This window comes from Gymnoscopelus microlampas, assembly GCF_963454915.1.
Source record: "Gymnoscopelus microlampas genome assembly, chromosome: 22".
NCBI classification, from domain to species: domain Eukaryota; kingdom Metazoa; phylum Chordata; class Actinopteri; order Myctophiformes; family Myctophidae; genus Gymnoscopelus; species Gymnoscopelus microlampas.
The window spans coordinates 8,014,929-8,087,017 of NC_139959.1; the positions used below are offsets into that span (position 1 = coordinate 8,014,929).

Consider the following 72,089-nt stretch of genomic DNA (forward strand, 5'->3'; position numbering starts at 1 on the left):
TGTACTGGCCACTGTACTTAACCACTTGAACCCTAGAATCCCTATTCTGAGGGGAACATTAGCCGAAAATAGCCAATCTACAATATAATATGGTTAAAGGTCTGAAAATACACACTAACATGAATCCAACATATTAATAGAAAAGATAAGTCGACAAACAAAACAAACCATGAATTTACACAACACGGATGACAGTGCTGTCAAACAAGTCTACGAAGCTACAGTATCTATGAAAAGTTTCAATCTGCAACACAATTTTATACAATATGTAGTGGGGTCCCTGCTTCATCTCTCTCTTAGCTAAGGGGCCCTTGGCCTGAAAAACGTTGAAGACTGGTCTAAAGCAATAAAAACACACAATGACTTAACAGCAAATGAAATAAAGTAGTCTCTGTAAGTTTATTTTCTTACTGTACTGAATTGAATTGAATCTAATGGCTTCCTCGAAAATCAAATAAACTACAATATGCTTTAGGAACTGTATGTACACAGACTAAAAACATGAATCAGAATGAAACACATACATAAGCTATATAACAGAGACAACATAATCAGAACAATAAACCAGTCAAAAGTGTTGTTTTGGTTTTAACCATAATGTGAGTCCTTTGTTACAACAGTGCCATCAGTCTCTAATTTTAGATCAGTGGGCAAAGTGTTCAGGGTTTTGCCCCTTTACTGGAAAGACAGACTGACCAAATGAGGTCCTGTGCATTGGCCCTGGCCATTTGTGCCAGACTAGATATTCCGCCATTATGTTTTCTTCAAATCACACTTTTTGCTACTGTACTTCAACAAATCTTGTCAAAAACTCCCACAAATCGGAGGCCGGCCTCTTCAAAGTGGGACCAGAGACAAGGGCGTGGCTGCACGACACTGAGTTGGACATTTGCACATATTGGTACACACTATCTCTGGAGTCATGTATCAGTCATATTCCATCCCAATTCGACCTCTAAAGTTTGCCGACCCTGGGTAGGCAGCCCGGCCTGGCAAGAGACCTGCGCTCAGAGGAGCGCATTTTTCTAGGCCTACCTGGAGCCATGCATTTGAGGTCAATCAGTGGGATGGCCCCCTGAGTTATGCCCGGACATACAGACACATATTTTGCTCCGTATTCATTCTGCTTTTTATCCTCTCCTCAGAGACGGACCTGAAGAAGAGGATTCGAGTGCACCTGCTGAACGCTCATGGTCTGGATGAGGCAGGGATAGACGGTGGTGGGATCTTTCGGGAGTTCCTCAACGAGCTGCTCAAGTCGGGCTTCAACCCCAACCAGGGCTTCTTCAAGACCACCAATGATAGCCTGCTCTACCCCAACCCCGCTGCAGAGACGTTAATTGGCGACTCCTATACAAGGCACTACTACTTCCTGGGCAGGATCCTAGGAAAGGTAAGACCTACAGGTCTTTCTTTTTTCGTCCACCAGCTGTAATAATGGATATGTCTACCAGATGCTTTCACAATTTTAGTGGCTGACAATTGATTAGATCAACCATATGAGCCCTAGCATCCCTATGCTGGGTATGTCATAATATGGGGCGGCAGTGGCTGAACTGAAAACCGCAAGGTTCCCTGTTCGATCCCGGGCTGGGGCGCTCCCCCAGAGTTAGGGTCGAGGAGTCCTTGAGCAAGACGCTGAACCCCTAATTGCTCCCGATGAGCAGGTTGGTGCCTTGCATGGTTTCCTCCGCCATCGGTGTATGAATGTGTGTGTGAATGGGTGAATGGCACAATCAATGTAAAGCGCTTTGGATAAAAGCGCTATATAAATGCACCATTTACCATTTATAATAGGCGAAGATTTTGTGAAAATAGGGGAACATTCAGCAAAAATAGCACATTTAGAAGCTCACAAAGCGTAGGTGGGTTTATTTTTGGCAAAGGAATTTGGTGTAGTAGAGCAAAGGGTCTGCAAACTTTTTGAAATGAAGTGCCATGTTTTTATTTTCTAGATAGTCAGTGTGCCATGTCAACATTAAGTTTAATTATGACACCACAGATTTTGATTGTCCATAAATATAGTTGTCCAGTCAGTTTGAATCAATGTAGAATTATGTGCAGGATGTATTTTGCAGACAGATGTGAGGGGACTTAATTTAATTGACTACATTTAAAAAAATATATATATATATTTTAAACCAAAAATCCTCTCTCACAACACGCCAAGGTACCAGTGATTACCCTCCCCTGTACCTACGGTTGCCTACCCCTGGTGTAGAGGGAAAGAAGGAGGCGACAAACCTAGTACAGAACCCTGGGGGACCTCGGTCAATGAAGTATTTTGGGTTTTAAGTGGTTAAGAAAGTCACTGTGGCCTTCCAACTCAGGCTTTCTCTGTGTCACGAGGTAGCAAAGAGAGTGTATAAAAAGAAACGAACGGCTTGGCCAGAGGCTGCATTGATTTATTGGTCAATAGATGAATTTGGATCAGTCTTTCCCTGCAGTGAATTTGCATGGCTACCAGTGCATTACAGTCAATGTTAAGGCTGCCCTCTGGCAGTGGCTATGGAAATTAAGCAGTTGGCTGTCCTTTAGAAAAAGCAAGAAGCCTTTTGGTGATTGTTCAAGAAACTGACAATGTTTAGGGAGATTGCAGTCCATTTGTGTTTTCCCAAAACAGGTAAGTACCGGAAAGGCGAACAAGCTTGAACCTCGTACAAGGCCAGCACTTGTTAATTAGCCCGTTGCGTAATCTGTTGATGGCATTGTTTTTCTGTCCCCTCCTTCCTTGATGGCACTATTTATTAGAGCCTAATGTTTTTAAATCTTCCTTAATGCATGTGCTGGTGATTGTTTATCGGGATGCCTTTCCCCAGTGGGGTGGTCATCTCAGCCGGAGAAGAATTACCTCATGACAAGTGGTCGCCTCTCAATTAGGCCTTCCATTAGCCGATGATTCTTGCCTCTTGTTTGTGTAGTGATTGCATTTGGCCGGCGTTAAATCAGCTAGCCCACGCAGACAGGACATAAATAAGCGGTCAAAGCATGTGGTAATAGCGTTTTGATCTGTTTTACAGTCCGGAGCATCTAAGTCTCTCTCACTCGGCCCTGAGATGGTCCGGTCTACTTATCAGAGCACCATAACTCCTCCTCCCTCTTCTGTATGTTCCACCAACGGTGAGAAATGACCAGTCAGCGGCTAACAAGAGACCCCCCCCCACCCCACCCTCCCACTCCCTCAACTATGCTCTCTGCGGCTAATGGTTCAGGCAATTAGGTGGGGGGAAATTAATTTGAATTTGACTTTCAATTAACCCTACCTTAAGTTCCTTTTTCTCCATAAATATGGCCGTTTGAGTGGCCATTTGAGAGGTGTATTGATATTTGTTTAGTGCCGTTATGGCCCGGATAAAAGGCAACCGTTTATATAGATTGGGATTGCATCACCCGCGAAGCGGCGCGCGGCGAGCGAGCGCCGGCGACTCGAGGGACGCCGGGGGAGATTAATATTGTTAATTAATGTCCGAGGCGTGCCATTGTTACGGGGGTGATGTATTACAGGCAGGGAGTGGCTTGTCTGGGGTACTCACTGAAATGGGATTGAAATCAGAATAGAGGCTGGACATCATCCCTCTTCCTCGCTTGTCCACCCAGCTGACATACGGCAAGATTTAGTCCACAAAACAGGGGGACCATCCCACGTGAAAACATAATATCTTCTATTTGTGATGCTCTTGCTGTAATGAGTTAAATGTGGAAATTTTCTTAACAGCGTATTTTAGCCAACAGCTCCAGAATGTCCTCAAACCTTCATGTAATATGACATGTAGCGGACAGTTTTCGTTCTATCTATGCCTCATGCCTGTGTCATTTGTACAAAACCTCCAACCCCAACAGCCTCAACCTTTCCATTCCTTAGGCTCGACGGGTGGATGTGGTTTAGGGTCCCACCCCTCCAAACCATTGTCTCTGTTACTCATTGATCTTGAGTGACCGAGAGTTCCCTTTAGAGGTGTTTGGGGTTAGAGCCCCTGATTGATAGTGATGCGTTTGAAATGCATTATACTTTTATTGATTCTTAATGTTGTAAATTAAGGAATTTATTTGGCAGCTAACAGAATGCACCTGCAATGTTGTTGGCGTTGATTCCACCTGATGGCGCCGCGATCTGTTTTAATTGCGTTGCCACTGCACTCACTTATATTAAAAGGGCCTGGGCCACGATGATTAATTATTTCCAGCCCAAGTCATTTTGGCACAATTTCTGGCAGTAAACACTCATAAATAAAGTTAGTGGCATTGAAAAAAATAAGGCTACAGGTTTTTTCCATATACTTATTGCTGCCTCTTCCCGGCACTAGTGTTATTGATAGGTTTCAAGGGGGCCATGCTGCACATATGGTCTGTGAAAAGGACTGGCCACAGGAGAAATGCTAAGTGGATTATTTTGCATAAAAAATAGACAGTGTTTGAAGTTGCCGCAATTAACCTGTGTTTAGAAAATAGCCGTGATTTACGCTTTCGTGTGTGTTTAAGATGCATGCATTATGGAAATCCGCTAGATTTATAATCCATTTAGCTGATGCGGTCAGGGTTTTTAGCGCTATCATTTATAAGGACCTGTATATTTTAATGCCTTCTACAGGCTCTTTTTCGGTCTATTCTAGTACATTAGCTTTAGGTTTTATGAGTCACCTGCCGGCCATGGTTCTTAATGGCATTTAAGGTCAAGGTGAGAATTGGCATTTATAAAGTTGGAGGCGGGTGAATTTGAGGCCTGTGTGTTTTAGATAGATTGGCCCTTGTGTCTCATGTTTTCCTCTTACTTACGTTGATGTGACCAGATTTACTATCTTATCCCTTTGATTCTTTGATATAAGATATGCACTGTGTTTAATCTGGTGTAATGTGTGTTGTAATCAAGTCTTTGAACATGTGCTCGGCAATATTATGACTGTTGTCTTGAAGCAGCATTTAGTAATCTACGTAATCTAATCACAATGACTGCATTTCATTTGACACTGTTGAAGCCTTGGAATAAAGAAATCCCCTACGCACAGTATTCTTTTCAGTTCTGCCTCCCCCGAGTTACATCAAATTTGAGGAAATGATCAATATATATATATTTTTTGTCGGATTTCAAACAAGCCACTTTTTCGTTTTAGCATATTTTTTAATAAAAATAACTAATACATTCAAATTGTACACAATGTAAACGGTGAGGTTCTCTTATAGAGTACAGAAGTCCTGACGTCACTCGTTCATCCCCAGGTTCGTAAAGTAATTTCGCTATGGAGAATAACATTGGGTCATCACAGAATCGTCTCATATAAGAATTGTGGTCCAAAAATAAACAAACTGTCTCGGTGATATTGTCAGGGAGGAGGTTCTGTATCGTTTATGATAGTCAGTCACTTATTATTTAGTAGAGTCTGTTTCTGGCGAAAATTTTACTAATTCGGCGGAAGTAACATTATCGTTTTCTCACCGTCAGTTGATGCTTCATATCCATAAGAGTAAAACCGCCGGGGTCATTTGTTTATTTTTGGAACACAGTTCTTATTTGACGTGATATTAAATACGTCTATGGGGATTCAGAATGGGGGTGGAAAACCGCGAACCAGGTAGACAAACCTAGGATGTGTAAATTACGTCAGACTTCGGTGCTCTATAAGCCCCCCTAGTGGTTCTTACCTCACCTGCACAACAATATTCTGTTATCTTTCCTATGTATACTATGCATATGTATATGATTCCTGTTGTGAAAATTAATAAATCATAAATCATCATTAGGGATGGGACGAAATGAAAATAACATGTCAAGATTATTGTTGCAAAGATAATTGCGATTAACAATATTATCTCGATAATCAAAATATGCTTAAAACTTAAAATGCTGCTTTTGTTAACCACTTGAACCCCCAGCATCCCTATTCTGGGGTGGAACGTTCGTCAAAAATACGGTAGCCGATCGACAAGCTCGCAACGCGTTGTGAGCTTGTAGATCTGCTATTTTTGGCCAATCGGTTTGTGTAGAGTGAAATGCGCTCTTTACAGGTCCGTTTTTATCAAGTATAGAGGGTTTAAGTGGTACTGAATTTGCAGCTCAACAAAAGCTAATTCAGTATGACGGAGGACAATTTCACAATAAATTAAAATCTCTGCGATACAACTATTGTGAGCGTTTTTTTAATCACGATAAACGATAATAATAATTATCGTCCCGTCCCTAATCATCATACAATCCCCCCCACTTGTCCCCTCAGGCGCTGTATGAGAACATGCTGGTGGAGCTGCCATTCGCTAGTTTCTTCCTGTCCAAACTGCTGGGCACCAGTGCCGACGTGGACATCCACCACCTGGCGTCGTTGGACCCAGAGATGTACCGCAACCTGCTCTTCCTCAAGAGCTACGAGGATGACGTGGAGGAGCTGGGCCTTAACTTCACCGTGGTCAACAACGAACTTGGAGAGGCCCAGGTGGGCCTGTCACAAATGATTACATAATCGTCTGATTGATTGAATACTTTATTAGGAGTTGTCAAAAAAAGCACAGGAAAGTACAGTTCAATACAAAGTCTGCTGGGGGGATTTTAAACCCAAGAAAGCACTATGGCTTGTTTCCATTGGGGTCCTTTGTACTCAATTCATCGAAACATTTAATGACAGACAAATATACAATACTATGCAAAACATCATATAAATAGTTAGAAAAAAATATATATATATGTACAGTAAACAGTTCGGGGGGAGTCTAATCGCAATTATTTGAGATAATCGCAATTATTTTGCTAAATTGTCATAATCGTTTCGTTTACTACTTTTTTCAAACATTTTCAAAAAGTAGTGGAAATAGCAGATCAAGCTCACAACGCATCACGATACGTTGTGAGCTTGTAGATAGGCTATTTCCACTATTCGTGTTTTCATAAAGTATAAAGTTCTTTGTATAATTAGGTTATTTGTCATATATGCCTTAAGTTGTGCACCTTCAAAGCCTAAAAGCCAAGCAGAAATGCTATTGTTATTCATAAGTTCCAGTGTTCAACGACAAAAACACAATTAAATCGTTAATCGCGATTATTTGTGTGACAATTAATCGTCACTTAAAATTTCATAATCGTGACAGCCCTAGGCCCATGTACCTGGGAGGAGAGGGGGGGGGTGAACGGTAGCAGGGAATCCGGTTCAATCATTCACCCGTGTGCTGCCCTCTTCCATCTCTGGCTTATAGTTTATATCCTGGCCAGTCTTCTGATTCAGTCTTCAGCCCCCCCCCCCCCCTTTTGTTCTTATGTGTTTGGCGTTAATAATTCATTTCCCTCACGATGTACCCGTTTTTCAGCACTAAGAGAGATAAAGCACGTTGCTGCTGCTGCCCTCAGGTCTGCTAGCGCTTGCAAGGGAACACAGCGGCACTGTTGACCATTCCATCTGCCTGGCCTTGCACTGCAGCGGTGATCTCAGAACACGCCTGAGAGAAGCGGCTAGCTGCTCTTAACCCATTAAGACCGGGAAAGCATCTGTCATTTCAGATTTTGACCACTGTAACCATTATCTTATACTTTGGCTATTCAAAAATAGCAGATATACGAGCTTGTAGATCTGTATTTGTTTTGAAAACTCGTGAAAATGTGTGCAAATCTTTTGAATGTATGTTTTTTTAAACTAAAATGTAAGTTTAACTCAAATCTTTGCTTCTGGAGATTCTACAAATGTCTTCTAAACCCTAACAGTGTTTTGAAAAAACTTATGTTGCTATAATCAGTGGTTCTCAAACTTTTTCATGTCAAGGACCCCCAAAATGACATGTATTTGGCCACGGACCCCCCATCTCAAAATATGTTGTTCTAGGGACCCCCAGAAGCAAAGATTTTGAAAAAATGTTCGCTTTAAAAATACATATATTCAAAGAAAAAAATAGCAGACATACAAGCTCATAGCGCGGCACTCGGTGCCGCGCTATGAGCTTGTATGTCTGCTATTTTTGAATAGCCAAAGTATAAAATAATGGTTAAAGTGGTTACACAGATCGCGTTCCCGGTCTTAACGGGTTAAGCACGTCCGCGCCAAAGCTCAAGGCTGTGTAGACAGGATGCCACCCCCACACTGAGTCACCGGCGGCCTGGACCGGCACTCTACCCGCGGCCCCTGTTTGCTCAGGGCCTTGCTCCTCTTATTAGCTCCTCTTCAAACAAGGCCTGGAATGGCCCGGTCACAATGTGTAGCCCCCCTGGTTGCCAATAGGGCATCGCAAACACGATAGGGAAAACAATTTGCGAAAGATTAGGCACACACCCGGGAGCAGACTGCCCTGCATTTGCCCTCGAGGGAGATAGCCAAAGCAAGCAAGATAACAGGAGTAATTCTCTTACATTAGCACATAATAATCAAAAATCCAGAGGGAAAGAAATTGCAAATGATTGCCTGTCCGTCGAGCTCCAAACAGCAAGTGGTTATTATTATACAGTGAAAAGAATCCAATCCTTGTAATCTCCCAGGAAGTTAAATCTTTTGACTATTTGTTTTATTGTTATTGGTAGGTGGTATGATTCATGCATTATGGAGTTCAGTTCAATAGAGAAGAAGTATAGGCAGCCTTTTGGCACATTTGACCATTAGTGCTAAAATGCTCTTAAGGTTAATGAAATATGGTGGTCAGTGGACTTGGTGTCGTGGGCCAAATTAAAATGGACCAGATGTTCATAGTCTCTGTGCTGTATTCAGACAGCCACTCAAACGTTGTACTGTTTGAGCATATTTTAAATACTTGATCTTTTGTCTTGGCCCGCTGGTATTCCGGGCAGACCTAAGCAAACATAACAAAGCATATTAATCACAAATTTCTGACAGTGAATGGTGGGCTGCGTTTTTGAAATGTTATTGGACAATCCTCTATAGGCCACCATTCTCAATTTAGAGATATGACTCTCAGTGGTTGATACTGGAAGTTATTGATACAGTATACTGTAATTGTGATCTACACTGTGGTTTACACTGTATTTTGCAATATTTCTGTTCGTGGGGAAAAAAAGGTCCTTTTGCACACCTACTGGGACAGGTGCGTAGGAGCAGGCAGCCAATGCATGAGTCAGGAAAAAAGGGAGATCCCGCACACTGTCTTCATATACAGCAAAAAAATGTATTTGGGATACCTGGTGAAGGTCAGTTGGACCGAAACTAGGGATGGAACGATATGAAAATTACATGTCACGATTATTGTGGAAAAAATAATTGCGATTAACAATAGCAGTCACGATACTCAAAATATGCTTAAAACTTAAAACGCCGCTTTTGTTTAACCACTTGAAACCCCAGCATCCCTATTCTGGGGGGGAACGTTTGGCAAAAATAGCCGATCTACAGGCTCACAATGGGTTACAACGCAACGCATTGTGAGCTTGTAGATCTGCTATTTTTGGCCAGGATTTAAGTGGTACTGAATTTGCAGCTCAACAAAGTTATTCATCCTAGTGTATGATGGAGGACAATTTCTCCTTTTTTCAATTTATTTTTTATTTCGGGAGGTGTAGTTCCAGACTCTATGTAGCATTCGGAGATTGTGGAATAGTTGTCTGGCTATGCCAGACTAGTGGCACCATGATAGTAATATACTAACTACACCTGAATTAGGTTGATATTAGCCTGGGCAGCATTCCTTTTCGGGTATATGATCCGGTCGGGAGCGGACCGGATCGCGACAAACCGGAAAGACGTCTCACCCCAAAATAGGTCCGTCCTATAAAATCCTTGATGCGGCGTAGTTTAGCTTATTTTTTAAATATAAATGTGAGTGTACTTTCCGGAGACTATTTAGCGTCTGTATTATCCGTATTATCCCACGGGGAAATTCTATTCCATTTAAATAGGGATTGGGGAACCAAAACAAAGCGGCACCGCAAAACCGGATCGCGACAATCCGGAAAGAGGATTCTTTTTTCTTTTTTTTTTCAGTAGGCGTGGCCTAGACCGGATCATATGGGTCTTTAGTAACGCATACCAGGCTTTCCTCCGAGGTGGAAAGACTGGTGACGCGAGGTTAGGTTGATATATCTCACCTGTTTTTCACCAGGTGGTTGAGCTAAAACCAGGAGGGAAAGACATCCCGGTGTCCACGGCTAACCGGATAGCCTATATCCACCTGGTGGCTGACTACAGACTGAACAAGCAGATCAGGCCTCATTGTCTGGCCTTTAGACAGGGTCTGGCCAATGTGGTCAACCTGGAGTGGCTACGCATGTTTGACCAGCAGGAGATCCAGGTAATAATATTGTCAATTCTTCCGCTAGTTGTGTCTGTATGTCAATTTGGACTATATTCCTAACATATAGTATGAAAGCTGAAAACTGAGGTTTTGTTCATTTAACTCTGAGAGTGTACACAAATTATGATTTTTGTTGTGTACTTATTCATCACAGGTGCTAATATCTGGAGCTCTCGTGCCTATTTCCCTTGAGGACCTGAAGAAATTCACAAACTACTCAGGTAGGTGTCGATATTGAGAACATTGGCGTTGTTGCAGCAGCTATTTCCTGTGATGTGTGGAAATTGTCTGAAGATTTTTCTCTGTGAAGTTGACTTCACACACAGAGACGTGATTTTCATTTATTTATTATTGTTATTTTGTATTATTACCCTGCCCACGTGCATGCATGGAAGGGTATTGTTACTTGTCGTGAACAAAATAACTCTGGAATGTAATATAACTTAAATAAAGGTCACTGTGAAGTCAATATTACATTACAAATATTTGTATATATATTTATTTTTCACTCTACTCTTATTTCTATCTCTCTTCCTTTTCCTTTCCTGAAAACTGACACCTGTAAGCCTGTAATGTGACAATAAATCTGTTTCTGATAATTGGACATATCTCAGAAACTGAGAGACAAACAATACTGTAGCTGTTGGTGCTGGCAGGCTTTTTTGTTGTTGTTTATAAACATTGATGTTAGCATCTGTTGGTAGTATAAAGTAGCAAAGAGTAGTTATTATTTAGCAATAGGTACTTGTTTAGCAATAGGTACTGTATGTTCATTGACAATAATTGAGCCATGGCTTTTGTATGCGCACAGATTGACACAATCTTTGCAGTCATTCAATCCTGAACCCATGACCCATTCCCATGTCTTCCAGGGGGCTACTCAGCCACTCACCCCGTCATCCAGATCTTCTGGGAGGTGGTGGATTCCTTCACAGACGACGAGAAGCGCAAGCTGCTCAAGTTTGTCACCAGCTGCTCCAGACCTCCGCTGCTAGGCTTCAAGGTGAGGGTTGACCAGAAGTTCAAGTGTCCCCACCCCTCCCACTCCGTCTAGTTTTTGCAGACTGCTTTTTAGCGCTAGCCAACACTATCGGTAAGTTTACCGAGCAACTAGACAAAGCTGGGAGAGGGGCGTGTTCTCCCTTAATGGGCATGTAATGAAAATACCTGGTCTGATAACAGCTGTCAAATGATCATTTTCAAATTAGCTGCTGATAAGACATGAGGCAGTCTGGCGAACGCTTATCACTGCCTCCTCCCCTTCGCTGTTGTGTAGTTCATAACCTTCTCCTGTGGAAGAAAGTGCATTCTGTAGCTGTGTATGTACAGTATGTGTGGGCTTGGTCCTAATCCCCGGCTGGACAAATATTGCCATTTCAGAACTCAGACGCTTGTTGAACTTTTGAACTTTTGCCTCCTGTTTGACATGGCGGAAGGGAGTCATTTTGCTGTTGGATTCGTACAGAAGGAAAGTATTCAAAACATCACTTCAGCACCGACGAATCATCATCATCATCATTACTCACCTGTTATTTCTAAAATTATAATCCTAATAGGAAGCAATTTCACCAACTTGATTTGTGGGACACTTAAGTAATTTGAGGTTGGAGGAAAAGCGGAGAAAGTGTTGCCGAGGACCATTAGGGGTTTTATGTGCCTTACTTAGTATAACCAGAAGCTGTAATTGTCATATGATTGGTATTACTACTACTTTATTACTGTCATTAGTTAGGAAAACTTAATTGCTGATCTGCAATAGAGGAAAGGGGCCAAAACTCACCTTAAAATCCTCCGTAGTGGCTACTCTGGAGGTTTGAGAGTTGATTCCCCCCTCCATTAATGAATTTGACTTTGGGAGGTGGTGTGGATGCTGTCCACCCCCTCAGCACCACCACCACACCCCACACACACACTCACACACACACACACACACACACACACACACACACACACACACACACACACACACACACACACACACACACACACACACACACACTCTCTGCTGGTGGAAAAGGGCAGTAATTTGTGTGGAGAGCGCCCCCCTGACCTGGCCATACGCTTGCGCCAGCTAAGCCTTAATTAGCTGTCGTGAAAACGGTCCAGGATTCATTAGAGCAGAAATAGTTCTGTCAGGAGAAGCCATTTAAAAAAGATGATGGAAACCTTCCCTTTTTTCCAAAATGATCGCTCTGGTAATGACACTTTCTCAATAAGCAATGATAGTTTAATACGGTAATTGTCAAAAAAATGGGGTCATTATGTCAAAGCATCACAAGAGCCATTTAATCGGGCTGGTATGCCCACTGACCCCCCATGCACTCACTCACTCACGCACGCACACACACACACACACACACACACACACACACACACACACACACACACACACACACACAAACTTTAAATAGCAGGATGAAATCAGGGAAGAGGGGTAGATTCCTTTGGCCTGGGTTGTGATGGAAACGGTCCATGTCGCATTGGACACACGAGGCCTCATCACAGAGAGGCTCCATTTAAGAATAAAACTCCAGATAGATGACATGAAATGACCATTCCCTCAGTATCTCATCCAGAGGTCAAACTGTGGGCGCCATTCCCCTCTGTACCTTTCAAAGTGCTGAACTGATTTCCTAAATGTATACTTCACACCGTATTAGTGCAACACTTAATGTCTCTCTTTTAACATTTATCCCCTTATGCAATTCGACATTTATTGCTTAATCGGAATTGTCTTTTTTTTTAATGCCCTCAGGCCCTGTCCAAATAAATCCATTATGTTAAGTCTCTTTCTCTAGCTGTGTCTTGTGGAGTGACCGGCTTTAACATTCATGGCTCTGTGTGTGTGTGTGTGCAGGAGCTAATACCGGCCTTCTGCATCCACAACGGAGGGAGCGACCTGGAGCGCTTGCCCACCGCCAGCACCTGCATGAACCTGCTCAAGCTCCCCGAGTTCTGCGACGAGCACCTGATGAGGAACAAGCTGCTGTACGCCATCGAGTCCTCTGCCGGGTTTGAGCTCAGCTGAGTAGGACACGGAGGGCTCTCTGCCCCCGCACCCGTGGACTCAATGCCACAGAGTGGCTCGGATTTGAGACTGAGAGTTGAAGGAGTAAGAGGGGCAAGGAAAGGAACGATGCACTGACCTGCCTGATTTCACTGTGCGCACGTGCGAAAACGAGCGGTGCTGAAGGGAATCACCCCACCGTCTGAAGAACCAACCGCCAGAAGTATAAAAAGACTTCTTTTTTTTATTTTATTGTTATGGCTCTTAAAGAATTAATTATGTATTTCAACTGACAAACCCCACAAAAAAACAGATGGTTGTTACTGTTTTAAAGACAAAATAAATTATCAACACAAATGTACACCCAAATGTACTCCCTTGTGTGTTATCCAATAAGAATAGCAACAACAGTCTTCTCACCAAAGATTGAAGGGTGTCGTATAAGAAACGGGCAATATTTAAATATAGTTATGAACAGAAATGGAAGCTGAGACTGCAAGACTCTAAAGCCACCTTGTGGTTCTTCGGGGGCTGCGGAGGCAGAGATGCTTTTATGTAGATAGCCAACATGTACTTTCAGGTAGAGGTCATCAAAACTCATGGGTTTTTGTGATTTCTCAAAGTATTATTACCAGTAATAATTGTTGCGTCTGATATCACATACCGTAAGTGTGTAAATTCTATTGGGTGGCTACATGCGTGAAGAATACTCAAAAGGCAAACGGCAATTATTGTTGGACTACAGCGGGGAAGGTGCTGTTGACTATTACGATTATAGGTTTGTGAATATGTATATGTTTACAGGTACCCTTGTATGATTCATTTATTCAATATTTGTACTTCTATCCTTTGTGTGATGAAGGCCTCATATTTTTCACACATGCTCGCTAAAGTGAACAATCTATCCCTCTAGTCAGTACTCTGCAGTTTGCTCTAATAAGCAAGAACAGCGTGAAGCTTGTTGAAATATCTGTACCAACAGGGTGAAAAGACTGTATGGATATGAATAAACTCCCTTTCTTTTGCATTTTCCCTCTTGAAGTCTATTTTTTTTTGGTTGCTTGTAATTTACAATAATGACCTAGACATAAAACAGTGCTTTGTGGGAAAATCTCCCCCTGAGTTTTATGGCCTCTGACATATAATTAAAGAAACATCCAGTTATGAAACACTGAGCAGAACTATTCTGGCCTTGAGATGCATTATCGGGCTGGGCGCAAATTAAGATTGTGTGCGTTTGTCATAAATCTGCCTGCCCTCTGATGCAGTACGGTGCTGGAGATATTCATCCGTCTTTGGACCGCTTCCATCCCTCCATCCATTCCTCCCCTCTGAAATGGCCAGCCAGTGCCCCCTCTCTCATTTCAGAGCTCCAGCCCCTCGCCCGTCCAACGGGCCAAGAGAACTCAAAGTGGTAATTGGGTCTTAAAAACCGGACTTGTCGTTGAAATGAGGGATTCATCTCAATTACTAAGAGATTTATTTAAGCCTATTACCTTGTGATGGATTATAACTGACAAAGTTAATGCAGGCCGTTATGAATCATTTCCTTTGCACGGTATACTTTGTGCTTGCTCATAGGCCTTTTAAGGGCTAATTGAAGCTTTTAGTTTTATTTATCTTGCTGGAGAGCAAAAAGAAAGGGGGAAAAAATCTGATTCAGTTGAAGGGGTGGGGGGTATTCTTAAAAATAAAATAAAAATTACAGAAGTGCCTTTGACATTCCATCCATGACATGCTGTAAACTAAACAGAACTTGACTGGGCTTGATATTCAAACTTAACCTTTAAGTTAGTCACTCATGCTCTTAGTTATCTCCTCTACTCAGTGACAAAATAAACAAATCAACAATCAAAGTAAATGGGTCTCTGCCATCATGTGCCATTCAAGGTTAGAATGACTAGGGAGACAATTCACTCGCTAGTGAATTGTAATCTATTAGTCACCATTGCCCTCTGGTGGTCGATTGATGGTACCTCGTGGGGAAATGTTTGGAATGTTCAGACACGGTAAGGTAAGGACAGGTAACTGTATTTATCTTTACCATCAGGTAATGGTTAGTTCATAACATGGTATTGTGTAGTCAGACAGACAGACAGACAGACAGACAGACATACGTGTGTGTTTTTCGTTTATCTGTAGCCTATTCATGTGTGTGTTGCTTGATGGTCCTTTAGAATTCTATATTAAAGTTCATGCTGTGATCGCCTTTTCCACAGGCCTTGCTCAATGACTGTAATTGGATATTGACCGCCATGATGTCCTATATAATTAATGGACATCTATCATTTTCATTGGGACCTTATCCCTGGCACGTGCTCTAGGCGGCAGTAACTGCAAGAACGTCCTTCCAATTCAATTCGAAATCGATGCAAGGCACAGCTGTAGACTGTAATTCCAGGGTCATTTCTGTTCAATGCTTTTGCTGCAGACAGTTTGCAGTTACTCTTTTGGTTATTTTGAGTTCAAGGCACTGATGGTCAGTGGTGGAAAGTAACTATAAGTAAGTACATTTACTCAAGTAGGCTACTGTACTGTAAGTACAAATTTGTCAGTAGGACTTTTACTTATACTCCACTACATCTCAGAGGCAAATATTGTAGTACTTTTACATTTAGTTACTAGTTACTTTGTAGATTTTGATTATTATTACAAAACATACATTAACGATCAGCCCTATATAGACCAATTATTTGTTTACTAACATTGAGACTGGACGCACAGGTGATTGTTTCACGCAATCAATTCCCAACCTGTTGTTTGGGGGTGCGCTGGTTTCAGCACACCCCCAACCCCCTCTTGTGTGTTGGCTAGTGAGGCGCGTCCTAGAGACCTGATAGAATGGGTTTCATTGCGCGCATACTTTGTACGCATACTGGTTCTTATCAGTGTGACGTCGTCTGTTAAGGGGTCTACGGCCATTTGAAAATAGCAGATCTACAAGCTCACAATGCCTCAGCTTGTAGTTGTAGATCGGCTATTTTCTAAAAAGAAATTATACATTTTGAACTTGTGAAATGGGACATTCTGCATAATGAGTAGGCCTACTTTCTAGTTTTGGTAGGCTACTTTAAGTACAGTTTTATGCCGATACTTTTTTACTTTTACTCAAGTACATTTTAAATTCCAGACTTTTACTTGAAACAGAGTAGTCTATTTCTACATTGCAGTATTGAGACTTTTACTTTTTAAGTAAGAAATGTGGGTACTTTTTCCACCACAGTAATTTTCAGATTCACTATGTGACCTCTATGAGATTTGGGTGCTTGAGCACCTGCCCCCTTGCCTCTGATGTCCAAAGTGCCCTTTAAAACAAAAAAGAAAGAACATTTGACTGACAAATAATAATAATTTCACTATCATTATTAGCACTCAGAAAGAAAGGTAACAGTATTATCCACAAGTTTCCTAGGGGGTGGTGGGCATCACTTTCTGTCGATTTGATCCCTGATGTGATACCTGATCAAATCGACAGGAAGTGATGCCCACCATGCCCTAGGAAACTCGTAGATAGGATAGGTGGGCACTAGGGACATCTGGGCACCTCGATGTAAAATTGGCTATTTTGTCCAAAATGATAAAACATTGTTTTAAGTAAAGTATACATGATTAGAACATGCTTAAACATTCGACTGATAATGATGTACCGTGCATGTTCACATCATGTATACTTTACATTACACTTTTCAAATATTTGCTTCTTTTTTTTTACATTTTGGACAAAATAGCCAATTTTACATCGAGGTGCCCAGATGTCCCTAGTGCCCACCTATCCTATCTACAAGTTTCCTAGGGCATGGTGGGCATCACTTCCTGTCGATTTGATCAGGTATCACATCAGGGATGTCCCCTGATGCCCAGATGTCCATAGTGCCCACTGTATCCCTCATGAAGCATGGTAAATTCAACCCCAGACCCCCGCCCATATCAATAAATTGTTACTTTTGCGCTTCACATTTTGTGCAGCAGATTAGCTACAACTGACATGTGTTCATTTCATGTGCTTTTGTTAGCTTGCAGAGTCAGGCTATACCTACCTCTATGGGCTATACTTGTTTCCCATATTCACAAAGTTAACACAATGTTTAGCCCCTAAACATGACGGTCATAAGTGACGCAGGCAGACGTCCTTCATGTGAACTCAACCATGGCTACATAATGTATCTAATTATTGTGGAACATCTTGCTAGCATATGTACTACATTTCTGGTGTGAAATGCCCCCCCCCCCCCCGAAAATCGAATGAATGAATAATGTTCTCCATTTCTTACAGCAGGTGGCGTCAGACACTAAGTTATCCAACAACTCTCAAAGTACACGAACATGAATTCAAAATATATTAATTTGCCACTTAGTGGAAATAAAATACTTATTATGTTTGTCATATATATTCCTTTTGGATAAACAGTAATTTTCCATCTCTCAATTTTCTTTGAAATTAATTTAGAAAAATGCTTTAGGCTAAAACAGTATTTACTAAATTTGAGTTTCATTTTGAAATCGCAGACCGGAAGTTAACTGTGTACGCTTATCCAACTTGACACCAAGCCCCCAGAACCATGAAGCTACCATCGACTGGTGGTCAAATCTGGGATTGCTGTACTTCTGCATTTAAAACGCCACTGCGCATGCTTCTACCGTTTGAAACACCAGTGCGCCTGCTTGGTGCTCAAGAAGATACACGCACTTTGGGCACCAAAGTGTGGCGCTCAAATCAAGAAAGATCAAGGTAAATGAGAAAAATGCGGAAGTAGAGCGTTCTTCCGGGTGCTTCAAACGCTGGTGAGCAACTTTCATTGAAATGAATAGCTGGGGGCGGGGCAGTCCGTCCTCTAGATATTATAACTCTATGCTTGACACACGAGCTTCGGTCGTTGGTTCTGTGCTTGACAACACAGAGCAGACCAGAGTGCCACAACAGCACCAGCAGTTTTCCGACTTCTTGGGTGACGTGCGGAGAAAATAACAACAAAAAACAGATAGGTGATACAAACATCACAGGCAGAGGAGGTCAAACACCCAGGACATTTCATCCTTTGAGGAAAGGTGAGCGACCTTGAATTAAAACCGGATTTACAGGTATCGTTTTACAACGATAAAGGTGTCATTTCACCGGGACCGTTGAGAGGACGTCGGTTCAAGCGTCGCATTAGCCCACGATGTCCACAACATCATCCTGGTCACAACCAGCCCCCAGCTGTCGTCATGGCCACACATGGTCGCATCTTCTTGACACTGCTGCTGCTGGCGGCGCGTCAAAGACGATTATGACACGAGAATCAATCAGTCATAATAATAATAGGCGGCATTGTTATCGATTTGTCAGCGTAATAATCCATCCAAACAGGCGACGCTTGCGACAAGGCTGCATTGTTCCAGCCAGCCTACACACATTAAACTTTAGAAGTACAACTAGATTCTTTGACTTGACTGTATCACATTAACCCAAATCATGTTGACTCGATGACCTATTCACATTTAAGCAAATTACATTATGTCAGGGTCTAACAAAGGCATGGGGCTTGTTAAAATAGACAAAGGCTGAAGCATTGATGCCCATAAACTAAAATAAACTAAAATGTTAGTTTTAAATGCTATGTTTTTTTTGGTTGCCTTTTACAATTAGGAGTTTCTCTAATTGTGAACTGCAGTACTGTTACCACAGTACAGTAGGTTAGCCTTTTTGTTGTCTTTTCTGTCTGAAAGAATGTACAATGTCAGTGTCACAACTCAGCAAACTCTTCCAGAATGTTCCAGAAAATTATCTTAACTACTACCAATTATCTGGAACATTCTGTAACAGACTAGTAGCTATAATCTATGTGCCCCACAGGCGCCATGCCTTATATTATCACCCCACCTGCAGGGGGTACTTTCCATTATCTCCTATTACAGTTGAACTAATTGCCTCATGACACACAGGTCTCTTGGTTTGTACAGTAAACTATGGTATACGTCTAGAGTTGTTTACTTTGTGTTTTGCTTACCAGGGTAGAAGGAGACAACATTTTTCTGCTTTCTTAATGTAAATGTGGCATAGTAATGCAGTTTAAATTCTGGCTTTGTTAACAGAATAGGCTATAAGACCTCTGTTACCAAAAAGATAACAAAGGAACAGCTTAGATAAGCAAGACGGACATATTTACAAGACCTATGTCGTTATGTTTTCCAATGAGGGCAGGTATTATCATAAAAACATTTTGGTTTTGTTTGGTAGGAACAAGATAACATTCCATCTTATGTCGATTACAAACGTCACAGACTAGTAGGACATAGTAACTTATTGTCTAGTGACTGCCATGAAATTATGAATGGTATCTATGTGGTGATCTATAGGGCTAGCCTAGATAGAGCACAGATTGTACTGTAATGATTAACCAATTAAACCCCAGCATCCGTAGGTGGGGAAAGCTTTCACAGAAAATAGCAGATCGACAAGCTCACAACGCGTCGCAGTGCGACACGTTGTGAGCTTGTCGATCGGCTATTTTCAGAGAAAGCTGAGGGACTCCGCTCAACCATAATGGGCTTTAAGTGGTTAAAGATGGAATCAAAGACAGAAAACACAATAACCCCCCCTGTAAAAAAAAAAAAGGAAGAGGGGGGGGGAAAGAGTGAGAGAAACCCCCTCCCCTGTTGGTAAATAGAGCAATAAATGTGCCATGGCATAGCTCACATTCTGTACTCCACAAGCCAGTGGGTCAGGTGTCTGGTGGCGTCAGTGCAGGGCTGCTGTCATTCTGTGTATGCAAGGTGACACAGTTTACACATTGATCAGATGTTTTTGTTTGGTTGTTTTTGTTTTTATTTATTAGTCGACAAACATTCCTGCTGTTCAGTGAATTTCAATGGTTTACGAGCTGTCTTGACAGGTCCCAGCCAGGGAAGCAGCCTAAAATAAGGTATCACATACCGTAAATCTGACCCCCATGGACCACACATTAGACCTTGGCCTATAAAAGCATGTTTTGATAGTTTTCAAGGTCAAGTGCATGCTTGATATTAGTTTGTGTTCTGCAATCAGACATCTGCGTGTTTTAATTGAGTCAGCTTTTATTTTCGGTGTCAGGTGTCGAAAATAGGCTATGTACCTGGAGGCAGTTGGGGGACGTGCTTTGGTCGATGCCAGCTTGCGGAGGGGTTGGCATGTCCTTGGGCACTGGCAGACTCGCTCGGTCAAGTAGATCAGAAGTAAGTAAGTAGATTGGAGATTCTTATTGTCGGTATCAGTTAGAGTGCGGGAGTTTATCCCAGTTTCGCAGTGCGCTAGACCCCTGGGAGATGGATTGCTGAGGTGGAGCGCAACACCTACCATCAGCTCCCAGTACTTACCGCACGACTTGCCACACCCAAGCCGTGCTACTCATATGCTACGAGTTGGCAGTGCCCGGGATCGAAACCATGACATTGTGGTCAAGAGACCAGTGCTCTGCCGACTGAGCTACCCGGTCAGGCCACTTCCTTAAACACAGGGATGGTGAAATATTTATAGTTATCCTTAGTCTTTAGTTATTTTTTAAATAATAATCATCTTATGTTATAATTATACTATAATGTTTTATTTTGGTGATCTTGGACAGTGCAACAAATTCCAAGGCCAGAATACAGAGAAACTAGGAAATAATGTGGATCTCGGTATCCCACATAGAAACTACATGGCTCCAATGTGGATCTTGGACTTCACGTGACCAGCCTGTGACATCAGTCATCCATTAGATTTAGAAGAACATATCTATGACATATGACTCCAAATTCAGAATGATCACAGCCCCATTGACTTCCATAATAACTTAAGTTAGATATTTCAAAAAGTATTGGAGGTACTTCTGAACGCATTTGCCGTTCAGAGTGGCAATTAGTGTTACTTACATAATGGTCTTTTTCACAGCATGATCCAATTACCAGAAGGCATGCCCCATAATACTTACACTGTCTGATGCACTGAGGTCAAACTGTGGCTCTCTCCCTCTGCCTGTCTCTGTGTCTGGTGCGTGTTCACAGCTGCACACGTGCACGCATCATAGGTGCGTGCCTGCGTAGGGTATGTTGTCACATTACGTGGGATTTAACTGAAGGCAGAACACATGATGTTGTAGTCTCATGCACTTGAGCTTGGCTGAAACTGTTAGTTGTTCAATTGTGTCAGTGTAGGTTCCTGGAGAGGGCAGTGCTTCTGGAAACAAGGTAAGTTGTGTGGTCAGGCTCTTGCTGTCATCATTATGTACACCACTTGTCACCCCTCAATGCAGCACACTGATGAACGCCATACACTGACAATACTATCAGTGAGAATGTCATCTCTTCCTTTGCAAACAGCTAGTTAACTCATCTAGATAATTATATCACCATGGTTAATTCATGTATTCCCATGGGCTGTTTGGCTACAATGAAAGCCTTGTGACTTGTTACACAAGCATGCTTATGCTGAAGTACGGTATGACATCTGAGATTGCCACGGAACACGGAAGAAGAAGACTTGTGGAATTGTTGCCAATTGCTTCTTAACCATAGTTTAATCTCATGATTATAATTAAGCACAATAAGTTATCCTTCTTCTAGCCCTGGCCCCTGCTGTCGTCAACGATTTCAACAGCTTGTGGTGTCAGCTGCCATATTGCTTATTTATTTTTCTTACACCCATTTCTTTCATGTCAGAGTCAGACTTATGCCATGCCAGGAAACAAGAGGGGTTCACATGACATTAGACATTTGTACGTTTACCTACATCCGTGGTCTTAGCCTGGTCGGTCCTCTCACTGTGTTTGAAATGAATGACAAACATTGGCATATTTGCACATATTTGCACAGAGTAAAATTGGCCATCCTGTAGTTTTGGATCTACTTGCTGATTCTACACAGCTACGCATGGATGGACACGTGCATACTCAACATACACATGGTGTGCACAAAACCACCAGCAAACACAGGCGTCAGGCGAGTGGCGGTGGGTGAGAAGGTCAGTAATATTAGTTGAGCATGATGGGGATGAAGTTAACCAATATGATAAGTCAAGGGCTTTGTGAAGGTTGTGTAGAACCACAGGGGAAATAATCTGGAGTTTAGTGGAGAAAGAGAGAGGGGTAGACGTAGGATAGACGAAAAGGAGATTAAAGGTGCAGGGAAGGAGGAGAATAAGAAGAGGGAGGACAGAGGGAGGGAAATTATATGTCAGTGGGAGAGTTTGACCCTGGCCCCTGACCGAGATGCCAAGCAGGGCTGCCAGGGTTTTATTGCCTGCGCCAACTAGTGCCGACTGCCGAGCAGGAGACGTTGGCTGGCGCTACCTTGCCGCACGCACGCACGCACGCTCACACACACACACACACACACACACACACACACACACACACACACACACACACACACACACACACACACACACACACACACACACACACCCTCATAACATAAACACACACTAGTTAGAAAGGGCACAGGTTATAAATAGCAAACAAACAGGACACAACTGGACTCCCAGTGGAACTACTGCTAACCGGTTTGTTTATCCTAGTGAAATTGGTAAGATTTGTGTTTGTATTCTGTAATTAACGGCCTCTTGTTTTGTGCGATTGTTGTAATTGTTTTAGCCTGCTAACTACCCACTATTCACTATTGTATTATCTTTTCTGTCTCAGTGTGACAAATGGCGTAGCTGTGGAGCAGTGTTGGCAGATATTGCGAGAGAAATAAGCAACCCGGTCTATGAAAACCCAAAGAAGCGACTAGGCCACGTAAGCACTTTAAACGTATATACATTGGCTATTTGAAAATGGCCGATTTACAAGCTCACAACGTGTCGCATCGCGACACGTTGTGAGCTTGTAGAGCTGCTATTTTCAAAACAAATCTTGAAAAATTTAGAAAAGTTTGGAATATTTTTTAAACAACACAAATCTTTATGAACAACACAAATCTTGTATGGGGTCCCTGCTACAAAACATTTTCAGATGGGGGTCCATGGCAAAATACATAATGTATTCATTTGTTGTTTAAAGAACATTAAGAAGCAAGCCCAAATAAGCAACTTTACAGAAAAAAACTAGCCCAAAGTCACTTATAATAAACAGACCTGGCAACACTGCTGTAGAGTTGCAGTGGTGTTTGGTAAAGTTGAAGTGTAGAGTAGAATCATCTGCCTCTACTAACTTTGGAGTGTTAGCTGGTGTTAGAAGTGCCAAGTTGTGTATGACAGTGGAGTTCTTGTTCTTTTTTAAGTTGTTTCTAAGGTCATAACAAGGCCACAGTAAACAGATACTGTGCCTAGATGTATCTGTGTAAACAGGTTTCTCTTTTCTCTCTCTCTCTCTCTCTCTCTCTCTCTCTCTCTCTCTCTCTCTCTCTCTCTCTCTCTCTCTCTCTAGATTATTGACATTTTGATTATTGACATGAAAATTATTTACACACTAACCTTTCAGAAAGTGGTTGTTGAAAACTTTACAGGTAATAGAGCTGTCAGATGGCAAGTGAAAGCAGCTGGTTGCTTAACACTACTACTAGTCTGTAGTTGCATGAATTCCTGAGTAAATCCATTCTTTATTTATGTTTCTATTGAGCCAATGACAGTGATTTCAAGTGGTGAATCTTGTGCCAGTTAGCTGGAAAATAATGACACACAGCCAACAAGCAGCAAGCATTATCCATTTGTTCATTGTACGTTCCAAACCAAGTGTGGCATACAGAATGGGTTGTTTAATTTTTTTGTTTTGTTTAATGTAACATCTTTCTCATTTTGTGTTTTTGGATGCCACCTGACTAGCTTGGCATTGGCCATCCAGCTCATGTGGATTCGCAAATGTTCCACACAGGACATTTGTAAACCACCTGGAGTATCAGGATCTAGTGCCAGCTTACAAAGTGTCAAATATAGCAACAGCAAAGTTGGGTATTGAACACAAATAATGTATTATGGAGATACAGTATACCGTTATCTCTAGATATCTACTTATGAAGGACCTTTAGATTTGGTTTCACTGTGCAACTAGATAGCCTGGCATTTCCGCCATCCATGCAGTGGTCTGCTGTTGTACTTTTTGAGGCATTTGGCTGAGTGGAATGTGTGTAGAAGGACAACAAAAGACATGCATTTGCAAAGGGTGGTAGGTCACAATAGCTATATTATTGATGCTGCTGAGCAGCTCTATTGGAACACACATTTGTTGAGTTTCTGGCTCTTTCCTGTCATCTCGCCCTATCAGGTGAAGGGGAAGAATCCTCGTTCACCAATGTACATCTCGCTCTCTCGCTCACCGTTTGACGACATTTTAAATCCAGTTGTCAAGAGTTTTGCAATTTTGGCAGATTGCCTGACTAGAGAGATCCTAATCAGCTAATTACTCTCCTTGATGTATACAAAAAAGGGGGAAATGGTGAGTGAAAGTGGAAAGTTCCTTCACGTCTGTTCTTTTCGCCACTCTAGTCTCTACCCGTAGTAGAGTTGAAGTTGAGTTCTGCTCTTATTCTCCTGTACTTTTCTCTTATGTGTAATAGAGAGGTGCATACATTAAAGGGCTGAACCTACAGTACCAAACACACTCCTATAGAGTGCAAACAATCCAAGTGATGGATTGTGTGGTAATGCCACATTCCTTTTTTGGGTGAAGAAGATTCACCAATAATGTGTCTTTACATGGTATTTGACTGTAGGGAAGGGAGTGGTGCAAGCCAAGCCTGGCATTTTTTCATTCAGCACTCATGATCGGATCATTCGTTGTAGTACATCCTCACAGGAATCCTTTTGACTTGAAATGAAGCTGCTTCAGAGGGTTTGCCTGTCAATGCCGGTGAAATTCAAATCTAAATCGTCAAGTCTACATGAATAAAAAGCGAGCTAGATATTTTGGGACTGTGGCATTGCTTTCAGGGAAGTGAGAGATACTCAACAATCTCTGTGTTAATGCTTTTCCATCAGACATGTTCTGTCATGTTTTCAAGTAAGCCCAGATTCATAACTGAAACGTCACCAGGTCATGTCTTAAAAACACAACAGCCTGCTTCACAGACTCCATGCTGTAGACTTTAAACGCCAAAGATAAATCACATTTTCACCCTCATGGCCTCAGGGCGAGCTCTGACTCCCCCAATCACTGTTATGTAATTTCACTGGGCTAATGTTAGATTAGCTGACCCCCCCCCCCCTCCTCTATAAAGGGCTCTATATTCAGTGCAGTGGATTAGATTGTTATGTATTGCTGCGTTGCCCCCTCCCCTTTCTAAATAACCCCCTCCGGCCCGTAGGGGAGGCGTATCCGTCTTTACCACTCGCGCATGGCTGGCCTCAGCCCCACAGCCACAGTTTGTTGTTGGAGCTTCATCTCTCTGATGCCTAGTATGCCTCACTAACAGGACTTAACCACTGTCTGTCCACAGAGGACCTCTTCACAGGAACGGAACCACCAACGCACCCAGCACACACAGAGCCATGGGGGAGTACTACCACATTTTAGGGGTCCAGAAAGGCGCGTCGCAAGACGACATCAAAAAAGCGTAAGTATTTTTGCCCTGCTGTTTCTATTTGGAAACGTGTCGTGGACCAGTCGGAAGGATGCAATAGGTTAATTATAGCCTCCTCTAGCTGTGTAAACGGAACAGAGAGACCACAAGCAGGCATGCTGCAATGCAGAAAGTTTCCACTCTTCTTCCTGTAACCTTGCTTGCTGTCGCATACCATTGCCATACGACAAAGTGCTGTGTCACTCACTAATTAGACAACATCTTAATTAATGTCACTTGTTTCAAGTCAGTTATATTGTAGCCGGTTGTGTATTTTTAGTCAGTTGTTTTCGTTTTTAATCTTATGTTTTCAGAAAACAGCGCTGCTGTGCGACAAATTATGAATTATGCTTTGTTAACCTCATGTACCCGTAGAACAGGCCTGCTTCAGTCACCGGCGACTGCTTCTCCCCCGACATGTGTTGTTCCTGCACGTGAGGAGCGTCATGTGGCCTCTGTTTTGTTTTCAGAGGTTGTCTGTTTAAATATTGAGGAGAGAAGAAACGCAGCCCTGTTTCAAATGACATTAGTGTTGTTCTTATTGGCTGGACCACAGGTTGAGGAATGTAAAGTATGCCGGGTTGTGGGGCCACAGTGACATAATGCTCTCTTTTTCACTTCAGGTTCCATAAGCTCTGTTTGGTCCATTGATAACTTAATAAATGATGTTTAAGTAACAGCATGAAAGTTGAAATGATAAAGTGGATGTTCTCCCATATCCAACGGGCCATGTGCATAATGATTACTGGCACCTTGTCCGATGTTAACAGTAACACCTGTTCCACTCTGCCACACATCCTTTAAAGATGCCACCTTTATGCGCCCGATCCAGTCATAGCATTCATTAAGAGTATCTGGCTGGCTATGCCAAGTCTATTCTGACCGGTGTTCATAAATATTGAATCTATTTAGATCATGACTCAGACTATTTCCAAGGAAACTGATAGTTGGCTAAAGTAGACGAGGTGTGAAGGACACAGTGAGACCGAATTAGTCATACGGCTGATAGTTTTATCTCAAAAACAGCATCTTCTCTGCTAGCTTTCCAGACTAGGGAACATGGACTAATTCATATTCAACATTGGCAGCATGCCTAAGATGTTATCGTTTTGTAAATAATTCATTTCTGGCTTCAAAAAGCCTCTTATTTTACTGATATTATCCACCACTCTGTCTGGATACTATTGACCCCAGTCTGGCCTTTCCATCATTTGACCATTGATTAAGGGCCTCTCTAGACTGGCCAATCATGTCATAGGTTCCAACAAAAGGGATCTGACCACAAAGACCGTTCCCAGCACAGATTGTGCCCGTGGCCTTTTGAGTGACCCTTAGTCCCATCCAGTATCATGAGGGAATCCACTGCCATGGCTGCTGCTGCCCTTGTGCTTTAGCAGCAAAGTGCTGATCATGCAGCACACACTGCAGTGCTGGACTACAGTCCACCTCACACGTCAATGGAGTATAGGTCTGTCTTTGTTATTTCTGCTCGGGAGGGGAGAAGGTGTGTGTGGTGTGTGTGTGTGTGTGTGTGTGTGTGTGTGTGTGTGTGTGTGTGTGTGTGTGTGTGTGTGTGTGTGTGTGTGTGTGTGTGTGTGTGTGTGTGTGTGTGTGTGTGTGTGTGTGTGTGTGTGCGTGCGTGCGTGCGTGTGTGGCGTGTGTGTGTGTGTGTGTGTGTGTGTGTGTGTGTGTGTGTGTGTGTGTGTGTGTGTGTAAGACCCCTACATGTGCCGAAATGTTCTGCATCTGCAATAATGTAAAAGCCTGCCTTTACACACAATAGTATTTGCCTTAAACGTAAAAATTAAAAAATCCTCAGACCATTTGAGCTGCTTGTTTGTTGTTTGTTTTCCTTAAATATCACAACGGGTTCTTAGATACTTATAATTGTTAAATTATGTGAATTGTTTGATTTGAGAAGCGCCACAGTTAAAAGTAGGGACTTGTTCCCTTTTAGAAAGGCCGCCATGGTTAAATCAGGTGACTTGTTCCATTTGAGAAGCACGGCAGATTGAAACGGTTTTCATGACATGCTCTATTTTTCACGGTCAGTGCGCCGTGACATGAAGATAGTAGCTTCACGTCCCCCTTCTTCATAAATTTCCAATATCAACGTCAGCATGTTTCAGCTAAAAACTGATGTTGTTCTTTTCACAAGTGGATCATTTTCTACCCTATCTCTGTTTGCTGCTCTGTGTTATAGTAACGTTGTTTGTATGTGTGTGTGTGTGTGTGTGTGTGTGTGTGTGTGTGTGTGTGTGTGTGTGTGTTATGGGCATCACAGATACAGAAAACTAGCTTTGAAGTGGCATCCAGACAAGAACCCAGACAATAAGGAGGAAGCCGAAGGGAAGTTCAAAGAACTGTCAGAAGCATATGAGGTGCTGTCAGATGGTAAGTGTGTGTTTGCTCTGTGCATTCACGTGGGCATGCTTGTGGGATGTTATGCATTGTGGATAAAGCAGCTGTTTGAATATATTAACATGTGTGTTTAGTGTTCCTTTTTAAAACAGGAACAAATATTACATACAAAAATAAGTCACAGTTTACAAAGTGGGTTGTCCAGTACAGCAAATGTGCTTGGTTCAGTGGAGGATTATAGTAACGACGGTTACCAAAGGTGCACAGCACACCGGTCCTTGTGAGGTGCCAGCCAACGGATTAGACACTAAATAATAAAAGAGTATATCCGCACACTTGTAGATGCCGATGCACCCTGAAAAAGGCAGCTCAGTCTGTCCGAAACGTTATTTTGTCCACAACTGTGTCCACAATAAAACTTGCATCGGCAGCTACGAGTATGCGGATTATAGTAACAAAGCACAGTTACTTGAGTACTGTACGTAAGTACTAAGTACATATGTACAGATGTGCCACTTCAAAACTTCACATGTCCTGCCATCGCCAAGACAGTACATTTTCAGGGGATTCCCAGGGCAATAAGAGGGACAAAGAAGGGCATTTAAAATGCTGAATTATTTTGATGATCACTGCTTTTATGATGCTAATTAATTTGAGCAACTGGTCAAATCACCTTTCGCCTCATAATGAGTCTGACACCTTGTTCAACACACATTCTTTTGTTCTCATGTATATGGATGTCTGTTGAAGGGAAAAACGGGGGTGTGTAGTGACAACTTCTTTTCAGGGGCAAAACAGTGCATTTTAAGGGCAGAAAAGGGAGGGGAAAAAAAGCCTTTTCAGGGCACTATCAGGGAAAGAACAGTAACGTGTGAAGTTTTGAAGTGGCACATCTGTACACAAATATTGTACTTTTGACTTTTGACACCACATTTCTAGGAAGGGAAAGGTACATTATGGATTAAACACTTAAGCTCTATTTCAAATATAGTTAAAATAGCAGATCTACAAGCTCACAATGGGTCGCGATGCAACGCGTTGTGAGCTTGTAGGTCTGAGCCGTCTGAGCTTGTTAGTTGCAGACACGTCGCACATGTACCACCCCTCGCCCAGTGACAGCAACAGGACACAGGGCATTAAATGCCAGTCTTCAACAATGTGGCAAGTTTGTTCTCGGGGGTTGTGTGGGAGCTTGAATGTCGGCCTTCTGCTACAGGTCGTCTTATAATGGTTTTTGTTGTCATTTATTTCTCTGTCTTAGTTAAAGGTTGTGTGGTGATATGTTTTGGTTAAAACTAAACGTTATTTGTTAAAACGTTAAAGCTCTAAATTCTGATGCTCATCATGGCTATACATAGTGTTTGCTCAAAAACAGGGGTCTCCCTGTCTCCCCAGCTCTTTGATAAGCGGAAAATACGTATTTTCTATTTAAAAAAACATCTGTCATATTTAAAAAACAAACCAAAACTGTGTTTCACATGCCTTAAACAATACACTGTCTCTGTTCTAAAAAGAGACCTTGAAACATGAAAGAGCTCTTGTTTGAAAAGGATGGGGTTGGCACAAAATGATTACACAAGCATTTCTGCATGTTCCTGTAACATTTGACACACGCCTTTCCATCAGTAGTTATATAATACCACACGCTTTATTTAGTAACTTTTATTTGTTTTAATTTTTTTATTAAAGGTAGGGTAAATGATATTCTTTGGTTAAAACAAAAAGTATTTTGTTAAAAGGTTAAAACACTATATTCTGATAGTAATCATTGCTATAGAGTGTTTTTTCAGTAACAGATGTCTCCCTGTCTCTCCAGCTCTTACAGAAACAGAAAATACATTTTCTGGTAGGTGTCAAAATCTCAGCCAATCAGGAGAAAGTACCCATTTTTAAGCTTATTTTGTATAGTGTTCCAGTTCCAATTTTGTCTGCTCATTTCTTAGTGTCATCACTTCCAATTTCACTTGTTTAATCTGTATCCTGATTGAGTCCTCTGTCCTGGTTGGATAAAATTGGAAATGAAACTGAAACTGAAACTAAAATGAATTTTCTGTTTAATAAAGAGGTGGAGAGACAAGGAGACTCCTGTTACTGAACAAACACTCTATAGCAATGAGTACTATCAGAATATAGAGCTATTTAACACTTATTTTAACCAAAGCAAATCACTTACCCTACCTTTAACTCATTTGGTATCCTGTCCTGAAAATGCATGTTCTGTTTACTAAAGAGCCGATGAGACAGGGAGTCCCTTGTTACTGACCAAACACTCTATAACAATGATTGCTATCAGAATAATAGCGATACTGTATTTGACACTCATTTTAACAAAAGAATATCACTTACTGCACCTTTATCGATTTGGCCTGTGATGAAATGTGACTATGCTCAGACACTGTGTCCTTTGGCGTGTTTCAGCAGGTTTCTCACACCATGAACATCTTTAATCTGTGATTCAGTTATTGCTGGAGCAAACTGCTGTATATTGTTCTTCATATGTATAGAAAGAAGGCTATTGATCATGGCATTACGAGGTACATTTGTCATCATTGCCACAGAAAGCACAGGGCTGGCAAACTGGCAGGTGAAACATTTGATTTAGTTCACGCGTGCATTATCAGTGTTTAAGTAGAACAAGTCCAGTGCACCCCATAGTAGTGGTTGAAGTGTGGTAACCGTCTCGAAATGAATTAACTTCCATCAGAGAGCACTGCATTAGAGAGAGTGTTGCAACACATTAGATGTATCTGTGGGGTCAGGTTGCATCCTGGGCCCACTGACACCTGGCCCTCCCCAGGTGCCCTAAAAGTATCAGTTAAACTGACAACGCATCGAAAATAATGGGTTCACATTACCATGAAAGTTGGTCATTTGTTTCTTTTTTTATTCACGCTAATTTAGTCGTTATTATGCCACTTGATTCCTCCCCGCACACATATCTGGGTTGTCACTGCTGTTGTATCCTACTGACTCACCTACCAGTGAGGAGCCTCCACGGGGAGGACGTAGACGTAGAGCCTTCGTCCTACTCCTCCCACCCAACACTCCCTGCCTGACAGGTGCTGCCTCAGTCCGTAGGATTACATGCAATGGCAATTATCACCCTCCCCGCTCCGGCTTCCCTCCCCCGAACACGGGCCAATTGTGTTCTGTGTAGAAGACGCTCGACATGCACCACGATGCACCACGGGGGATTTGAGAAGTTGATTTATTTATGAGTGCTCGGTGATACAGCGTATGAGCATTTTCAATATTTGTTTATTGCATTTTTTAATGCAACAATTGCAACACTTTGGAATTGCCCCCTTGAAGTAGCTGAATCATATGCTAAAATTATACTACTCGACCATTACTAAGGGCTTAGCAGGTTTAACAACAAAATAGCCTTCTGGGTTATGGGATCTAAATGGCCGCTATGTCCCTCCTGGTTATGGGGTCGCTTTCACTTTTATTTAGAAACACGCAACCTCCCTTCAGGTCACTTGTAAACACAGCTCTCTGCAAGGTGTATTTACTGGTGACTAAGCTGCAAAATGCTACACGGTGCACCTTTAAAAAAATGCTGTGATATTTTTCTGGTTAAAACAAAAAGGTTTGTTAAAATGTTAAAGCTCAAAAAAGTTTGTTAAAATGTTTAAAGCTCTTTAGTAAACAGAAAATAATTGTTTAGGTAGGTTGCCAATTTCATCCAATCAAGAGAGAGCACCCATTTATCAACTTCAATTTTATAGTGTTCCAGTTCCAATTTTGTCTGCATTTGTATTTGTTTTTGTTTCGTCGCTTCCAATTACACTTGTTTATTCTGAGTTCTCTCTCCTGATTAAATCAAATTGGTATCCTGAAATGTATTCTTTGTTTACTAAAGAGCTGGAGAAACAGGGAGACCTGCTAACTGAACTAACACTCTTAACTATGATTACTATTTATAAAAATAGTCCAAAATCTGCAGCATTTTGGACACAATGAACTGGATGAAGGCATGCATTCAAGAAAAAGAAAAATACTTCTTGGCATCAGTGAGCTTCACTGAAGCCAAGTATCTAATCTCTGGTGTGCTCCAGGGACCCCGTCTAGGTCTCGTCCCCCCTTAACCCATTGAGACCTGAAGCCGATTCTACATGTCTCCTAAATCCCAACAGTTTTCTGAAAAACGTTTCTATATCAGTGGTGCTCAATCTTTTTCATGTCAAGGACCCCCAAAATTATATGTTTTTGGCCGCGGACCCCCATCAAAATATTTTGTTCCAGGGACCCCCAGAAGCAAAGATTTGAGTTAAAAATGTTCGCTTTAAAAATATATATATTCAGAAGATTTGCACACATTTTCACGATTTTTCAAAAATAGCAGATATACAAGCTCATAGCGCGGCACTCGGTGCCGCGCTATGAGCTTGTATATCTGCTATTTTTGAATAGCCCAAAGTGTAAAATAATGCTTTTTAGCTCAAATCTAAAAATGACACAGTTCCAGGTCTTAATGGGTTAAGCCTGATTTATACTTAGTTGCACGCTGGTGTTGCACGCCGCAAATAGCAGAGCTCAAAATGCGCTACATTCGTTGAGAGCTTGTAGATCTGCTATTTACTGACCACGACACCGGCACGCAACTAAGTGTAACTGAGGCCTCTTATGGTGCGTTCACACGGGCAGATTAAAAGATACAAAGATACAAAAATACACAGCATCTTTGTCGCTGTGATGCTTTGTGTTTGTGTTGCTCAACGCGGTCGCTGACGTCATCAAACGTGCGGACATCGGAGCTACAGTTGTAGCTTTGTATCTTTGTATCTGGAAGTTGAACCCTGTTCAACTTGAATGTGTAGCTTTGTATCTTTGTCGCTAGAGCTACAACTACAAACGTCGCATGTATCTTTGTGTCTTCATGTCGCTGGTTTCCATTGAAAATGAATGGTAGCGTGTATCTTTTTATCTGCCCGTGTGAACGCACCATTGGGCTTACCAGGCTATTTATGTAATACTTCGACTGGACTCCACTGTAGGATTTGTCAAAATGAAAATTCAATAACATTTTTTTGACAGTGGTAATGGCCTCCTGACGGTTTGACAGTTCATGTGGAGGCCCTTTGTGATCCAACACCACACAATTGCTGTTGCCTATTAGCCCTATTTTTGGAGAGTCTTGACCTAGACCACCGATTAATTACGGATGTTTTGACTGATATTTTGTCAAAAAGTGCAAGCTTTTCTAATCAATTTCAAAAGCTGGGTTAGGTTAGGTAAATTAAGTATTAAACTTCAATAACATTTAAGTTTGATTACACAATGAACAAGCAAACAAGTAAATATGAAATGCACATAAACTGAACTTTTTATTTAACCGCTTAATCCATAATGTTTTTTGACAAAACCAGAAGCTCATAACGTGCCGTGTTGCGACCATTATTTGCGATGTCAAATAATGGCCGATATATATCGGTCAGGCCGATGTATCAGTCGGGCTACACCCAGTGCTCTCTGGTTATCTGCTCCATCTCTTGTCCTCTTAATCCTACCTTAAGCACTGCTCTCTCTCTCTCTTCTCCACAGAAAACAAGAGGAACACTTATGACCGATATGGTAAAGAAGGCCTCTCAGGCGGAGGAGGCGGAGGAGGAGGAGGTAAGAGAATAACTTACATAATAACCAGGGATAATGGTGTACAGGCCAGATCCCAGTGGTCACTGCACTGCACAGTGCACACACATACCGTACAAAGCCCTAAATCTTACTGCCATAACTCGCACCTAGCTGGGACTGTAATAGTATATGAAGAAGAAGGGAATGTCCGCACACAATATACTGCTCTCCCGTGTTTTTATTTAAAGCAGCACTATGTAGCTTTCCTCTTCTACCCCGGATTTGAACTTGGGTTTCCTGCGTAAGTGCTGACATTTTACCATTGAGCTAATAGAGCCTCTGCCTGCTTGCTCAGGGGATAAATTGAATCTTGAAACAAATTTGTGTCAGATCCTGTGTCTAGGTGAGACATGACCTTTGACACGACCTAAATGTCTCAGTAGAAGAGCAGGGAGACAAAATACAACCAATTGTATACGTTATATTGTATTAACACATTCTACCTTACAGATTGGACAACATTTTTATGTATTCATAATAATAAAAGTTGCAAACCAACAATTACAATCAGAACAACGTTTCGCCCGTGTAGGGCTTCATCAGGTACGTGGGCGAAACTTTGTTCTGATTCTAATTGTTGGTTAAATAAAAAAAATCACACCCTGTGTGAAGAGAGTGGTGCCTTTGATGGGCCCCGTATTGATGTTGTCATCAATGTTTGTTTATTGGACATACATACATACGGACGGACACACACACAGACAAAGTCAGATATAGGAGTGGTTGGCACCACTCAAAAAGGGAGGGCAGTATATCGTTTGCGGACACATTCCCTTCTTCTTCACTTGGCTGTTTTTTGTGTCCAGCATCTTAACGACAACTCCGCCATTTTCATTTGGTCCACGGCACGCGTTGATACACAAACACATCATTTGTCATCTTTTTATCTCCCCAGACGGAACAGTCTTGTATGTTGATGACTGTGAGTTTGCTTTTCCTCATCTTCTCCTCAACAGGAGGCCATTATCACAACGGCGACCACTTCAACAGCTTTACATTCCGTAATCCAGAGGACGTTTTCAGGGAATTCTTCGGTGGCAGAGATCCGTTTGCAGATTTCTTTGGTAAGCTCACCCCTGCCCCCCTCCGCCAACGGCAGCAGGCAGCTCCCCGCAGAGCCCCGTAAAGACATTCTCTCCATCCTTGCATATCGGCCCAGTCGGAGGGGGAAACCCAAAACTGTTACTTTTCAGGAAATGGTAAAAAAAGAACCTGTGTTCCAATGGATCCAATGCAGTTATTTTAGTCACAAGCTCTTGTTATTTCATTGGTTCAATATTTTTTTAAACCCACACACCAATCTACAAGCGATGTAACGCGTTGTGATATTGTAGATCGTCTATTTTTGCTATTTTTGTGTGACACTGTTGTACTACAATGCAGGGCAATAATTTAGGCAATAAAAACAAAAAAGTTGAAATATGGAGATACAAGGTTTCTGCCAACATGGTGGATAATTCATCAGAGTCCAAGGAAAGCACATCCACTGCTGGTATTAACAATTAATCACAGTTATCTTGGCTGCATATTTGATGCTGCATCGCAGCATTTTTGTTTTCTGGTCAAGAAGAATATGGACGTTTGCCCTATGCAGTAAATAAGAGTGAGACAGAGAGACAGAAACATAGAGAGAGAGAGAGACAGACCGACAGACAGAAAGTACATACTGTATCAAAAATAGGAATTGAAAAAAACCCAAAAAGGTAACATGTTCCAAATTTCAAATCAATGGAGGACAAAGTGCTAGTAAGGCACACACCAGTAAACGAACGCTAGACAGAAAGTACTACAGACAGACGGCGAGAGAGAGAGAGAGAGAGAGAGAGAGAGAGAGAGAGACAGAAAACACATTGTACTGTAGAGTCCCCTGCTGTTTTCTCAATCAAATCTTCATGCCGACAGTGCCATTTCCTAATTATTTTTCCTATTAGATAGTGCATGATTGAGCACCCTGAAGAGCCACTCTCCCTCTGTTAGCCCCTGTGGAGAGAGGTCTAAACCCAGAAAGCCTTTTAGAAAGCCTTGCGCTAATCCTCACACTCCACCACATGGTGCATCAACAGTACGCCGCACGATGTCCTCTCTCCCACTGTCTGAACTGTGACCAGCTCTGCTGGACGGCCCATCTCAACTCGATTGTTTATTGCTGAAGCATTATGGTGGATTGAGGGCTTGATCTGGAATCAGTAAGAGTGCGTTTTGTTTATTGTGAGACTTTGTTTGGATTTGTTTCAAGAGTGAGACCATTGTAGAAGGTCACTAGTGGGAACAAAAAACATCTGTCTGATGAAACCTAATCATCATGTAGTCACCTAGGGAGGTGACTACAAGATAGAGCTATTGTATTTCTGGTTGCCGCATTAAAAACTGTTGACCAGTGTCCGGTCATAGATGTAAAGAGAACATGGTCTTGTTGAATGGCAGGCACCTAATGGTTGTTGTTACGGGTAGCAACATAACTACTGTATTGTTGTCACAGCTACATTACATCATATTTCATGTGTCAGCTACTTAGCTGATGCCTTTGGATCCAGGGTGAATTATAATAATGAGCTCACTTGTAGAAACCAGTTTCACTTCCCACGCTCAATGGAGATGTCCGTCCTTTTACCTCGAGGCAAGAGCGACATTAACGCAAGGATGATAGAAAGTCGGTGTCACACACTGAAAATAACCATCATGCAACAAAGTATTAACTTTAGTCTAAGCGTTTCAGAGAATGTCTTGTTCTGTCATCGGCACTTCTATCAGGTCTAGTATTGTACGAGGTCACAATTATTACATAATCGCCTAATCGCAATTATTTGAGATAATCACAATTGTCATCATGTTGAAAATGTTTCATTATTTCCAAACTTTTTCAAAAATAGTGGAAATTAGCAGAGCTATTTTCACTAGCAGAGCTATTTTCACTAGGAAAGCTATTTCCACTAGCAGAGCTATTTCCACTTCTCAAGTATAAAGTTACTAAATTATGTAAGTTTACGAAGCCTAGAAGCCAAACAGAAATGTAATTAGTATTCATATTGTTCCGACAGAAACGCAATTAAATTATTTGTAATAATTATTCGCAATTATTTGAGAGACAATTAAAGGTGCCAGCCCTATAGCACTAGGAGTTGATTTGTCTGGCCCGGTCGTGTGGAAAAGGCTGCGCTGGGTTCAGTGTATTGCTGATTGGAAGGCATGTGTAGTTCACCCCGTTGCAGCTCTAAATATGGAGTCCAGACACAGACAGAGGACGGATGTGAGCGCCTACATCACTCAACTGGAATGCTTTCAAAAATAGCTTCCGTATTAAAACAAGAGCAGTTGTAATAACGCCAAGCGTGTGTGTCCCCGCATGTGTTGGAGCACATGTAAAACGTGGTGTAGCGCGGGCCGGGGGTTGTGTGTGTGTGTGTGTGTGTGTGTGCGTGTGCGTGTGCGTGTGCGTGTGCGTGCGTGTGTGTGTGTGTGAGAGACATAGAAGCTTGCTGGAAAAATTGGGAGACAAGAATATCGTTGATTAAGCATGGTACTTGAAAAGTGGATCTCCTATTAACCCCTGCGGATCCAGTCAGTGATAACCTTAGCTGGTCAGCAGACTGGTTATATTGGCCGGTTGGAAAATTAGTCCCCATGTTTGTGACATGTAATACCATATGCATTTGATTACCTAGGAAACGTAGCACATACAAAACGAGTGGCGGGCCACAGCTGTTGCTGTTTATTTGCGAAGTATTCACAACAGTAACGGAGATTCAGAGTCAGAGCATAAGGTTGCCAGGAAGAGAGGCTATATACTAAGGAGGATTAACCCATTCAATACGGGAACGCATTTTAGATTTCTTTGGCTATTCAAAAATAGCAGATATACAAGCTCATAGCGCAGAACCAAGTGCCGCGCTACAAGCTTGTAGATCTGCTTTTTTTTCAACTCAAATCTTTGCTTCTGGGGATTCTACAAATGTCTTCTAAAACAGTTAAAAAATAAAACTAGAAAATGTGCTCCTCGGAGCACAAGTCTCCGCCAGCAGACCCGATCTTTAACCATAGTTTTCTAGAAATGTTCTGATTCTTAGATTAGAACATCTACGGATTAGAACATGTTAGCTTGGCTAACACGTTCAATCAGCCAAGCTAACATGTCCAATGTTAGCTTGGCTGATGGCACTGATGTCACTTCAAAACATGTTTTGAAGTGACACACCTATTTATAGGTCTCTATTTCGTCATGCGTCTCCCTAGCCAATCAAAGCACACCCTTTCAACATATTGTCACGTGTCACGTGAAGCTTGACCAATGTTAGCTTGGTGGACACATGGAAGGACGAGAACGAAAACATAGTCTCCTGGCGGAGACAATAAATTATGTTGCTATATCGGTGGTTCTCAAACTTTTTTAATGTCAAGTACCCCCCAAAATGATATGCATTTGTCTGTGGACCCCCCATCTCAAAATCTTCTGTTCCAGGGACCCCCTGAAGCAAAGATTTGAGTTAAAAATGTATATATATATATTCAAAGAATTGCACACATTTAAAATAGCAGATCTACAAGCTCATAGCGTACATCTGCTATTTTAAAATAGCCAAAGAAATCCAAAATCACACAGATGTGTTCCCGTATTGAATGGGTTAAAGAGCAGGGTCTCTTTTTTGAAAAGGACCAACCAAATCCCCCTAATAGAGAAAGTGAATTTGGCTTATTTCATTATGCTGCATCATCAAATTACATTCTCCCTTCTACTGTCCTAAACATGTTATCCAGCTGTTGGAGCGAGTTGAAGAGGAATTCCCCAACATATATCAGTTGGGGAAGCGTTAACAACTGGAACACTCGAGCCTCTATTCTAGCCCTTTACTGACCATGTAATGGGCTTCTTCTAGTGCAGTGGTTCTCAAGGACCCCAGGGTCTTTCTCTTTGAGACCCCCTGGGGTCTTTGTGGAGGTTCCAGGGGGTCCCTAGCAAAATTAGTTAATACACAATCAAAATCAATTTAACCACTTTAACCCTATTTTTTGCTATTTTCAAAGAAATCTTGAAGAAATATATATTTATGTCTCAAAAATATTTCTGAGACATAAATCTTGTATGTCTTCCTTGACATGAATAAGTTTGAGAACCACTGTTCTAGTGAACTGCAATGGTGCCAGCTGGCTCTGTGGATCTGTCACTCACCCACTGCCCAAATCAGCTGAAAGACAAATACAGAATTGCTCTACTGTGTGTGTGCTGTGTACACAGATCCGGTTTCCCTCGAAGGAAAGAACACATGGTCTGTTTCGCTGTTCTCTCTCTTCCTGCTTTCTGAATGTCCCCCGGGAAAACTCATCTCTGATAAAAAAAAGAAGACAGACAAAAAAGCCATTCACTCTCACAAAGGAACAGCACACACTGAAAAGGAGTAGAGGCTAGATTTTGTTCTGATGTCTGTTGGTATTGACATGGTCCTGAGAGTGTAGCTGTGCGCTAGAATGACTTCACTTCAGTCAATGAACGCTAATGGGGTTAGTGCAGTGCTCAAGGTCTAGTTGTATTATAAGCTTGCCTCCCTGAAGGGAGCCAGCACAGCTACAAGGTTCCGAGAGGTTTCTTTAGCCTTTTTGCAGGCAGACATTTGCAGGCTGACCCAGATTGGCAAAGCGCAATTAGCATTACGTCCACTGGGCTTTATAATGAGAGTTAATGGCCAGGGTATTTTGACAGTAAATTATCAAGATTGTTCCACAAATTATGGCTGCAGAGGATAGTACTGGATTCCGTGTGTGTGTGCGTGTGCGTGCGTGTGCGTGTGCACATATCATTTGTAAAAAAGAAATCCTTTGGATTTCTGAAGCCCTTCTCACCTCTGCGATTCAGATATTTTTCAGGGCTTAGGGAAAAAGTGTCGATTTGAAATGGACTGTAGATCCCTGTGAATGAAAACCTTTAATAATTAAAGGTTTTCATTTCAAAATGAGTCAAATCCCATTTGAAATACTTATTCCTTAGATAAATGCCATGAAAGCAAAAACTAATTTAGATGGATGGACATTAGATGGATCTTAATATCTTTTTTTTGGAAGTACAGGAAATGAATATGGAGTAAAATGTTAAATGCAAAATTGATATTCAGTATGATTATGAAATGAAGCCGTTCACATATTTTTCCTTCAAAGGGCAGTGTCATTAGAATTAATTCCTCAAGCAGACCTTGAAAAGACTGGTCTTTTTGTCTTTCTAGTTCTCCAATGCCTATCTCTCGGCAATAGGTTCAAATCATGTGGTTGATTATGTCACGATTGCAGCAGGTTTCATTCATTCATTTGGGTTATTACGCGTTAACTGTATGGCGAGTACAACAAGTCATTGTGGCCATTGTTATATTCAAATTCTAATATATCGGACTGCACTGAGAGGGCTTTCAGACTGAATACTGGGGTGAAACAAAATGAAAATTCAGGTTGAGTGTCAGGCTAGGACTGCACAGATATCCTCTCATAATCAGTCATGCAGATTGTAAGTACTGAAGGAAAACTGGGAAGGACACAGCATAGGGAAGGGAGCGTACAGGAGGATTTAGGGCCAGGGCCAGGAAGGTACAAAGGCAAGGGACTCGAAAACCACGACGCCAATCAATTCTTTCTTGTAAAATGATGGCATTCTGCCCTAGAAGTTGACTGTTTATTGACCTACCCTTCACAGCCGATGACCCATTTGAAGACTTCTTCGGAGGGGGCCGCAGTCGCCAGCGGGGCATGAGTCGAAGCAGGACCGGGGGGCCATTCTACCACGGTTTCGGGGGCTTCCCAGGGTTTGGCGGAGGTATCTCAGGGTTTGATTCAGGTGTGTACTTTACCGTATCAGTAACGGCACAGTTATGGGACACCGGATCCATAAATGGTCAATAATATTACCGTGTGCGATTACATTTGCAGTTTTGGAGAGATGACGACATAAGCAGGCTTGATTTTGACCGGAAATTTTGATTTAGTTTTAGTCATATTTTAGTCATCTGAAATGTTTTAGTTTTTGTCTAGTTTTAGTCGACTAAATATCATAAGATTATAGTCGACTAAATCTGCAGTTGATTTAGTCGACTAAAATATATTTTGGCGGTGCCTTGATGTCGTCGTAATGGCTGATTTTACACTTGGTTGCATGCTGAAAATAGCCGATCTACAAGCTCACAACACGTTGCAGCGCGGCGCGTGGTGAGCTTGTAGATCTGCTATTTTCAGATCGCAACACCCGAAAAAAAAAAACCTTGTCAAAATGTTTTCGTCATAGTTTTAGTCGACGAAATCAACACTGCGAAATAAGCAGCGTTGTGTTCTTGAAAATGGAAATTGCATTTGTCATTGCTACAGGCTTTACCTCATTCGGTCAGATGGGCGGTGGGGGATTCGCATCCTTCTCGTCCACGTCCATCGGTGGTAGCGGAGGTGGTGGAGGAATGGGTAACTTCAAATCTGTGTCGTCCTCTACCAAGTTCATCAACGGCAGGAAAATCACCACAAAACGGTACTAAAGAATGTCCCGCAGCCGCGCTGAAGCGACTGCAACATGAGATATGGTGGAGGTGGAACAAAGATTAGGCGTAAGAGATCTCAAACAAACTGGCCTTTTTCTGTGTCTCTTCTCTTTGACAGGATTGTGGAAAATGGCCAGGAGCGTGTGGAAGTGGAGGAAGACGGCCAGCTAAAGTCTCTAACTGTTAATGGTAAGGAGCAGGTCCTAAGACTGGATAGCAAGTAACAATCTTCGGCACAGCATTTGTGCCACGCGCGCACAGTTCTCTCACGCACACCGGGAATACAAGAAAATAAAGAAATGACCAAACCAAACCAAACCAGCTGAGTGGCACACCGGTGGTTGGTCTCTCTCTCCTGTCTCTGCGCTTCCCTGGCGAACATTCTCATTCCGAAGAACAGCGTTTCTTCTCACTCTAGGTAGCTACAGTTGGGGGCTAGTTATATTTATTCCAGTTTACTTTTTGGTTTGGGACCATCTCACTAGGACCACAGAGGTTTTTTGTTTGTTAGTTTATTACTTGTACCTTTATCTCTGCCATATGCACTTAAAGGAATACTCCACTATTGTACAACCTCGTCATCCATGTTTTTATCGGTATCAGTATAGACTCAGTACATGGTGCTTACAGCAAGCCTGTCAATGCTCACGGAAGCAACACAATTGATTGTCCCCTCTGCCACTAGGAGCAATGGTCTTGAGAACTACTTTGCAGTGAATTCTGGGTGTTGTAGGATCAGACGGCAAAGAGCCATGTTCAGATTGGAACCGACTAATTGCATTTTCTTTGCTAGTATTGCATGTAATTAGTTGACATACTGCTGTTCATGTCACAAATTGACATAAACATCCACACATTTGACAGTGGAGCATTCCTGACAGTGGTCAGTGTGTCATTTTGGGGGCTTTTCTATTATTATTATTTGACCAATTTAACTGCGTGAATGATGTAAGCTTAAATGCTTTGCCCAAAGAACGGCACCTTGCTAACCTGTTAGCTATGTTCATGTTCTTGCCTGTTAGCGAATAACATAGATTATTAATACATTGATTATATTAATGTGCATTTTATGACCTTTTTCTATTGTGTTTATGTATTTGTTTTGATTGACAACAGTGTGGTTTATTAATATCTGCATGGTGATGACAGAAGGCTGCCTATGGTTTTTATTTTCTTCTTTCTTTTACTGTAACTCATCATCAACACAACAAACAATGATCCGAATTCCACAGGCCGCAATATGTTGATACCGGACATACAGGGGATTTGATGTACTTTGTAAAATAATAATTATATATTGTGTTTATATATATATATATATATATATATATATACACAGTATATATGATTCAGAAATGAATTGGACAATAAACTTGAGTTTGATCCTGTGGAAGGGCTCGTTGCTGTCACATGGTGTCTGTCTGATGACTGTGTTTGGCTTGAGTGATATTCACATCTCACACTTCCTGGTTCTCTGAGGTATGCGTGCTTCTTACCTGTTCACACTTTTACACGGCTAAAATCTGTGCTTCACACAATCACAGCAAGGAAACCACGACGGCTGCTTCTCTATGACAACTGACCACCCATCACATCAGCCACTGTGTGCATTGTTTTCTAATCTAATACTAACTTTATTTGCATTCATGTTTTTTGCATAGTAAGTGCCTGACCTGGTTATGTGTGTTTTCTTTCATAGCAAGTAATTAGCTATTAAAGTAGCTGCATGGTTAGAGAGGCCAGCTGGGAAACCAAAACTTTCCAAGTTCGCTTCAGCAATGTGTCGAAACCCATTAAACCCTAAAGGGCTCCCCAAGGCGCTTTCCCCGTAGTGCCCGCTGCTCCTGTTACTTAGGATGGATTAAATGCAGATACCTCATTTCACTGTGTATACAAATACCACAAAGGAGTGGGGACTATATTATTATTATTATTTCTATACTCGGTTGCTGTTTATGGGTTTTATACATAACTGTACATACCAGGTAAGACAAAACATCAAGCTGCTTTGATGTCTCTGAAGCTCACATTTGCACCTCACAAAAGGAACTTTTTATGTGCTTTAACTGATGACACATCCCCTCTGAAAATGTCCTCACCTTTAAAGAGAAACGCTGACACGTTTATGAGGATTCAAGCTTCTGTAGTTATAGTAACGTTTGTCTGCCCTAATGCAATGAGAGATAGAGAGATATTTAATATAGATAACTGCTCATAAATTATTTAGAACTTTTTCTTTTAAACATACAAAGAATAACTTAATTAAATCATTTTGATCATTGCTGAATTATTGGGTGACACACCTCTCTCTGTGTGTGTGTGTGTGTGTGTGTGTGTGTGTGTGTGTGTGTTTGAACATTATCTTTGGCACATCACGTCGGTGGAATGTGCTCAAGGCTAGTTTATTTACACAAGCCTTGCTTGGTTTCTTTTTTTATGAGAGATGTCAGGAACGGGAAAAGCTCTTACAAGAGGCACGGATTATATAAAAAATAATAAGACAGACATTCTATACGCCATTATATGAGCCATGACACACGAGTCATCGAGAACTGGCTGGACCAGCTTATGAATAGATATACATTTTTTTATGTTTATGACCTTTGTCAGATAATTGGTTCTGGAAAATAAAATGAGACATATCATGCATTGTTTTCTGATGAGTAGGTTTCTGACTGGGCAGTATGTTTGCTCTGGCAGATTCGTGGAGTTTCCTGGCTAGGGGTTCCCCAGCAAAAGAAGTTAATATAGATAGCATCACAATCATTTTAACCACGTTATCCATTTATATGTTGGATATTAAAAAATAGCAGATCTACAAGCTCTCACTGTTCTCCTGAACTGATCATTTAACAAAGGTCGCATTCATTAAAATATGTTTATTTATATGCTTTTACACCTGGCTGGCATTGACTTCAGTGCATTCTGTGGAACTTCAGGCTCCAGTTTTTCCTCCCAGTGCCTGATAAATCTGCCAGCTGGAATTGCAGGGCTAAGTTAAGTGACGTTTCTGTCCAATTCTTCTTTTATATAATCCTTTTACAAGAAGTAGGACGGTGAAGTGCCTTAGAGGATTCTGCATGTTACAACCAGTGGTGGAAGAAGTGCTCAGATTTTGGACTTAAAGGAGTAGTTCACTCAAAGAATGACTTATGTTCTATCAATTCCACACACCCCATGAAGCTTTGAATTCATGGAGATGTTTTTGTTTTTGTCTCATTCCTGGGCCAATAATTTGATGACCGGGTCATCGGTCAGTAGGAGACTCTTTGAGACTCTTTGTGTCTCTGACTCCTCCGGTCATCAAATTATTGGCTCAGGAATACGACAAAAACAAACAAATCTCCATGAATTCAAGGCTTCATGGGGTGTGGAATTGATAGAAAATAAATCATTTTTTGATCTAAGTAAAAGTAACAATACCACAGTGTGAAAATACTATGTTAAAAGTTCAAAGTCCTGCATTCAAAATCTTACTTAAGTCAAAGTACAAAAGTATTTGCATATATAATAGCAAATATACTTATTGTAGCAAAAGTAAAAGTACTCATTGTGCAAAATAACCATCTACAAGCGTTGTGACTTGTGAGCTTGTAGATCACCTATTTTCAAAATGTTTGCCTCTCTTATATTATTTGACAATTTGGCCAATGTTTGTCAGTTTTTATAAATTAGTATAGTTTGTTGTTGATTACTTTTCATGCAGTAGTGGTCTTAAACTAGTAAAGGCTCTTTTTTTTCTTTTTTTCTTTAGGTATTAAATTGTCACTTCACTGTCATCTGGGGACGGGGACCCCCCAAAACCATGTGGGGATACCCTGGGGGGTCACGACCCACAGGTTGAGAACCACTGTGCTAGTTGACCACGTAACAGCCTCTTGTGCTCATGGCAGATTGGGCTGGGTGACCCGTGTGTGTGTGTGCGTGTGTGTCTGTATGATGATACAGTTTGGCCATTTCTGACGTCAGCATTGATGTTAATGATGCAGTGGTGCTCTCTGCTGGCTGAGGACAGGTATTGACGTGGGCAACATAACTCCTTGACGTTTTAATTACTAATAAGGCTACTGTAGGCTATACATTTTGTAGAGAAATTGAGAGTGAATGAAAGACAAATTCTACTTGGATTAACTGTCAACTGATCTGTTAGAGAAAATGTTAAAGTGTTGGTTTGTATAGGTTGGATATGCACGGAAAGGCACAACTGTCCACTAGATGGCACTGTTTCTGTAGAAAAGACAACATACTCCCGGAGAAAGCAAACAGAGATGCTAGCCACTTATAGGTTGTTTGCATCAGTCTTGGATTAGCAGCATTTTGAATGTCATCTACACCAGTGATTCTCAAACCTTTTCATGTCAAGGACCCCCAAATTGACACTTATTAGCACGCGGACCCCCATTTGAAAAGATATGCCAGGGGCCCCCATAAGAGAAGATTTTTTATGGCTCTAGCAGTGATTCTCAACCCTCGACCCCCAGTTTGACATGCATTTGGCTACGGACCCCCATTTAATGGCATTTCTATCTCTGGGACCGCAATTTATATTGTAAAATCATTTGGTTCCATTTGTACAATTTGTACACTCTCTGAGTTACAGACCCATAAGGGTCCATTTGGTTCCATATGTACACTCTCTGAGTTACAGACCCATAAGGGTCCATTTGGTTCCTAACTGTCTATCATTTAGCTGGGGACCCCTGGAACTCTCAAGGACCCTTGGGGGTCCCCGGACCCCACTTTGAGAACCACTGATCTACACTACACATAATATTCTAAGCACCATAGTTGTATCTTTCCAATTAAGTATAGCCTTCGATATTATTAAAGGGTAATCTCTCAATGAAATAACCCTATACCCTCCGTGTTACTTTGCTTCTCTTTAATACCATGACGCTTTAACTTTGCATAGTTCCACTCCACGTGAACATTAGGAGGATGTTGCGCAGCCCATGAATAGATAAATTAGGCAATAGCAGTGGTAACTAAGTACATTTACTGTAGTAGTACAGTTTTGAGGTATTTTTTACTTTACTGGAGTATTTCCAATTTTCAAAACTTTTACTTCTACTCCACTACATCTCAGAATCAAATATTGTACTTTTACTCAACCAGTGGTGGAAGAAGTGTATACATTTCGGCCGATGTACAAGCTCACAATGCGTTTTTATACATTTTGAAAACTTGAAATGGGACATTCTGCATGATGAGTACTCTCTACTATTGGTACTTCAAGTACATTTTGATACCAATACTTTTGTACTTTTACTAAAGTAAATTTTGAATTCCGGATTTGTACTTGTAACAGAGTATTTCTACATTGCCGTATTGATACTTTTACTTAAGTAAAATATGTGAGTACTGCAAGTCTTCTCTTCTCTCTGCAAGAAACACCTGGGGTTTTTATTTAACCAAGTATCCTGATAGTCTACTTTGTTGGTGGTTATAGTACATGTCTGGCATTTGTAACAAACCTAGGAACTTGTTTGAATATTCAGTGAGCCATCAATTTTTGTACCCCTTTTTTCTCTATTTTCCAATTTAGTCATTAAGCCAATTAATTCCCCCTTTTGTTTGCTATTGCTGTTGTACCCCACCACTAGCTCACCTGCCTGGGTTTGTTCCCGGGCAGCAGTGCCTCCGGCTTGGCCGGGCACTCTGATGGCAGTGTTTGTAGGTAATAGGACTTTTAGAGTTGGGGCTTCTGGGAAAAGACTGGGAAAGATTGGGACTGGAAGGGGTTAAGATTATGGGTAGTTTTAGGGAAAGCATTAGCTTCAGGTTCGGCTAGCAGGTTCAGTAGAAATGACCATTTAGCCTAAATGAAAGACTGGGTTTGGCATTCTCTTAAGTACATTGCGCTTCAGAAGCACTTAGTAGCTCGGAAACAAATGACAGGCACTCTCAAGACAATAGCTGTTGAAAGCATCAAGGAACTTGGGATGTTCTATGAGCTGTTCTGCTTTTCAAATTAAGTCCTTGATCCAGGAAATAAAAGGCCTCCTTCTTTATGAGCATTAAAAGATCTCATTATCACGGTTGCTCTTTCATATTGTTTTGTTGGAATTAATTAAATGATAATGGATAATGCGGCTCTTTGGGGAGAATAATCTTATCACCCAGGTAACCAACCCATAACAGACACAAATATTGATCTGGTGGAGCGGGGATGCTTGGGAAACAAAACACACAACCTTGAATTCATGGATGTTAATAGCTTTTCAGACTAGCCCTCTCTTTCCCCGGTTGTAGAACTGATAGGATCACCAGGCGTTTTCAGACAGAAGAGGAATACGTGTTTGGATTAGTTGCCTTTATTACCATTTCTTTCTCCAAGCTCTATAGAGACAGGATGGAAAGAGCCTTGAGAGCAAGCCACCATTTGTCCTATTTTTGTTGGTCCCCTGGGTCTTGCCCTTTCTCTACAATGTCACTGTGGTATTCTAGGAGATGGATGTGACTTAATGATTGGCGTTTCAGAACAAGTACCTGTTCTACACGCTCTGAAATAGAAATACTATAAGGGCCTATAGGCCGGGATAAATGTCTAGTGGAGAAAAACACTTTGAGTTAAAGTAAAGATACAATGCCTCATTTATCTTTGTTTGTAGATGTTTTCTCCACACAGAGATAAAAAGAGGTATTCACTATGTTGCAAGTCTGGTGGCTTATACACTTTCCAACCATTTGTGGCAAAGAGATGAGGTCAAAATGAATGACCCGCACGATTATAAGACGACCATTCAAATACAGCTGTAGTCCAGTGATTTCTTTGCCTCGAATACATGCAGGATGTCCAGATTGCCAATTATCATTCAAACCCTACGTCCACTCTTGGAAGATTAGCAAGACCCTTTACCGACCATCCCGTTCCCTCCACTATTTAACTTCCAACAACCAAATGCCAAGGACCGCATTATACAGCATTTCAATATTTCCCATGTTGTTTATATGAAGAATACCGGAGATTTCACTGGAGATAGCTCTTGGTCCAAACAGGTTCATAAAGACTACGTCAAACAGACCTGGTGATATCTCTCTAATGACTTGTGATTTGTTAAAGGCCAGGCTATTAGGCATTGTGGGGGGGGGGGGGGGGGGGGGGGGGGGGGGGGGGGGGGGGGGGGGGGGGGGGGGGGGGGGGGGGGGGGGTTCAAAGCTGTGCAGATCTCTCCTCTAAATGGGACCAGGTTCACCACAGCGAGCATCTGGCCTCCTTTTCTTCTCCTCTCTATTGCCTTAATTACACAACACAATGGCGATGAGATCTGCCTGTAATCTCACAACATAATAAGTCTCCCCTCTCACCCCCCCAATACCCTGCCTGCCACTAATTCAATATAAATGTAAATTACCCAGAGAAAAGAATAACCAAATCTCCATGAAATATGAATGATGGTCGGCATATTGAAAGGAAGGACGGGGGCCCGGGCCTCCTTTAGGCGCCGTTTGAACTTCTCTGCGTTTCATGTCATCTTTGTTGCTACGTACGGGTCCCATCAATGTAGCTCTTACAGTGTGTTGTAAGAGACGTATTCTCTTTATTCCTCTTTGATTGTGCTCACAATGTCAAGGACGCCACAACGTAAAATGTTTCCCCCCTCAGCTCTTCATTCTTTTTCAAGGAGAGCATGCATTTGTGCAGGGACGTGCACAGATAAACTCTAGGTGGCGCTAGAGCACCTGCCCTTTGCCCTCTTGACCAGAAGCGCCCTTTTGAAAAAAATATTTTTATTTTTTATTTTTTCAGTTTACAGCAGGGGTCTTCAACAGTGGGTCCGGGACCCCTAGGGGGTCCTCAGAGTTACTACAGGGGGTCCGCCAAATCTTGTGATAATCTATGTGATTATTTTTGGCTATTTTTGGGCTATTTTTGGCAAAGAGGTATAGGAAAAAAGAGCAGACCAAGTAAACAAAAAAAAGTATAATTTACTTGAGCACCTGCCCCTCAAAATGTCTGTGCACACCACTGCATTTGTGCATGTACGTGAGTGAGTAAGACAGTGAGTGAGTGAGTGAGTGAGTGAGTGAGTGAGTGAGTGAGTGAGTGAGTGAGTGAGTGAGTGAGTGAGTATGCGTCGAATGCAAATTGTGTCCCCAAACGAGACACGTGTCTGGTTTGATGTCAAGAATTTATCCAAAAATGTAGCCTGTCAGGCACAAACAAATTGTATTGAAATCAACTAGCTAAAGTTTCATAAGGTAAGCCAAATGCAACACCACCCCGTTGAACATCTGTCCAGAGAGAGAGAGAGTGGGACGAGGGGTGTTGGACGCATCACAGCTCCCATCCTTCCCACAATTTCCTTGCCCCCTTTCATCCCACAGAAATTGCAGACGACGGCCCCCGGGAGGAGGAAGTACATCGACGCAGACAGAACACGCTCCCCGCATGTCTCCCCTCCCACCACCAGCGCTACCTGAGGAACGTCGCCCAAAACCCCTACGACGAAGAGGAGGACGACAACGGAGTGGATCACGGCCTACAGAGCCTAGGACTAACAAGAGGTCAGTGCCCCCAATCCCAGTGGTGGAAAGTGACTAAGTACATGTACTCAAGTACTGTACTTAAGAACAATTTTGAGGTATTTGTACTTTACATGAGCATTTCCAATTTCCAATACTTTAACTTCTACTCCACTACATCTCAGAGGCAAGTATTGTACTTTTGATTTTGATTATTATTAAAAAACACACATTACCCACTTCAGCCCTATGTACATTTCGGCCATTTGAAAATAGCCGATCAACAATTCCGGACTTTTACTTGTAACTGAGTATTTCTATATTGCAGTATTGATACTATTACTTAAGTAAAACATGTGAGTACTTTTTCCACCACTGCATGCCAAATCCGTGTCACGTCCCACCCACACAACCACCAAGGTTACGAAATAACTCAAACTTTTGTGTTTTGTGTGTTGAGAACATTTCGGAACATTTCAGAGCCTAAAGTCCTAAAATAATTGGCATAACACGTTTTAAAATGAATGTAAAATGGTGTTAACAGACACGCTTTCATTGTGATACCGATAAATAGGAACTCAGCACTTGGTTAAGTGGAGAAATGGGTTGGCCGCGAACCAGAAATTGTTGGTACTAATGTTGGATTTTAGAAAATAGTGTGTTACCAGGTTGAATGGGATTAATGAACAGAGGGCAAGGTAAAAATCTTCATTTACCCCTGGGAGATAACAGCGGCTAATTGGCTGCCTTTATGTCGGACAGCCAACAACACCAAAGGAGGATGACGCGGAGTGACTGGCAGACGTGAACACAGAGGTGTTCATTAGAAAGCCGTGCTTCCACGCTGCCGCAACGACCTGGGGGAAATGGGGGGGGGGGGGGGGGGGGTTGTCAAAGGTCAACTTCTGTTTTCCACCAGGGGGTCAGGAGGTCGTAGACAATAGCTGGCCAATTAAATACAAGATGCAGAGTTTTGTTTTGGGGGCTTTATTTGCTAGTTCAGTAGAGGCCCCATTTTGGTCTCCATACTTCCTGATGGTAATGGTTTCCAAACAATGGCCCTTGATTCGCTTCTGGCGCTGATGATTACACAGGGTAATGAAATACATACTGTATGCACTTGTCCTTGATGATGAGGTGCAGTTGTACTAAAAGAAACCCAATGTTTTTTCTCTTTTTCCTCTAGGATACATGGACACCAAGAGAAAGAAACTGTGGCTAAATAAGGAGGCAGAATCTAAAAAGAAAAGAGCCCCACGTCTGTTCCCTCGATCTAGTGGGATTGGGACTTGGTTTTAGACGCGCTCGCTCACGCACACACACACACACACACACACACACACACACACACACACACACACACACACACACACACACACACACACACACACACACACACACACACACACACACACACACACACACACACACACACACACACACAGGTTTGTATTACTATACTTGTGAGGACGTCAACGCATTTTATGAATGCCATTTAAAATATAGATATTTTGCCAAAAGCCGAAAAACTGCACATCTACAAGCCCACAACGCGTCGCGCTGCGACGCGTTGTGGGCTTGTAGATCGGCTGTTTTTCGGTGCATGACACTGGCGCATAAAATCAAGTATTAATCATGTTTAACGCTAATTCCAACCCCTAAACCTGACCTCTAAATGTCTAATCCTAACCCTGAATGCTTTTCTAATTCTAAACGTAAGATTTATAGTTTTTTTAACTATAAAACAACCGTTTGTCTTGTGAGGACGGTCCTCACAATGTAGACTTCTTCAAATTCTACTATACTTGGTCCTCGCAAGTATAGTAATACAAACACACACACACACACACACACACACACACACACACACACACACGTTGACAGGAGCGCTGTCAATCATATGTGGCATTAGTGCTCAGTTACAGTATGTACCATAGGCCCAACTGCTGTGCCGTCTCTCCCCATCAGCTCCACAGAGCAGAGCTAAACTCCCATCAGCCCATCAGTCATCCTGTATGCAAGATGCTATAGTCCCATTTCCTCAAAGTCCTCTCTTATACCCCACCCACCCACTTGCCCACCCGCCCTCTTTTCACCATCTTTCTTTACACGCATCAAGTTCCACCAGCCAAATTAGTCTACAGAGATCACACTACGTTGTTTTGTTTTGGGTTTCAAAGATACATATTTAATAGATAAGCTTTTACTAATTCTGTTGTTTATGTGGGTTGGAAGTTGACCCCTAAGGACACTGAGTGAATGTACGTCGACTCTCGTAAATTGTTGGTTGTCATAATTAGTCTTGTGTTACTGGACTCTTCCGCTTTGTTTTCTTGTAGAGCGAATGCTTTGAAAAATGTTGGAGTTTTAAATTCAAGGGAGGAAGGAGTGTTACAGTGGCAGCATTGAATGTGAGGGATAGTGCAAATGTGTGAACCACTTGAGCCCTATTTTATTCTTTGTCGTATAATGGTGTTGTGTCGCGGAACTAGCCAATCTACAAGCTCACACAACGCATTGCATCGCGACCCGTTGTGCGCTTGTAGAACATTGTATTGTTTTGTTTTTTATTGCCTATAATGACAAGCCCAAAATAGGGATGCCAGGTTGAAAGTGGATTATATTGTATTGAATGTGATTACGCACTGAGGATAAATAAAGGTCAAGTTGTTCAGTGGTATTGTCTTTTGATAACGGACACAAAGAGGGAGAGGAATAGCTAAAGAGTAGAAGGCTCAATCAACACTTTGTCATACGACCACATCTCATGCCAAAAATACTCATTTTCTATTTGAAAATCCATTATGTTTGGCATATACGACAAGGTCGTATGACAGTACAGTATAAATTAGGCATAAGGGGGACAAGTGTGAGAAATGGGATGAAGGATTGAAACTTTATTATAGAAAAGACCTATGCTCTTGTGCACTCTGCTATCCTATGAGAAAATCAACTACTGTAGCATTTTCCGAGTTGGTTTGTCTTTTTCCCGGCCTGATCATTCATAAACCCAATTGTCTGGGGAAAGTAGCTCTTTAGATATCTACTACTAGTGGTTTGGGTGGTAGCTCTGACCTTTCATAAGCTTTTCGGAGACATTATGTCCTGTAGGCTGTATGGAAGGAAGCTCGCATCCAATGATGCGCTCGGACTGTTGACACAACCCTCTGCATTCATTTGCAGTTGAGATCATATACAGCAGTGGTTCTCGACCTTTTCCGGCCGTGACCCCCAAAAAGAATCATATTTGAACTGGGGACCACCTAAAATAATCATATTTGAACTGGGGACCCCCCAAAATAATCATATTTGAACTGGGGACCCCCCACCCTGACAAGCACTTGGAATTGTAGGAGTTGAGGCATTTGATCTGACTCGGTTCCACAGATAAATATTGTGAAAATAGACGATCTACAAGCTCACAACGCCTTGTGTTGCGGGCGTTGTGAGCTTGTAATCAGACTATTTTCACAATGTTTGCCTCTTTCTGGTCTTTTTTCATTTATTTTCTTTTTTTTAGGTATTAAAGAAAAGGTCCCTGCGGTTCCCGACCCACAGGTTGAGAAACACTGATATACAGTTCCCATACCAGGCAGTGATCAGGTTACCAGGCAGTGATCAGGTTGCTCTCTGCGGTGCCTCTGTAGAAGGCCAGTAGGACCTGGGAACTTCCTTCTTCACCTCTCGTTCCATGTGTACATCCGAGGTCACTTTCTCAATGATGTGAATGTGATGTGAATGTCATCAGTCACATTCAGAACATATGAATTATTCAGTCTTCTGCCTCTTATCCCACAGAGTATGTTTGTGTTTGATGCTTTTTTTGTAACCATCAATTCGCCCATCGGATTTGTTTTTATGCTGTATTCATGCCTATAGGCAGGACTGTTGGCGAGATAAATACTAATTTTTTACGATCATCTACCAATAAAGCCTTAAGTGAAATATAGATTATTTGTGTTGGCATCTTTTATGTATTGTATGTGTTACAGTTCATGTGGGAAATCAGTATGATTGAGAAAGAAGCGTGTCGTCGTCGTGTTTCGATGCGAGACGACGCAGTGGCCCCCAGCCGGGTGGGGCTTACGCTGCGAAACGAACGCTCCCTCCCTCTGGAAACGGCTTTTTTTCTTTCGTTTACCCTTATTCTTCTTCTTCCTCTTCTTCTTCTCCTCATGTCTTCAGTTCCTTTAGTTGTCATTTGCAGGTGCAATTAAATTAAGTCTGCATATATCTGTCATATAGTATTAATAATATATCATTGATGCAAGGTACAATTTCACCACTTTCCATTTATATCAATATCAAATCTCAAATCAAATCCCTTATAGGCTGTAATTATTATTATAATGGACGCATTATCCAACATTTGAATCCAGATGTAAAACGGTAATACCATTACTGCCGCCCTATAAACAATGTCAAATCATCCTCATAATCATGGATAAAGTCTGTTCTTTTTTGTTACAGTAGTCTGGTCACGTCAGTGCTGTGAAATACACCTACGTGTTTCTTTATACTAGCAGCTGTCCTACAATATACTATAGCTAGTACAACAGCTCTCCTGCAGTATAGTACTACTGTGTACCTTCATTATATCAACAGCTCTCCTGCAGTATAGTACTACTGTGTACCTTCATTATATCAACAGCTCTCCTGCAGTATAGTACTACTGTGTACCTTCATTATATCAACAGCTCTCCTGCAGTATAGTACTACTGTGTACCTTCATTATATCAACAGCTCTCCTGCTGTATGTACTACTGTACTCATTATATCAACAGCTCTCCTGCAGTATGTACTGTATCTTAATTGAACGGAACCATGGGTCGAAACACAGCAGATTTGGCTGTCACATTGGCAGAGCAGCGAAAGCGGCAGCAGTGCTTTCTGTTTATTTTGAATAAGCCTGCAGTGTTCCTGTATTATTCATGCCCGTGGACCACGTGCACATGACCCAGCAAGTCATTTGCTCCTCATTCCCATGCAGGGAGTGCGGCCGTCTCCAAGGGTTTAATTAAATAGTGTTGAGGCAGTGGTCCATCTCCCACCATTGCCTTTCATTTAAAGCCTCCCCACCCATCCATCCTTCCCGGTGTCATATTACACAACACTTCTGACTGGGAGGAAAACACTGTGAAATCCTCCAATTGACTTCCACTCTGAGGGTGTCTGTCTATCTCTTAACCACTTAAACCCTACCGTAGGTCTACGTATACTTCGACGTACGGCGAATAGCGAAAAGAGCAGATCTATACACGCTCACAGCGCTTCACGATGCAATGCGTTGTGAGCTTGCCTTGTACATTGGCTATCTGTCATGCAACAAAGTATATAGGGCTTAGATCTGCTATTTTTGCAACAAAAAAAACGATGGGGGGTGGATTACGCCAGGGTTAATGTGGTTAAGAGCTAGCCTACATTGTAGGCTATAGCTCTTGTTGTAGGCCCTACAGCAATAGCCTGCTGCTGTCAGCCACTTGTGGTATAATTTAAGGATTAAAGTGCAGACTGAGCTGTTGAAAAATATCTAACCTTTTATAACATAATGGGTTAAGGGAAATAGGGATCCAATACGCACAAGGTATTATGCTATGCTTTTTTTCCCCGGCAGCTGATTGATGTACAAAGTGTGCGGTATAACAAAGTAACAAAGAGGGATGGATGGATGGACGTATTACAAATACAAAGTATTGTTATTAAAACGCTTCATGCATGTTTTATTCATATCTTGCAAAAACAGAGACGTGGTCAATTGTTCAGACAGATGGACCTCTTCATTGTTATCGTTAAATAAAGGACTTGAAGTCCTTCAGCCATTCAAATTGTAGGTCAAGGCCGAAGCAAAATGTATAGCGCCGCTGAAATTAATGAATGTGAATTGCGTTTCATTAATTGAATTTCATTGGATCAACCCAACATGAAATTGAAATGGCAAACGAAACGCAGAGGTTTTCCACAAACACCTAATGGAAGCTTTGCTCATAAATCCCCCCACACTCCCTCATTACTCCTATTGCACTAGTTCAGGTCATCTGATTATCACAAGGTTGTTCTTGTTGTGTCCTCAGACTCAAAGCTTTGCAGAGAGTAAAAAGACAACAAAACAAAACAGTGGTTGTCTAAACCAATGACTCTCAAACGTTTTAATTTCAAGGACCCCCATAACTCTGAGAGTGTACAAATGGAACCAAATGGGCTACAGACGTGGCTGTATAGGGGTCCATTTGGAACCCCCTCGACGAAACCGGAGGGTCCCTGGACCTTAATTTGAAAACCACCGTTCAAAACGTCACAGTAGTTATTGATTGAATACTTTATTAACACGTTTGAAGACGGTATATGTACGGCAGTACAGTGGCAAAACAATGCTAAAATGATAACACAAAAGGCCCCGCGGGGCTTGTTGACATTGTGGGCCATATTGTACCGTAGTGAAAGGAGGATTTGAATTACTAAAAGGATTTTCCTGAATAATTTGTGAGAAGAGTTAGCAATGTAGTTTGCAAAGTGAAACAGCTCATTTGTTTGTTAGCTCATTTTGGCATGGCTGTTGCACAGGGGGATTTACGCAGAGCTCATTTGGAGAATGGACTCAGCAGATTAGACAGGCCATCACACCGAGTGTCTTAAAGCAGAGAGAGGAACAAAAAAGATTCACACTCTCTCTTCCAGCAATAACTGTGATGAAGTAAAACATGTAATATTATGTATCATTATTGACATTTGAGCGCTTTGCTTCCCCATCTTGCCAAATAGCTTGTTAAACTGGCACTGTTGAATCGTCTGGTGCCCACAATATGTCTAATTTCTTCAGTGAGTGATTACTGTATGCTTGCTTGCTTGCTTTGTTTGTTTGTTTGTTTCATTCTGCTTAGCCAAAACTAAAGGCTTACAAGTTGTGTGTCTGCGTGCCAGTAGGATAATGCAACACAAAACAACAGATATATACTGTAGCGTATAAGTTACAAGCTGAGTGTAGCAAACAGTAAACCATTTGATCAATCTTCTGTCACACAAGAACACCTTGAACTTACTCTTTTGATGATCTTATTTACTGGTTGAGCAGCACAGAGACGCTATCATTAGATCTAAGTTCACTGCCTCTGTAAACAACAAAGTGGACAATGGCAAATTAATCAAAAATGAAGAAAAATATTAAACCTACTGTACAGTATCAAATAATAAAACATATTTTCTTGGTTTTTGCCTCTGGGGGCACAACCTCCTTTTTGTGTAAAACAGGAACTCAGGTTTGGCTCCTCCCCTTTCTTAGTTCACTTCCTCCCAGGTGCTTCTCCGTTTATTCCTACTAACAACAACATTACAAGTTTAAGGCATTGATGCTGACCGATTCTGCTGTTAGCCGAATCTGTCTTGAGAGATTAGGATCGTGATGACAGATGGTGTTCATTTTTTTTTCTTTTTTTCCTGCTTGTATTGGATAACATTTGACAACCGTTTTCGTCTATTGCGAATGAACATGTTGATACATGAACTACCAAATACAATTCAAAAGAATTCAAGCAAAATGAGAAAAAAACACATACTGTAGGTCTGTTTTGTAAGCCTTGGTGTGAGAGGCCTACACTTTTACTGATACAAATATGGAAATAACTGTGTGTAATGCAATCCATACTCTACACCTAAACCACACCATGCATGCAACCAAATAAATACGATATTTGTTTCTCGCATAATGCAATTGTGAGGTAAGCACTTTTCACCCAAGTCCTTTACTGATGACTGGTGCCAGGCTGCCAGCAGAGTGGAACAGCATAGACAGCAGTGTAACAAATGTATTGTAATGGCAGATTTGTCCATCTGAGACTGCATCTGAATCATTGATACCCACTTTTCACTTCATGTACTTTTGAAAACCTATTAGCCTACAGAATTGGATATAAATTAATGCATAGCCACAGAACAGGCAATATTATATATTTGATACAAAATAAAGTGGCTTTTAATGAAAGCAATACTGTGCACTATAACATGAAGCATAAAACGTGAGGCTTTAAACTTTATAACAACAATCAACATAACAATTCAACATTAGGAAACAACCCTGCAATATATATTTGTATATATTTCTTCATGACTGTTAGGTCTACATATATTATATGTAGGCCGAACAGTCATGAAGAAATACAGGGAAAAATACAACGTGCGTGAACAAAACGCACACTACTGCAAGAGCTCAACTCATGTTCATGCATACTACTGTACAAACATATTATTCCCATGAGTGTGGACGCCTATGACAACCGTGACCAAATGCATCAGGAAATACATCATCATCTTCTCTTCACGCCCGCCTCTCTCTCTCTCTTCATTGGCTACATTTCGATCAGGCATCAAAGTCTGATAGGCTGCCGCAGTGGCAGAGAGTTGTTGCTGTTGCTGGGATACTGTTGCTAGGATGGAGGCTCAGCAGGAAACATGTAATGAATCATGGATGGTTGATTTTTCTCTAAGCACCCTGATCTGTAATGCAGATGAGCCAACGCGCCCCCCCGACACCACCACCACCACCACGACCACCTCATCTCCCACTGCACTCAACCCCCCCCCCCCCAACACCTCTGTATGGGTTCATTTAAAAAAGAAAAAAAATGGATTTGTTGGGGCTGCCATTTTGCACGGTCCTGGGGTTGCTATAGGGAACGGCAGAGAACTGACGTCAATTCTCATGCAAAGGGGCGGTGTCAAAGGTCATTATCAGTTATTTTTTTGAAGGAGAGACACAGAAGGGGACTGGCTGTGACCTCGCCCGACCTAGGATGATTATTCTTAGTCATTGTCATGTGACATGCGAAGCTAATATGCCTCCGTCACCTCCTGAAATGAGCAGAGAGACGTACGTGTTCCTCCACTCTCATGCTTAATTTACGCTCCGTCATACAGTGCAGTGTTGAGCGCCGAATATTGCCGATCTACAATCCCAAAGCGTCGCGGATGTGGCTCGTTGTGGGGTTTGCAGATCGGCTGTTTTCGGGACACGCGACACCGTCGTATGATGAAGTATTAAATCTCGCCTACAGAGAGATAAAGACCAAAAAACGTAGGAGAGGTTCAACATACAATTCACCTTCTGACCCTTTCTACCCTTTCATTCCTTAATTGCAACAAAGGAAGGGAGAAAATAACTGTATGTGCGGTTAATGCCACGACAAAGACATATTATGGAATATATAATGCAATTCCATTTGGTGCCGCTAACAAAAGCATTTAACAATGGAGACTCGCTCGTTATTGTTCCACCTGGTATATACGGCGTGTTTGTGCTTTTGAAGCTCGTGTAAAAGGCCTCATTAGAATTCGCCAAAGGTCATCTATCTTAGCGCAAACGTGCAGTTTAGACTTAACAACCGCTGTGGGCATTTTTAATATCATGTTATTAGATTACACGGAGTATACATGCTCTGTGTTTAGCAGAGGAGGACACGGGAAGGATATGTCAACCCACAATTGAACCATGTTCGGCACAAGTTTATTATTATTATGTTTTTCTCTCATGAAGACTGCAGCTGTTTCATATCGTCTCTGTTGGGCGGAAACCTCATACGTGCAAAACTGTTACTTTTCAGGATTCAAATTCAAAAGCATCAAAAGTAGCAGATCTACAAGCTCAAAACGCGTCGCTTCGCGCCGCGTTTCAAGCTTGTGGATCTGCTACTTATGATGCTTTTGTGTGACGCTGTAGTATGATCGAATAGTGCGTTAATTTACAAAAAAGTTTGAATATGGAGATAAGAGGTTTCCGCCCCGGCAGCGACGCCATGGTGTGGCACACAGTTAAACTGTTCATACGGAACGCTTCTCTTATAGACACTCAACATTAACCATTGAGCGTACGACAGTGTAAAAGTGGTAATTACCGCAAACAGATGACAGACAATATGGGGCCTGCTGCCATTACAGGTACGCTGTCGAGCTACACAGACGAGACGATGGTGTTTTCCTAGATGTCATATAAATATCAGATTCATCTTTTTTATTGGGACATCCTTCATGATGCAGCCTTCCTACTTTTATGTTTTGTTAGGTTTCGAGAGCCTATCAGGCTTCGAACCCTATTACATCTGTAAGAATTCATGATCTTCCGCCGGTTTTGCCAGTTCTGGCCTAACCGCCTGGTCACTTCTTATGAAATTCGGCAATATGGTAGAGGGCTATGCCAAACGGCGAAAACCCGAAACTCACAACCATTGGCCAAAGGGTGGCGCTGTAGCACTCAATTGAAAATGCCAACTTTGAACAGGTACAGCTCATGCCCTGTTCGACCTACAGCCATGAAACTTCGATACACGCATGCGTCTCCTCATGCCTAACAACTTTCGCTGTTTGACTTTTGACCTCTGACCTTTAGATCTCCCACCATTTCGAATTCTATGAAAAGCAGTAAAAAGCAGTAAAAAAATCACTTCTCCTGGGATTTATGAGCAATCTGTACGAAACTGTATACACATGAACTTTGGACCAATGCCGACAAACGTAACTTAGCGGATTTTCCATAAGTGAAAACGTTAAGCTTTTATAAGCCAATGAAAATTGCAGCTTTTTTTAAATTATTCATCTGCCCCTAACACATACATGCAGACTCACATTTGTTTGACACTTTGCAATATTGTAGAGGGTCCTTCCAAGTATCACTGAAACCAATCTTACTCCAATTGGTCAAAGGGGGGCGCTATAGCAATTTTTTGAAAATGCAAACTTTAAACAGGCAAAAGTCATGCCTCGTTTGGCCGACAGCCGTTAAACCTGCTTACACATGTGCCTTGACTCATGAGGAACACATGTATCACTTTGACCAGTAAGCTCTGCCCTTAGATTGTCTGCAATTTTGAGCAGTTTGAAAAACATTTAAATCCAGGATTTCTGAGCAATTTGCATGAAACTGTGTCAAATACATGTTTGAGGCCCTTTTTCACAGGTTCAGGTGTGTTGGTTCAATAGCTTGATTGCTTAATCATCTGCCTTGAAACCATAGGGTAGCCGGTTCGAATCCCACCTCAGGTAGTCTTAATTATAATTGCATTGCACACAACATGACTATATCAATGAATACATGTGCAATTGTTAAAGATGACGAGAAATGCATACTTGAAAGTAGTTCTTTTCAATGTATGACGTACTTCATTCGCGCTTTTGTTTTGTTTTGTTGGATTCTCCCTTTTCACTGTCTAAGGCTGTGTATTGGATAGCTCCACCAGTATGTGTGAGTCTCATGTGCCAAAGGTCCCTGGTTCGAATCCCACTTATTACAGTTCACATTTAAATTGCATTGTACAAAACATGACCCTGTTAATTCAGACATGTGCAATGTTTAGACAATAACACGAAATGCTTTTGAGAGTAGTTGTTTTTTATGTATGACATACTTTCTTGTGAAAATAGACGATCTACAATCTCACACCTTTTTAGATAGCAACGCGTTGTGAGCTTGTAGATCGACTATTTTCCACTAGTTTCCATTCCGAAATATATTGAGCAGTTTGAAAAACATTTAAACCAAGGATTTCTGAGCAATTTGCGTGAAAGTGTGTCATGTGTGTAAACTCCCTTTTCACTAGTACAGGTCTGTTGGCCCAATGGCTTAATCATCTGCCTTGAAACCACAGGGTTCCTGGTTCGAATCCCACGTCATGTAGAATTCATTATAATTGCATTGCACACAACATGACTGTATCAATGAATACATGTGCAATTGTTAACCAGTAAACTCCGCCCTTAGATTGTCTGCAATTTTGAGCAGTTTGAAAAACATTTAAATCCACTATTTCTGAGCAATTTGCGTGAAAGTGTGTCATGTGTGTGAACTCCCTTTTCATCAGTTCGGGTCTGTTGGCCCAATGGCTTAATCATCTGCCTTGATACCAGAGGGTCGCCGGTTCAAATCTCACCTCATGCAGACCTCAACTCAATTGCATTGCACACAACATGACTGTATCAATGAATGACCAATGCCGACAGACGTGAGCAAGCAGATTTTCCATAAGTGAAAACGTTAAGCTTTTTATAAGCCAATGAAAATTGCAGTTTTATGACAATTATTCATCTGCCCCTAAAACATACATGCAGACTCGCATTTGTTTGACACTTTGCAATATTGTAGAAGGTCATTCCAAGTATCACTGAAACCAATCTTACTCCAATTGGTCAAAGGGGGGCGCTATAGCAATTTTTTGAAAATGCAAACTTTAAACAGGCAAAAGTCATGCCTCGTTTGGCCGACAGCCGTTAAACCTGCTTACACATGTGCCTTGACTCATGAGGAACACATGTATCACTTTGACCAGTAAGCTCTGCCCTTAGATTGTCTGCAATTTTGAGCAGTTTGAAAAACATTTAAATCCAGGATTCCTGAGCAATTTGCGTGAAAGTGTGTCATGTGTTTGAACTCCCTTTTCACTAATTCAGGTGTGTAGGTTCAATAGCTTGATAGCTTAATCATCTGCCTTGAAACCACAGGGTTGCTGGTTCGAATCCCACCTCAGGTAGACTTCATTATAATTGCATTGCACACAACATGACTGTATCAATGAGGAACATATCTATCACTTTGACCAGTAAGCTCCGCCCTTAGATTGTCTGCAATTTTGAGCAGTTTGAAAAACATTTAAATCCAGCATTTCTGAGCAATTTGCGTGAAAGTGTGTCATGTGTGTGAACTCCTTTTTCATCAGTTCGGGTCTGTTGGCCCAATGGCTTAATCATCTGCCTTGATACCACAGGGTCGCTGGTTCAAATCTCACCTCATGCAGACCTCAACTCAATTGCATTGCACACAACATGACTGTATCAATGCATGTGCAATTGTTAAAGATAACGAGAAATGCATACTTGAAAGTAGTTATTTTCAATGTATGACGTAATTCATTTGCCCTTTTGTTTTGTGTTGTTGGATTCTCCTTTCTCACTATCTGATGCTGTCGATTCAATAGCTCCACCAGTAGAGTGTGAGAGTGTCAACAGACACCATCAGGGAGGCCATATCTCTAGCTCAATGAGAAGAGAGGCAGCCTGTGAATCCATAGGTCGCTGGTTCGATCCCTGTCCCCAACAATGCGTTGAGGTGATCATCATTTGGAATTCCCCCTATTCCCATGGATTGGATCCACCCCTCTCACTCATCACCAATCACACCTGCCACATGCACAGTACAATTTTTAGGTACTTTTACTTTACTACTCTACTCTACTGCAATTACAGCAGATGACAGCTTTAGTTACTTGTTACTTTGCAGATGTAATTATTAATACAACACCTACAGTAACCACATACAGCCGATCTACAATGTGACGCGTTATGAGCTTGTATGTATATAATAAGCAACCCATGCTGTATGATAACTTACCACATATGAAATCCAATTCTGTCTATCCAATGGCTCAGTCTGTACTGTGGCCATAGCTGAGTGGTTAGTGAGCCCACCTAGGGAGCCAGAGGCCCTGGTTGCCCCAGGTACGATTCCAGGCCAGGCCAGCAAATGTGTCGATGAAATGAAATTTGTCCCTGAGCAAGACTCTTAACCCCTAATTGCTCACAGGCCCTCATTGGAAACAAGACCGCAAGGACTTTCATGAACGGACCTGGAATTATCCTTATCCTTTACACTGTCTACCCACAAGTCTATAGGTCCCTGGTTCAAACCTCAATTTAACCGGTCCAAATATAATTTACTGAACAAAAATCATGACTTTGTTAATTAATGCATGTTCACTTCTTCTCTCTCGCTCTCTCTCTTACTGCCTCTCTTTCTCACTGCCTCTCTCTCTCTCTCCCTCTCTCTCTCTCTCTCTCTCTCTCTCTTTCTTTTCTCTCTCTCTCTCTCTCTCTCTCTCTCTCTCTCTCTCTCTCTCTCTCTCTCTCTCTCCCCTTCTCTCTCTCTCTCTCCCTCTCCCTCTCCCTCTCCCTCTCTCTCTCTCTCTCTCTCTCTCTCTCTCTCTCTCTCTCTCTCTCTCTCTGTCACTGTCTGTCTGTCTGCCAGTCTGCCACTCTGTCACTGTCTGTCTGTCTGCCAGTCTGCCACTCTGTCACTGTCAGTCTGTCTGTCTGTCTGTCTGCCAGTCTGCCAGTCTGCCACTCTGTCACTCTGTCACAGTCTGTCTGTCTGCCAGTCTGCCACTCTGTCACTGTCTGTCTGTCTGCCAGTCTGCCACTCTGTCACTGTCTGTCTGTCTGCCAGTCTGCCACTCTGTCACTGTATGTCTGTCTGCCAGTCTGCCAGTCTGCCACAGTCTGTCTGTCTGCCAGTCTGCCACTCTGTCACTGTCTGTCTGTCTGCCAGTCTGCCAGTCTGCCACTCTGTCACAGTCTGTCTGTTTGTCTGTCTGCCACTCTGTCACAGTCTGCCAGTCTGCCAGTCTGTCACAGTCTGCCAGTCTGCCACTCTGTCACTGTCTGTCTGTCTGCCAGTCTGCCAGTCTGCCACAGTCTGTCTGTCTGCCAGTCTGCCAGTCTACCACAGTCTGTCACAGTCTGCCAGTCTGCCAGTCTGCCACTCTGTCACAGTCTGCCAGTCTGCCACTCTGTCAAAGTCTGCCAGTCTGCCACTCTGTCACAGTCTGCCAGTCTGCCATTATTCTCGAAACCGCTCATTGCTGCTTGCAGCTATATTTTTGTTTGTTTTTGTCTGTATAGCCTATTGCTTGTGGTTATCCTGATGCTGGGTTCTTCTTACCCTAACCCTGTGGTGTCTATATTGTAAAACATGACATAGTCTAATAATGGTGTGGCCTCAATGTTCAATCTCAGTCCCAAGCCATCGATGGCAGGTTAATAAGGTGTGCAGTCCATTAACTAAACACGTCTCACTGTGCCTGTGTGTTGTGTTCAGTGGCGAATGCCTGCTCTAATCGCAAAGTATGCATGGCATCGCCCCCGCATTGACGAACATGGACGCTTTTTTTTTCATTGACTAGTGTTGAGGTGGTCTATGTACAATTTTGATAAATATATTTTTTTTCATTTTATAAAATACATACATACACATACTATACATACACATACTATCCATACACATACTATCCATCCATCCATCCATCCATACATCCATACATACATATTGTAAACACGCACGCACACGCGCACACACACACACACGCGCGCGCGCGCGCACACACACGCACACACACACACACACACACACACACACACACACACACACACACACACACACACACACACACACACACACACACACACACACACACACACACACACACACACACACACTTGGTAAACTGTCATGCTTTAAAAAAAGTACTCTCTGTAGTTCTGGTCACATGGTTATTATGTTTTATATGAAACTTTTCAAATGTAAGAGCCCCAAACCTTTACATACAGCACCAACTATTAACCACTAACCACAGTGTATTGCATATCCATCATCATTGTCTCCAGGCTCAGTTATCATACCACTAAACTAATCCCTTTTTAGAATCCAGTTGTACATCCCATGGTAATGTCCTCTGACACGTTTGTTAGCGCTCTCTTGATCATTAATAATTATGCAAAGGAGGGTGCTTTCTCAGCCGAGCAAAAAGAAAGCAATCTTACTATGCAAATGGCTAAGGTCCCCACAGAGTGCCGGCGATTAGATGTGTGTTGATAAACTCACTTATGATGAGTGACAGTGAGCGGTATTGGGGTCACGCTGGTCAGCACCGTCGCAGACACTGATGAAAACACTGAAGTGAAATGCCAGGAAGGGTCCCCAGATGCGCAATGGGACAGGGATGAAACGGTGTAAAATGTCAGCATAGTTGCCGTGTGCCCATTAATAACCAGAGAGAGGAGGAACCGGGGATGGGGGCGGTAATGAGATATTTGCTTTCTGATTGAAGGCTTTGCCTTTTTCTATGTCCCTCTTTGAGAACTCAGCATTGCTGCCCTCCACTCCCATAACAGAACATCCCATAACCTTTCTCATCAAACATCATAAACGAATATTTATGGCTGTGGCCTAATTTAACCGCTTATTAAATACAGTTCAACATCTGAGCTTCTTTGGCCGCTAGGAAAGATTTAATTCGACACATTAACTTTTTATATTTCAAATGTAGTTTTCATTTAAGTAAGAGAGGTGTTTAAACTCTTAACTCTAGCATCACACAACAAAGACAAGCATGCATATGGGGATTTGAACCCAGGGTCTCCCATAGCACAGGTAGCAGCACCAACCAGTTGGCTAAATGGTGAGGCCTAGTATAGACTGATTCGTTCAGACTGCTTGGTTATGTTACACCAAAGATTGTTAATTTAGGAAGATACACCGTCCCAATTGGAGCCACTATAGAGGCGACATGGCACACAAATCCTCCGGCGTCTGGCGGCAAATCTCGCCAACGTCCAATGTTTCTCTGTTTACTGGTGCTAGATCCTGCGAGAGTGTGTTGCTGGGACAGAGAAAGGTAATAAAGTAGATTTTCTCCTGATGTGTCGCTCTGAAAAAAAAAGCCATTTTAGTTTCAAAATGTTCAGAATATTGGGTGGCTTGTGACCAATATTTAGTTCAGTGACCATGGAGGTAAAGAATGGTTCATAAGCTGTGTTCACGTTCACTCTTCCATTGGAATGAATAGACTCCAACCTGCTTCCTGTCTCCTAAAAAGGAGTCTGCAGACTTCACACAGATACGGGAAGTAAACCGGAGATGGTGAGTCTTGCTATTTCCGTCTTGGGATACACTTATACCAAGCTCATGGACACGATGTCATTGGGGAACCAGGTGTTCACGTTCACTCTTCCATTGGAATGAATAGACTCCAACCTGCTTCCTGTCTCCTAAAAAGGAGTCTGCAGACTTCACACAGATACGGGAAGTAAACCGGAGATGGTGAGTCTTGCTATTTCCGTCTTGGGATACACTTATGCCAAGCTCATGGACACGATGTCATTGGGGAACCAGGTGTCAATCAACTGTAGTTAACCTACCAGGCTCTGAGAGGAGGTGGGACTAAAAAAGTTGGAAGAGAGTGAGACAGTCTGAGAGTGAGAGAAACAGGTGAAAACAGTGATGTTTAAGTGTTGGTTATATAAATTCAATAATCTGGTAAATGTTGTCACCAAATTAAGAGCCAGGGTGAGGATATATCAGCGATTAAGCATGTGTAACCCTGTTAAAAACAAGAAGGTTTGTGTGTTTAGAGCTGGGTTTTCACTTTGTATTTCTACTATAACCAGCTGACAATGGACATTAATAACTACACGGTGGGCTGTGGCTGGTCAACTAACACAAGAGAGTGTGTGATACATTTCAACAAGTTTCTGAGTGAGTATGGGTGCTGTTTATAGGACGTTTAATATTGTGGTGTTTTGGATAGTGTGGTGCTTCAGGGCAATGCTACCAGAGCATGGATGGATCCCACCTCCAGTGGGAGGAGCTTAAGAAATTTACATATTCATATTAAGCAAAGTAATTTCTTTATTTTGTGATTTTATATGTAGGATCTTTTCACATTATTAGTTTGATTTTATTTATAATCATTTTCATTTTGGCACATTAAGTTCTGTTGTATTACATCATCAGTTTGATTTGATAGTTGTTTTGTTTTAGAGCTTTTATTTTGTTTTAGTTGTTTGAGTTTTTATTTTGTTTCAGATGTTTGAGTTTTTATTTTGTCTTAGTTGCGTTTTGAACTCAAGGAACCCCTGATTTATTTATTGAGCCACGCATGGAAGATGCAATAGAGGGCGTAATACTTAATCCACCTCTTAGAATTTAGATGGAGAGTGAAAAATGGTCTTGAGCAGATTTGAACCTAAACCTTTGGCTTATAAACTCCTGCTTTATCTCTTGAGCCACGCTGACAGTAGAGGATGTGACCGAGAACTTAATACTTACTGTAACCAACTTTTAGAATTTAGATGGAGAGTGAAAAATGTTCTCTTGGAGTTTTGAACCCTAAAACCTTTGCTTATAATCCCCTGCTTTATCTCTTGCCATGCTGGCAAGGTAGATACAATTGTATCAAACGTGATACTTACTGTAACCCACCTTTTAGAATTTAGATGGACAGCGAAACATTTTAGGACCGTTGAACCCTAAACCTTTCGTTATATAAACCCTGGAACGATTTCTTGAGCCATACATGGAAGATGCATTTGAGAATGTAATACTTAAAGGTAGGGTAAGTGATATTTTTGGGTAATGTATTTATTTTTTGTTAAAAAGGTTTAAGTACTATATTCTGATAGTAATCATTGCTACAGAGCGTTTGTTCGGTCACAGGGGTCTCTCCAGCTCTTTAGTGAACAGAATATAGTACATTTTCAGGTAGGTGAAAACATTTAAGCCAATCAGGAGAGAGCACTGAAAATGCATTTTCTCACTCACAATTGAATTCACTTCAAGCACTTCAAGTGGATAAAACATTCAGTATTTCTATTGGTGGTTACACCATTTGACATTTTCAGGCACGTTCTGTAATTTTCATTGTAAAAACGGTTCAAATGTATTTTCAACCAACATGAAACCAACATGATGACCAACATTAGAACAAACCTGATACATGCCTTTAAAATAAGATTTTAAAAGATTTTATCGAGGTGAAATTTAAAAAGAAGAGGAAATAATTATGAGGAAGAAATTTGACATAATTATAGAGGTATGCTTTGTGTGGACATTTTTAACGCAACACAAAATTATTCCTGTCTTGTCCTGTCAAAATACAAGTGACTCCTTGACAGTAGAATCCTCCTTTCTCTGAACATACCATATGATTCTACTGAGCTTTATTCCAATATGCTTTGTATGTTGTATTGTATTGTATTATATACTAGAAGTTCGGGCCGCTACGCGGCCCGAACGTCTAGTGTGACGCGTCGTTCACTTTGCAGTGCCACCTTACAGGCACCTCACAGTGTGAGAGAGAGTTTTGTGCTCTCCTAAATCCACGGCAGGCTTTGAAAGTACCCACTTCAGAAAGAGGTGACGTGCATCACCTCTCCAATGACCAAAACCCACTTTGTGATTACTCAGACCTGGTATGGCAGACCTGTGGGGAGTGTGCAGTGGTGTACAATGTGAAAAGATAGTTGAAATCGCAGGAGATGAAGTTAGCAGTTTATTTGTGTAAAGGGTCGTCGGCGTGGGTTGTGTTGAGGATGGAAGCCGTCGAACTGGTGCATCCTACCTATTTATAGGTAGGATGTGATGTCATGCTGTCGTGAGATTACGTCACACTGGCGTGTCTCATCGTGATGTCACGACCGTGATGTCATATGACGTCACACTGGCTACATACAACGTTACAGACAACCGACATGGCGCAGGATTCAAATTGTATATATACTAGAAGTTCGGGCCGCTACGCGGCCCGAACGTCTAGCGCGACGCGTCGTTCACTTTGCAGTGCCACCTTACAGGCACCTCACAGTGTGAGAGAGAGTTTTGCTCTCCTAAATCCACGGCAGGCTTTGAAAGTACCCACTTCAGAAAGAGGTGACGTGCATCACCTCTCCAATGACCAAAACCCACTATGGAAGCCGTCGAACTGGTGCGATCTGACGGCATCCTAGAATTTATAGGTAGGATGTGATGTCATGTGATGTCATGCTGTCGTGAGATTACGTCACACTGGCGTTGTCATCGTGATGTCAGATTACGTCACACCGTCACACTGGCGTCGCATACGGACAACCGACATGGTGCAGGATTCAAATTGTATATATATAGATAGATAGATAGATAGATGTATTACTGATGAATTGAGTACAATAGACCATAATGGAAAGTGTATGTGCGTGCGTGCGTGCGTGCCATATGGCAACTAAATTAGTTCATGCCTGACCATATTGTTAAGTGTTACCGCTTAATTGTCTCCGTCAGGCCGAAAGGCATGGCGAGAGAGTATGTTTTCCCCCTGTCCGTCCGTGTGTCCTGTCTGTGTGTTAACACTGTGTGAACTGTGAACTGAGTGGCTGAGAGATGGGGTAGTGGTCTAAAGGTTGGACTCAAAGCAAAGAGGTTCCATGCTCAAATCTCAGTCATCCCATACTATAAAGTTGTAGTACTTTGAAATGATCAAGGCCAAAATACAAAAAAGCAAGTCAAAAGCACGAAGAGACACCTGCTGAGGGACCAAAGGTGCTTTGGTTCAGTGGTAGGGTTCTGTGTATCTTGATCTTGATCGGTTGCCTCTGCTACAGACAGTTCGCAGGTTCAAGTCCCATGCTATCAACGTACTGGAGGACCATCGGGGGGACTGCGTCCCTTCCCTGTTTTCCTGATAGTTAAAGGTGGGGGGTTATGTCTGAAAGACCTCTGCCCAGCTGAGGTTTTACAGAAAGACACTCCAACTCATTCAGTGCCATTGAGGTAATAAGGCAAATAAGCTGAAGCTCCTTAATATCCTTTTTCACTCTCAATCTAAAATCGAAGAGGTTGGTTAAGTATTGCATTCTTACGTGAGTTTTCCATGTAGTGTGGCTCGAGGTTTTATTCAGGGTTTTATAAATAAAAGGTTCAGGGATCAAACCTCATGAAGAACATTATCATCACTCTATCTATAAAATTGGAATGGTATTTCTAGGTGTAAGTATGAAAACGAGTAGAGACGATATGTACGGGTAGACCAAAGCAACATGCAGTGTTTTGACTTTGCTGTGCGTTCAGCCCAGGTTCACGGTCACTGGGGTCAACGACATGGGGGTCACACACATCATGTGGATGTGAGGAAATGAGGATTAAAATATGACCCACCCTCTGAGGAAGTATATAGGGCAGTGGTTCTCATACTGTTTAATGTCAAGGACCCCCAAATTAATATGTATTTAACCACGCATGGACCCCCATCTGAAGATATTTTGTGCCACCGACCCCATAAGTGAAAAATTATTCCAGATTTATTTGACAAGCTGCTTGTTAACTTTCTTCTAACATCAAAGACAATCAAAGACAATAGACTGAGCAAAACCTATAACAATTCCATAAAAGGGGGTACCAAACTTTTCTCAGTTGATTCTTATGTGTTTTTTCCTGTAGAATCCATTTCTGCCATGTACAAATATGCTAATTTTTTTGCCCAGTCTACAAGTGTCACAATAGGGTTTTGAACCTAGGTTTGAAGTTTCACTGGCAGTTGCACTAACTAGTTGGCTAAAGCACCAGGTCCACTAGGGAGCAGACATGCAGCTACTTGGTCATTTATACCAAGCTCATGGAAGCAATGTCATTGGGCATCCAGGTATCAATCAACTCTAGTCTACATAGCAGGTTCTGACAGGGGGTGGGACTAAAAAAAGCAGGAAGGAAGACAGTCTGAGAGAGAGAGAGAGAGAGAGAGACAGGTGAAAACAGAGATGTTTATACATTCAATAATCTGGTAAATGAAGAGCTAGGGATTAATATCATTGTGGATATATCAGCATGTTTATGTTTATGTGTTTGGCGCTGGATTTTCACTCAGTATTTCTACCATAACCAGCTGACATTAATAACTACAAGATGGACTGTGGCTGGTCAACTAACACACTAGCCTGGAGGAGAAGAGAGTGTGTGAGACATTTGAACACATTTCTGAGTGAGTATGGACGCTATCTGAGAACTTAAATGACATGGACATAGTGGTGGAAAAAGTACTTGAATTCTTTACTTAAGTAAAAGTATCAATACTGCAATGTAGAAGTACTCTGTTACAAGTAAAAGTCTGTAATTAAACATGTACTTGAGTAAAATACATGAAGTACATAAGTAAAAGTACTCATTATGCAGAATGGCCCATTTCACAAGTTCAAAATGTATAAAAATATTTTGAAAATAGACGATCTACATGCTCACAATGCGTTGCATCCCGACGCATTGTGAGCTTGTAGATCTGCTATTTTCAAATGACCGAAATATATATAGGGCTGGGTAATGTATGTTTAGTAATAATGATTCAAATCTTCAAGGTAACTAGTAACTAAAGTTTTCAAATAATTGTAGTGGAGTAAAAGTACAATATTTGCCTCTGAGATGTAGTGGAGTAGAAGTAAAAGTATTGAAAATGGGAACAAATCCTCAAAAGTGTATTTAAGTACAGTACTTGAGTAAATGTACTTACAGTAGTTACTTTACACCACTGACACTCTGTTTCTCTCTCCACCCTCTGCCACTCAGGTTGAAGAGCCTCGCTGCATATCTGCCTGACATCTCAGTGGATGTCTTGTCTTCTCACCACCTTCACTCATTAAGACCAGGAACGCATCTGTGTAACCACTTTAAAACATTATTTTATACTTTGGCTATTCAAAAATAGCAGATCTACAAGCTCATTGCGCTGCACTTGTAGCTTGTAGATCTAAAAACAATTTTAAATCATGAAAATGTGTGCACATCTTTGAATGTCTTAAAGCAAACATTTGTAACTCAAATCTTTGCTTCTGGGTGGGTCCCTGGAACAACATATTTTGAAATGGGGTTCGTGGCCAAA

General features: G+C 41.8%; 2 protein-coding genes across 4 annotated transcripts in view; both read left to right on the forward strand.

Annotated features, from left to right (window-relative positions):
• ube3c (ubiquitin protein ligase E3C) overlaps positions 1-14,240 on the forward strand; it is a 44,144-nt gene extending 29,904 nt beyond the window's left edge. For both annotated transcript variants that reach the window (XM_084049206.1, XM_084049207.1), the window contains exons 19-24: positions 1,146-1,393; positions 6,210-6,422; positions 10,015-10,203; positions 10,361-10,427; positions 11,079-11,209; positions 13,064-14,240. In XM_084049206.1, the coding sequence (XP_083905332.1) occupies positions 1,146-1,393; positions 6,210-6,422; positions 10,015-10,203; positions 10,361-10,427; positions 11,079-11,209; positions 13,064-13,234 (1,019 nt within the window). In that variant the 3' untranslated portion in view covers positions 13,235-14,240. The remainder of the gene's footprint in view (positions 1-1,145; positions 1,394-6,209; positions 6,423-10,014; positions 10,204-10,360; positions 10,428-11,078; positions 11,210-13,063) is intronic.
• A 3,826-nt stretch (positions 14,241-18,066) lies between these two features.
• dnajb6b (DnaJ heat shock protein family (Hsp40) member B6b) lies at positions 18,067-52,339 on the forward strand. Of its 2 annotated transcripts, XM_084048282.1 has the most exons (11): positions 18,118-18,259; positions 22,849-22,944; positions 25,580-25,696; positions 27,987-28,096; positions 33,611-33,682; positions 34,657-34,764; positions 40,371-40,511; positions 41,036-41,189; positions 41,318-41,388; positions 49,528-49,707; positions 50,852-52,339. In XM_084048282.1, the coding sequence occupies exons 3-11, from the start codon at positions 25,632-25,634 to the stop codon at positions 50,962-50,964; spliced, it is 1,014 nt and encodes a 337-aa protein (XP_083904408.1). In that variant the 5' UTR covers positions 18,118-18,259; positions 22,849-22,944; positions 25,580-25,631; the 3' UTR covers positions 50,965-52,339. The 2 variants fall into 2 exon arrangements, with proteins under 2 accessions (XP_083904409.1, XP_083904408.1); XM_084048283.1 differs by lacking the exon at positions 22,849-22,944 and having other exon boundaries at positions 18,067-18,259; positions 25,582-25,696.
• The last annotated feature ends 19,750 nt before the right edge of the window (positions 52,340-72,089 follow it).

Excerpts from the sequence above, each read along its gene's own strand:
- dnajb6b (XM_084048283.1), top strand. The coding sequence starts at position 25,632 with ATGGGGGAGTACTACCACATTTTAGGGGTCCAGAAAGGCGCGTCGCAA. Across the intron at positions 33,683-34,656 it reads AGGAGGCGGAGGAGGAGGAG|GAGGCCATTATCACAACGGC; the intron begins GTAAGAGAATAA and ends TCTCCTCAACAG. Across the intron at positions 41,389-49,527 it reads AAAGTCTCTAACTGTTAATG|AAATTGCAGACGACGGCCCC; the intron begins GTAAGGAGCAGG and ends TTCATCCCACAG.